Raw genomic sequence first — 62103 nt, forward strand, 5'->3', positions numbered from 1 at the left:
GCAGTTAGTGCACTTGCCTCTAGTAAGAGGCAAGACCTTAATATTCAAGAACAATTCAAATGAACGAGTAAAGTTTTGTGCTTATCTTAATTTTTTAACACTAATTTTAGAAGGAAAATAATAATTATGTAATGCCACTTGCCTACATGTTTTGTGCACCATAATAATTTTATAACTCTTATGTGCTCTTTTAAAGAGGTAGGCAATGATGTTTTTTTTATACCTATATCATAGGAGATAGGTATAAGGTAGGCTGCAGTGGCATGAAATTACGAGTTACGAGCACCTTGCAGTCTTCAAAATGTTAAGATCCCGAGATTTCCAAGGGGTGCAAAATATGCACCACCTTGCACTAATTAATAGGCAGATAGCGGACCTATGTAATTTGGTTACATCCAATGGCGTCGCCAGCTTCTGACTGATGCAATGCAATGGAGCAATATTATGGAGGATAAAAGCAATGATGTTTTAGTATATTTATAGGGATAAAAAATATGAACGCCTGGTACGGTCGAGAGCATGAACCGTTACACTTTGGGAGTCTTTGCCTCGATGACGATTGTATCTAATAAGAACGGTTCTGAGTTCTGACATCGATATCAATGTATGAAACTTTACTACATTCTATCTCTAGTGGGGTGCTGTGCAACTGAACCCAACTCGGTGACGTTGCATCATGTCAAACCCCGCCTCCAGATCTCGATTCACGACTGACATAACCCCACCGAACGACGCGATGCGACGTAGGGTAGGGTAGGCCGCCTTCTGACTATGCATCAATTTCTTAGATAGTACTTTAGCAATGACATAAAGAATGAAATGAAAAAATCAATGAAAAAATAGTATAATAAAATTAGCATTATTAGCTTGAATTAAAACATTTCTAAGTATGCAGTAAAACACTACGATAAGGTCCAGCCGTCTGCATTCTACAGGTAGGTACTTAATAATTAACTATAAAAGGGGTAAAGGGTATAAAAAACACACAAACTGCCTTATAAATTATTATTTTTCATTTTTATAATATCCTACATTAAGTACAATTAAGTATAATTTTAAATTAATTAGATATAACAATTATTTAGTTATTTATTATGAATTTAAATATAAAAATGTTATACATAAATATTATTGTGCTTAAAAATTACTGAATGAAATGCACTAATGGACAGTTTCGGCGAATACACCGAACTCAAAGTGGGCCTACTGCAATCTTTGGGAGCAGGTTGTTTTGCATTAATCAGATTAAAAAAAAACGGAGAATTTGTTTTGAATTTAGAACACAAGCTTTTTTAATTAGACGAAATTTATAATTCGAAGGTTCTAGAGACCGACGTGTTAGGTTATTTTAAAATCAGTCCCGCTACCACCTTAAAATTGGTATGTAACTTGTAACCCATTACCCATACAACATACTGCACTCTCTGATATCAATAGGCCCCAGATCTTATGATATGTGTTATAATAATATTATAAAATATATTTTTACTATATTTATGTATCAAGTATAGCCTGTATAATCTATCATAAGGCAAGATGGCCACATTCGTTATGGCTAACATAGTATGTTTTTGGTACATGTGTTATATATTCTACTTAATTATTAAGTACATGTTATATTCTATGTGTATACCGAATTGACATGGCGTCGGCCAATACCTCGATAATAATATTCAACAATTTTACTCTTCCACAATAAATAGATATTAACATGTAGATTTACAAATATCAACAAAATAAATTAGATACGAATAACAGCATATTATAGAAATTAAAATTAAAACTTAATCACTATTATCTGTTGACTATTTCTATTTAACTCAAAATTATATTACTACACTGGCATCCTTTTAATATAAAACAATAATTATTATTATTGTGTGATGTTGGATAATTTTAGTCCAAAAATAATTTTAAGTTGTGGGTATAAACAAAAATATATTTGAAAAGTACTTGTAAATCACTTCTAGATGAAAGAGTAAATTTAAGAAAAGGTCATACTCATAAAACCCATTGTTATGTCATTGGGGTAATATCTACGTACCTATAGAGCAGTCAGCAGACATTACGTACAGCAGGCGTAGCATGGTCACCATAGAAACGGTTCCTTTCTACGGAAGAATAGACAAAGTGGCAGTTAGACTTCTTTCCCATGTCTACTGTCGTTATGCTAGCCCTGCTGTTCGTGATTCACTTTTCTTTCTTACTTGTAATATAAAAGAGAGAGAGATAATATTATTATGTTTTGACACTTGGACCATTTAGCCCGACCGCACATTGTCCGAAATTTCTGATCAGAAACAGTTGAACATCCGCACTGTCTCTTACATTTTGTACTGAGCCGAGCACGGAGCCGAGTGACCTCGAACTCGCCGGAAGGATATTTCGGATAGTGTGCGGCGAAATTCAACTGTTTCTGATCAGAATTCGGACAATGTGCGGCCGGGCTTTTAAGCTACTAAGATAAACGTAACAGAATAAATAGCCTTAGTATTTTCACATAGCTCAGTGTACCGGCAACATTAAATCTACGAACAAAATGTTTATTTTTTCTTAATTAAAAGGATTTTTCTAATAGCCTATACGAAAATATTTCACCTACACCTTTCCTATGCCGATTCCTTGCACGAGGACGGCCGGCGGAGGTCAAAATTAACATTTAAATTACATGGACTAGTATTTCAATAATTATTCTACCTAGTAAGTACCCTATACCGCTTTGGAGAAATAGAAAAAGGGTCTCATCGCTTACATTTATCTAGATAGTACGAGACATGATCTTCCCTTATGCTAAACCAAGTCCACAATAAGGACACATTGAGCAATATGGACATGATAAAGACCTAAAAAGCTAGATTTACTTAGCACAATACATATTACATACACTAGTATACCTTTTACGTTTTACCGTCTCGACACGGTTTTACAATTTGTAGATTTTAGATTTTACTTTGAACTCTACATTTTCGAATACTAAAAGTAGTTACTTAGTATCTTTATGAACCACCATCAGTTCTTGGGCACTGATATTATTTATCGAATACTAGCTGTCCCGGTGAACTTCGTGTCACTTTAAAACCTTCCCTGGACTTCTACGAATATTTTAAGACTAAAATCAGCCCAATCCGTCCAGCCGTTTTCGAGTTTTAGCGCGACTAACACATTTCAAAATCCATTTTTATATATATATAGATAATAATAATTATTACGAATTGATTACTTTATTTCAATAAACATCCCATTTCAATAACGTTTTATTCTTTCAGCTGATAGATGTCTCAATTAGTAAATAAGTACAGATACAAGAACTTTTAGTGTGAATCGGAACGCAATGTAAAAATGGGTCAACTATTTAAAATTCGAACGTGCATGATAAAAGGCGTCGTTAAAAACCTCTTTTATCATTTCTTTCAAACAAACAACTGTAAGTAATGTACCGTTTGACCTAATATTTTTGAATAGAAGAAATATTCCTTTATTTTCGTAATATTCACAAGGTTAAGAATAGATAATATATTTACGCGTAGATGACTACTTAAGCTTAAATTACAAAATGCCCATTTTGACCATCACATTGCAAAGTGTCCCTAAAGTCCAGTGATCCTTTAGTGTCATCTATTTCGATATCCATTTTTACCGACCACTACGACCTCCTTAAGACTCAAATGTCATATCGTAAACCTAGGTAAAATCCTAAGGAAAAGGACTTCACCGCAATCAATAGCTGAAAAGAGACACTCTAATTTAAGGATGATTAGTGAAAACGGACATTATACAAAAATCATAAGGAAGGTAATATAACTTATAGGGTAATCATTTAAGTCACTCGATAGTTAGTGGTACGTGATTATCAGATACAATTTAAGTAATAATTTAAACGTGGAGGTACATATTATGCAATTAAATTATTATTTATAGAAAATATAAATTAGCAAGGTTGCATTACATGCATTCCAAGCACGGAATTTTTTAAGACATTAAAATGAAAATATATTAAGTACAAAATTAAGTACGCACGAGAAAAATATTTAAAGGAAGTTGAGATGGAAGTTAATCTTTAAAAATATGATTGGAGACCTAAAGTTTATACCAACGTAACTACTCGTAAAATTAAAAAATCGAGCAGTCCTAAGATGACGAATGTAAGCGTTCGTTTAAAAACATTTGTCATGGATGAGTTTAAACATTTGAAATGAGAAGGAAGATAGCAAACAGCGGGAATACGCCTCTTACAATTTATTGTCATAGAACAGCTGTTTGGACAAATTATACCTAACACCATTGCCGTACCATTTCAAGAGTCTGCAGATGACATCAGTGAGAAGGTTCGGTACCTTCTTAAAATATTATTTTGTTGCCGATTCTGATCGGTTTTGGTATAGAAGAGATGGCACGGCAACGCCTAACACTAAAACAATTTACAAAAGATCTATCATGATTAAATCTTAAAGAAAATGTTTAAAAATTAGGCAAGAATAATATTGCTATAAATAATACTAATACAATTGGTAATATATTATTTTGAAGGTCGCGAGCGTGCGAAATCTCGCCGACACATATTTGATGAAACTATTGTTACGTACGTCTTAGGAACATGTTACCAACGGCAAACGTCTAGTAGTACTCAACCTGTATCCTTTGATATTTACTTCAGTGACCCATGAAACCTTTACCAATGTACATTTTCACCGTATCCTACGTTTTAAGTGAATTCCACTCGAAGGTCTTTGGTTTCGCTGTGCATCGAGGAATTTTAACCTATTTCTCATCTAATTGACTTACATACCTTGTCATGTACACTTACATCTACTGTAAAAGCTTTTAGCTTTGGTCATTCGCTTTCGGTAGACATAAAAACGTGATGTATATCTTAAAACTATATATGCTGTGTAATTCAAATCAACAATATGCCGCGTCGGGCATGCACGAAATGTCTCGACCTTTGCATGGCGGGCATGCTCTACCGCATGCGAGGTTCCTATTGCATGCGCGCCTCCTGGAGTTGCGGGGGGTAGGGGAGGGGAGGGAGCAGGGGGCCCTGCACTCCTCCTCCTGGCAGCGCGTAGTATGGCGACATGTAACCGGTGCTGCTAGCTGCGGCGGCCGCTGCTGAAACGAAGAAAATCGGTTTGAGCACACCTCGAACAATGGAAGATAATATGGAAATTCCCAGTAATGAATTTCATCGGCAACTAAATCGCTGCACCGGATATGTAGTCTGACCCTTGTCCCTTTAAATTATGCTTCAATACAATATAGCATTAGTTTGTGACGTCACATTCATGTTCGGTATAGTTTGGTTTCTTCTTCAAACCTCGATATCGAATTGCGGAACTTTTGACCGCTACACCATTCAAAGCTTCAAGAAGAGTGCGTCATCGTTACCGCCTTTGTGTTCATGTATGGTATTTTATTTAACCAGCCCTTCATCTGTCAGTTTAGTAAGTAATTTTTCAATAAATTTTAAAAGTAAGTATGAAACTAAGTATGAAACAAACCTGCAGCTGTGGCGTACGGGTCGAAGCCTGCCGCTGCGTACTGCTGCTGGTACGCCGCTGCGCCCTGCGCGGCCGCCTGGTACTCGTACAGGTGGTTAGCAGCCGCCACCGCCGCAGCGTGCTGGAGCTGCGGCAGCTGCACCAGACCACCTCCACCCACCCCCGAGCCCACACCGCCGACCGTGCTCATGTAACTCGGCGCGCCGTACACGTACCCCGGGGAGAGTCTGCAAGAGGCAGGCACGCATATAAATGGCGATAGAGGAGCCAAATATTCTGGCTTATCGCGGTAAATTTTATGCCAGCGTAGCTAGAGGATAGGTTATTTTGCTGAGCTACACTGGAAGCTAAAATTGAACGCGACAAGACCATGCCCGTAGATGATATGTCGCAGCGCGAGATATCATCTATGAACACTTCAAAACTAATCACACTGTACCTAGCCCCATATGCAGCCTTGATGGGCACGAGCATTTTGTTATGTTAGTAGACATAGAAACTGTTACAATATGCGTAACGTAAGCCGCCGTGCGTCACTTGCTAAATATCAAAAAGTCCGCTCAAATCTGAGACCGCTGCGACGAAAATAGCCCCGTGTCGTGGATGTTTTACTTATCCGCGCATCGCCCCGCTCCCCGCGATCCGCGCCCCGCGCCCGCCCCACACGCGCGGACATCAGGATTTAGATTGTCAGACTTTGATACACGATACTCGGTTAAACGGTGCGAACATAATTGGAGCCAAAAAAATTGCGATACGATTCAGGAACACGAGAAAATGAGGGGCAGCGAAAAATGTCGATTCATTCTTTTCTGCGGTGTCGACGGGCGGTCAAGTGCTCGAGAGCACTTCGGGAGTGCAGCATCAGCGTTCACAAAGGGTGCTCCGGGCCCGAGCTACTCGACGACATTTACCGAGCTTTTGTCTCCGTCGGACGCTAAGCCGCCGGCGGCGACGGATTGACGCGCGATTGACATCTATGTACCCTACTGTAGTCTGTAGGTCGGCGAGACGGGAGCCAGGCGCATGCGTCCCCGCGCCGCCCTAGTCCCGCCCGCCGCACCGCCCACCTGTGGTGCGCTAGACAAACGTACCTACCAAACCGCTAGCTAGGTTAAATTAAGTAAAAAGGACTCACGAACAGAGGCTAAAAGGTTAAAATACAAAAACACGCGTAAGAGCAATAAAACTGGCGACACGACACACAAGCTTTAACATCTACAAAAGGTACAAAAACCAGACACTAAACTCTTCATATCGTGACTAAATTGTTAGGAACCGTCTAGTTTTAGTTGATATCAAATTACTTACATGCACCTATACTTTTATTTTGATTAGACGTAGTGGTCAGTCCACTTTAGTTTCGTCGAAGCGAGGACATCAATAATATAATTGAAAGCGAAGGGTGATCGATTAATACGCGAACCTTTTCATTTGATTGTTTTCTATAGGTAATCTATAAGCTAAGCTCGTAACTAGGGTGGCGCGTCTACACATTAGCTACTCTCTGTTTCAAGTACGACACGGCGGCGATATGCATCAAGTATGCATCCTAAAATCGGGCTACTAGGCGTAACGGAACATCCCTTCATCGTCGTACTCGATATTTAGCTTCTTTTTAATTTTGAAAAGACAAAGCGGCGGTAATTAAGTAAATTATAATGTGACTAGTTGGTACAAAGATTCCGTTTTTTTTCCACGAAAGCCTGATAACTATTTGAGGATTCCTCAAATAATAATTTAGATTCGTGTAACAATCAGGTGAGCGCGCCGCTGTGCGAGGGAAATTCTGTTACTGCAGGTACTTAGTAAGTGTATTAAACGAAATCCACCACCAACAAAAATCAATTAAAATCAACAAAATTGTACACGAACACGGCATAAAACAAAATAAATATATTAAATAAAACATTGAGTGTCGAGAACGATGCGAACTGTGAGGTGGGCGGCGCCCGCGAGCCCGGCCGCCGGCGCCGCCCATGCAACGGTATAGCTTCAAAAAGTAAACATTTAAAAACCCAATTGACTAATTCACACCCAAAACGAAAAATCCACTCTCACGCTCACTCTTGCCATAGATACCTATGTGTAACATTCGTTTATATAGCCTAGGTGTCCGCCGGCCGCCGCGCCGCCAGCCGCCGCGCCTCTCGCCTTATCTACCGAGACAAAAGTCAGTCAACCATCTGGACCTCCCCCGCTCGCCGACGCCCGCCCGGTGCGTCATCGTCTCGCACCTAGCCTGTCCCTACTGTCTTCGACGTCAGATCTCTGATTTTTGTCTCGTGAGATGTGATCGCGGCACCGTGTGCTGGCAAATCGAGGTGGAACCATTTAACATAGATGCGAAATAGATGCAGAGGCGGTGACAACGACGGCACTCACCCGTACGGCGACTGCAGCATGGTGGGGTAGCCGGCCCGGACGCCGGCGACGGTGGCCGCGGTCAGCCCGAACCCTGCAACAACAAAAATACATTTCGTTTCAGCTCGAAAGGAAAAGAGAATCTGTCAACGTCGGTCTATTTTTACGAGCACTCGACGGAAGCGTCTAGGATGATAGAGGTTGGAATAATTCCAAACGACACGGGACTCAAGTTAGCGCGAGCGTTAGACGTCGATTTCTTTTTATTGCATTGTTAAGCGCGAGGCGGAGTCTATTTCGGTCCGGCCGGGCTTCGCTCCCGGCCTCGTGACAAGTAGACAATACTCCGGGTGTATCATGGAGCTTGGCAGCCGAGCGGACCATGTCTCGGCATTGGCAACTTTCTGTGTTATTGTTTCGTAATCATTTATTATAATCATTTGCCCTACGATACACTCAGCTCGTTGTAGAACCGAGCAAAAGTCTTCAAGTTCTGATAGCTATACATTTATTTTTCTCCGTACTGATTAATAATTCGAGTCGCGTTTTACGATCGCTTTGCCAGGTGACATTTCTGTCACTACTATACTGATGAGTAGCGACAGAAATGTTACCTCAGCAATTAATGATCTGACTCTACATTTTCCGCATGATCACATTGGACCAACAACAGAACTTAAGCCAACATTTCGAAATGGAAAACTGTCTATTCACCACTAATGACAGGTCTGTGGTCTAAAACCTTAGTAAAAACTGTACATTTCGCTCAACCAATAGATTAAGTTTAAACCCTCCTTGTAGAATAGGAAACTACGTCCAAGGGAAATGCTGGTGACTTAATTTTGTAATGGTAAACTGTTTCCTTAATTCCCAGCTAATAACAGAACTGTCAACTTAGCAAATAAGTGTTGACTCTACAATATTTAAACAGTTGACCTTCCGCCTACATTTGGCAGTGGAAAACTATGCATGTGTAATAGAACTCTTTTCTCAGAAAACGATGGTATGGTGGTGACTTTTCGTTGAATTTATCCCTAAATTGACCAACAGAGTTCACGCCTAGATTTTCACAATGGGAAGTCCATGATTCATATTTAATGACAAGATTTTAGTAGCAGTGATCTCAGGGTGACTCTTTTTAAAAAAGTTTAGCTTCATATAAATGACAAATTTTACACAATATTATGTATCGAACAGGACTATCTTTTCGGCAAATGCTGGTGTGTGGATGACTCCACAGTCTACATGGATTACAATCCAAAACTGACCAACAGAGCTATCGTCTACAGGTCACAATGGGATGAACATAATTCACAACATTCAGCTAATAATAGAACTGTGGTAACAAACCTTAGTAAATGCAGTTTTTTTTATGAAATAAGGGGGCAAACGAGCAAACGGGTCACCTGATGGAAAGCAACTTCCGTCGCCCATGGACACTCGCATCATCAAAAGAGCTGCAGGTCCGTTGCCGGCCTTTTAAGAGGGAATAGTACCCTATTACCATACGGAAGGGTAGGGACGGGAATAGGGGAGGGTAGGGAAGGGAATAGGGGAGGGTAGGGAAGGGAAAAGGGTAGGGGATTGGGCATCCGGTAAACTCACTCACTCGGCAAAACACAGCGCAAGCGGTTTTCTGTGAGCCCGTGGTATTTCTCCGGTCGAGCCGGCCCATTCGTGCCGAAGCATGGCTCTCCCACGTCAGCACTTATCACAAGTTAAACTTTTGGTTTCAAATATACGCCCTTTCCATTGCACTATAGGAAAACTATGTGCTCTAATAGTAAGTCACAATAGATCCTCATGGGTCGCAGTGACGTCAGGGCTACAGTGACCTGCCTTCTTTAAAAAAAAAAAAAAATGTGCTCTAATGCTGATGAATGGAGATAGAGTCACCAGCATTTGTCGAGGACATAGTTATTTTTTAAATTTTGTCACATCCCCAAGATGAGCTTACACATGTCACAATGGGAAACTGTGTCCATAATTCACAGGTAATGACAGGACTGTGACCTCGACTGGTGGTGAAATGGCGGCGGAAGTCCGGCACCGGCGTCACGATCCGGTGAACCCGCTAATGTGACCTTAGCGAACTTCATAGCCATAGGTTTTGGTACATCTCTCTATACTTTATGGTCTAGCGGTGAAATCAGTGAAAAATATTTGCATATTAGGTGCTTATAATATTGCTCATTACACGCTCATTATAATACGCACCTAAGTCCTAATAAAAATATTCTGCGTTTTTCGCAAAATTTTAATAGACTAGATGTCCCGCGCGGCTTCGCCCGCGTAAATTAGGAATTTCACAGAAACCGTACATTTTCGAATAAAAATAGCTATAAATACTCCTTTCACGTGCTCTACTCTACATAAGTGCCAAATATTGCTCCAGTAGTTCGTGAGATAAACCCTTTCTAATATTTTCCCCGTTTTTACCACATTTTCCTGAGTTTCTTCGGTCGTATTAGTCTTAGCGTGATAATATAATATAATATAGCCTATAGCCTTACTCGATAAATGAGGTATCTAACACTGAAATAAGTTTTTAAATCGGACCTGTAGTTCCTGAGATTAGCGCATTCAAGCAAACATACTCTTCAGGTTTATAATATTAAGTATAGATTTTTTAAATTATCGCTTGACAAACTCGAGCCTCGATCTAAAAGACTATGAAAAGGCTCACAATCATGGGACGATGCATGATATAATATTATGGTAGTGATGATGATGAATGTAATTTGCATAGTAGCATATGCTTTCCGTTCTTAAAACAACGCCGAAACTCCCAAACTTGTATCTATAAAGAATCAGGAGTTCTCTCAGCACCTTCCGAACCACGGTATACCAGGCATACCTCGGTGCAAAATCTTACTTGTTTGTAGCATATGCTTAGAATACTTCTCACGAAACCGAAATCACCACATGTTTCCCTATAAATTTTGAGGAGTTCCCTCGATTACTTATGGATCCTTCATCAGATCACCACTTTTGTGAATATAATACCAAATTGGGATGATACCCTACATAATAATAATAATAATAAATATTCTTTATACATACATACCAAAAGAAAAAATTTGAAAATCGGTTAACAAGCGGCGGAGTAATCGTTGAACATAAGAAAACGAGCATAACACCTCCCCCATTTTGAAAGTCGGTTAAAATTGTAGCCGATGTGTTATTCTGATGTATAAGCTATATTATTGTAAAATTTCATTAAAATCCGTTCAGTAGTTTTTGCGTGAAAGAGTAACAAACATCCATACATCCACACATCCATATATCTATACATCCATACATCCATACATCTAAACAAACTTTCGCCTTTATAATATTAGTAGGAAGAAGGATAGTATTATAATAAGAGTAATAGTAAAGAGTATGAGTATACGAAACGTAGTATATTAAGCTAGTTGCCAGTACATATTAGAATATATAGCGCGGTAGCACTAAAGACTCATCAGTCATCTACCAATATATTAATTTAATTGTCAAAAAATACGCTAATGAACAAAGTTAAAGCAAAAAATATAACAAGTAATAATAAACAAACAATAATTAATAATAATTAACCCAAAGACTTTGAAAACAATCAGTAATTTAAAACTTTGTAAAATTTGTAGAGCATCGATAAAATTTTAATTTATTTTAGACATTTGTAAGTAACTTGAAACTTTGTATTTGATTGTACTAAAAGTACTTTGTTGAATCAATTAATTAATTGTACCAAAGAATACACTTTGTGTTTGTTCCATTTTTAAAAATCAAAGAGTTCGGATCGCATGTTCGAATGATCGATTTACGTTTGACGGCCGAGGTCGCACTGTCCTATGCCTTATCTGATTTTTCTACCAATTGCTATGCCCTTTTACTGTGTGACCTAGTTCATCATCGATTACCTTTTTTTTTAAACTACATTGTTTAAAATTGAAATACGTGGACACGGACATTGCAATGCAGAGGACGCATTACAATGTCTGCATGCTTGAAACGTTCTAAAATTTATTGGAATATAAGTTTAATACTTATTGATACTTAACCTAAAATGAAACTTTTTACAAAATCCTAAAAATTAAAAATGTTTAAGTATTTAATAAAGTTTTTTTTAATTAATGGAGAGTATTTATTTAAGTAAGTGATAGAAAGTTTGTAGGAGGGAAAAACTAAAATACATTAAATAATAAAAAAACATTATTTACGAAATGTTCTCTTTTAAAAAGCTTTAAATTGAGGGCATAAGAATTTAGTCTTTGTATAATTACTAGGTTAATGAAATTATTAGTCACGCTGAAAGCTGAGCTACATAAAGTAAATAAAGCTTTGTTTTGAATGGTCTTAGTTGGTTTCAGGAGGGAACAGGTCGATGCACTGCAAAGCCGGGCTTATGCGCTTGTGAGGATTCTATTCCACGGAAATACAGTTTTAAACTCTTCTTACCTATAAGCCGCGTCTCCTACTCGATAAGTGTTGTCTATGGATTTCGGTCAATAGAGACAGGAAGCGGGGGTTAAAAGTGGAAGTTCTAAACACAAATAGTGTGGATAGTTTGGTACTTGCAATTTGCATTCGGCTGTTTTTTTTTTTGTTTAAACCAAAAATAACCCCTGCTCTAATGCTTCAGTGAATTTTGAAAATCTGAATTACTTGCTATTCATAGTTGAGTTATTATCGACTAATGACCAGCTATAAAATTATGGCAACTAGTAAATCATGTAGCTAATGCACATAAATTTTCACTCTATGTACCATTTGTATTTTACACACATACTTACTACATTTCTTGAAACATTTAGCATCCAATAGATTAGGGTAAAAGTTAAATCCATAATAATATGGGGAGTAACCACAGGCATTGTTTTAAAAAATATGCTACGTTCTTTAGTTGTAATACAAGTTATACCGGTTATTGTTGAATGTTGAACTTTTTGGAAAATTTCTAAATCAGCGCTACGCCCATAGTTGTCTCGATGACTGTAAGTGAAGAGGAACTTTACAACTGCCTTACTATAATAAGTCTTTCGTCGTCTTAATGTTGTTCAACACAAGCTCCACAGCTCCACACAATGTTTACCGATATTTACAAATCGGACGTACTATGTTCCGAGATATTTTCATTTAGTTATTGTAAATCTAAATCCGTAATCCTTTACGTATCTCGTTAAACGCCGTTTACGATTCCAAACAGACGGAGTCGGCAGTAAAACCGTGGAAAATTCATTAGTGTATGAAACAAGCTTTGTTCATACAATGTAGCATCAATATGTCGTGCCCGCCCAAGAATAGACGCCCTAGTTATTGTCTAAACCAGAATTTGGCCGAAATTAGGGCTGACCGCTGACCATTCGGAAAACTAGAAGGTTTCTGGGATGAAAAAGTAATTTGTAATCGATTACGGTTAGGTTGCTAATATTTAAGTTTAAACATATTATGCGGTAAAAGTAGTGCTGGCACGCCTCGACATAGTGAAGATGTTTTTCGGGTTATGAACTAGAATTTGGATGGTCTTAAATATAAGGGTTGTCACGTTTGTATACCGAATATTTGGGTCACTTTTTTAACATTGCAAGCTGCAGCAAAGTTTTGAAAATAAAATAATGTTCTAAGCGCATAACTAATCAGTATTATTTTAAATTTATATAATTTAATATTTAAATTAGATAAAGCGATACCTACTCGAGAAAAATATCTCCTTCCGTTTGATCTAGCCGCCGTCACATTAATTCGGCGAAATTAATGGCTACTCTTTCCTTCCCAGTGACTTTATTTTTAGGTCACGTTAGTCAGTCCAAGTCATCGACTTACAACTCGTTTGGCTTTATAAACTAACTCAAAAAAATACTATAAACTTTTAAAGGAAAATATTATGTAATAAAAACAACATTCGTTTTAAAACGCGAATTAAGTACAAGTTGCGTGTAATATTATGTTTAAAATAAGTAAATAAAATACAATAAGTAATTATTCAACACTATAATCCTTGACAATAATGGCGAATTCTTAATCCCTCGTCCACTGATATAGAAATATGTATGTAAAAACAAACAAATTTTAGTACAAAATTATATTTTGTAATATATTTTCTTTTAAAATTATTATGATAAAGCTCATCATTATGTTGCACCTATCAAAACTGTTTTAAAGTACAATCTATCGAGTGACAACCCTGACCCCTACGTGCTACGAGTAGTTTTTCAAGAGGTCTCCACTCGGCCACCTAATACCTGCCTATAGACAAGTACTACTGAAATCCTTATAAAGTACACAGCGGGGAAAACCTAGTAGCTATATTATGAACAAAGCATCACAAAATGCCATTCATGTTACAATTGAGATGCATTTAAAATTTTCTGCTTGTCAATCGTGGCGGATGAGAAGGGAAATACCTACACGTTATTGTACAAATTGCGAGATTCAGATTTAAATTATTGGGTGAACATTTTATTAATGACTGTTTAGCAATTGGGCGATTCCGCTAGAGACGACCCTTGACACGAATTTTTAAATTACAGCATTTGTTACATTTTTTTATTGAATTATATATATATATATATATATATATATATATATATATATATATATATATATATATATATATATATATATATATATATATATAAAAGAACTTTTATCAGTAAAAATTTAAATTTGAATGATTTATAACATTCTGAAGTGATATCATCTAATGGCGCGAGAAAAACTGCTTATGCCACACATGATTATTTTTTACTACAAATCACTAGCTCGAAGTTGAATTTCACTACATAATATTGACTGTATAACATAAGTTTATATATCTGAGCAAAAAAAATCAACAATTTTGAATTAGTTTTCATACATTGCTAAACAAAAGTTGCAATTGTTGCACCCGCGATAAAAAAAGTACAAAAGTTTAGTTTTCTCGCTAAAATAAATTGTTAATAATTTGAAACTTTGTAAAAGTAAGAAGAATTGAGAGGGAAATAGGAATTAATCATTGGAATAAACTATTTTATGGTTTTTAATGAAAAAACAGTACCTTAAAAGTGGTTGCACCCGCGATCGAAGCAGTATAATTGCAAAAGCAACAATTTATTTTTTGACTATTATAGTAATTTTCGTCATATTTAATATTATTAAGGTAAACAATAACGTTAAATTATATTTGTTATCAATACTTTTCATGTAATTACAAGATTTATAAAAAATTCAATAGAGTCACATCGTGTTTTATATTTTTAGATATATTTCATATATTACATAACAGATGATTCAAATGATGATTAATCTTGTTTTATTTTTAAACATTTTAGAAGACATGCTACAAATGACATAAAAAATCATATAATTTAATATTTTTCTTTGAAAAAAATATTTTTACTTATCATTTTTCCATATTCTTTTAAATTATAGATATTAATTTTGAATTTAATGTTTGCTGTAGTTCGGTTTTATAGCAATACATCGAAAAACGTTTGCCTAATTTACATTATTAAATTGTTTTAGTGATTTAGACGATTTATTTTCTCAGATCGATAAATGACTGATAATTAAAAAATAACAAAATTTTAAGTAGTATTATTACAACTTACTAATAATATTATGTATTGCATATCAAAAATGTAGAAATTAGTCGCAGACTTGTGAGTAAATTCAATTTCTTTAGACTTGTTGCACCCGCGATATTCTGATGTTGCACCCGCGATCGTGGAAATTGTTAATGATTCCTAGTACTAATAAATTAAATTAATTGTATCTAGTTAAATCATTTCTTTGTCTTATACACTTTTGAAATATGGGTTAATAAATTACTAAAAGTTTCACAATTAACAGTATTCTCAAATGAACTCGTCCGAGTTGTTAATGGAGGGCCGATTTGGTTGCACCCGCGATAGTACTTCAAACATATTTTGTGGCTTTTCTTAGATTTAATTATAGTTTTCATTTACAAATCATGATTTAACTAGTTAAAATGTATCCCTTCAGAAGATAATTTATTAATAAATATGTTTTATTTTGTCAGTAGAACGCTTTAAGTGCGTCAAAATGTTGCACCCGCGATAATGGAATCGCCCAATTGTTAAACTACCGGTAGAGTCAACTTTATCTTACCTCTGGGGCTAGAAAATTATTATAGTTATATAGAAGACAAAATTATTATTAAATTTTACAGAATCAAGACAATTGAAATCCCTGCACGAGAGCGGAAATATTTTAAGAGCCCACGCTACTCGGAGCTCGGCTAGTCTGGATCTTTATATTCTATCAGAATATTAGCTCTCAAATTCTTGACTATCTGATACGTTAAACTCCAATCTAAATACCAAAGTTGCGACATGTACAAAAGAAGACGGGGAAACATGCATTGGCGCGTTGCCAGCCGCGTTGTCGCGTCGCTCCCAAAACGCGTATATTTAGACAAAATAAGAGACGAAGACAAAACCGTTTAAAAATAACCGGGCGGGACAGCTGTTGCGCATAAATACGAACCGACTTAAAAACTTGATGAAGAATTGATTAGATATTTTAATTAGCGCGAAGATAAAGATAAAACATTAGAGAGAAAAGAAATTAACAGGTCTGAAATTTTAAATTTAGAATTTATGGAGTACTATTCGAAATTGGAATATTCCTAAAATTAATGATAACTTACAAAATAATGTTTGTAAGTTTAAGAAAATTAAAAATGTAAAGGCAAAAGAAAGAGCAGAGAGAACAAGTTAAGACAAAAAGCTTTTTTCAATTTAGCCGAAATCTACGGAAAATTCGTTCAATGAAATTATTTGCCAGACTCAGTGCAAACAACAACAGGATGGTGAATCATGATGATGACACTTCAGACCCTCGCAGAGACTAATATTAGTATCGCCTTACACGTGCGTATTCGTGTCTGGTTCATGATTAAAGGGAAGTAATAACTTAATTACTGGACAATGAAGATTGAAAAGAATGCTTATGACTTTAGCCGCCATCGCTGAAAAAAAACTCTATTTTTAAAATCAAAATAAGCTCAAGTCAAGGCGGAAGCTGTATGCGTAATGCGGAATGCTTAATGTCTGATAAAATAAGTACATATTAGCTTTGCATTGTTATATTTTCTTACTCTTAAAATATATTACTGAATACAGAGGTCAATGAAAACTGGTAATTAGTATTAATTATACATTTAATTTGCACATGCTTGTTAATTATGTAAAAATAATTGTCTATGGACTATGGTACAACCTTAAAATATGCAAAAATCAGCTCTATCTCGATTAAAATAAGAAACAAATTCCACTAACATTTCATAGAGGTAACTGTCCTAATAAACTTTGCGACGAAAAAAATGTTTTCAACATGAAGTGTCCAGCCTCGGAGTTTTTGAACGCGTTCCAAGTATATTTGTGCTTCCTTAGTGGTGTGGAATCTGTCTGCCGACGACAGATGTCGCCAAACGAAGATTAAGAACCTATGGTACGTCAATTGCTTAGTTCTAATTACGAGTTGAGACGATGATATTTCCGGGCGATTCGAAATACGAATGTCACGACTACTAGCATCTCATGTGTGAAAGGCAATATATTTAACGAGTACCTATTAGTTATTACCCATGTAGACACTTACTGCCCTGATAATAAACTAAGATTAAGACAGAATTCACTAGGTACTCCATGTTGCTGTCATTGCCATAAGCCATTAGCTTTTCCAATGTAAATATATGACGAACTACGAAGGAAGCAATATGGAATAGCGGTCCTGTATATTTTTTTATTTATAAAGTTAACGCTGATAGATGCATCATAAAAACTACAGTGTAATGTCATTGTATCAGCCTGCAGCTATAGTTATGCTCTACCTATGACAAGTCATCCCTGAATATAAGGACTCTACCTGTCTCGAAGACCAATTCTTAAAATAACTGAATAGCAGTTGTCTTACTCAATATTAAATCGCGTTCTAAATATAAAACTTATTTCCTTAGAGCATAAACCAATGTCATACAAGTGTCGATGGATCATATTTATGAGATTATATTTGTAGAGATTCACAAACACCCTGCGGCAGGGTAATAGCAGCTTTTGAACAGCTTCCCCACTTACAGCTTCAATTTGCTTGTAATGTATGGCTTGAATGACGCCAATGGCGGAAATCCATTTTGGCAAACAACTACCTGTACTAAAATGATATATGTATAAATATGTGTTATGCGGTATGCCTTAACTATAATTTTGATAAATCTTACCGAGTAGAATAAAAAGTAAATAAAACATTTTCATGATTTATGCTTTGCAACTATTCACAACGTGTGAAGAATACGCGCCAAAAAAAGATAATTAAAATTCGAATTTAGAAGGGTTCCGGGCGCGAAGGGGAAGTACTATTGTTAGACCATAGACAAGTCCCCGCCATGAAACCCGAGAGACGTCCGCGAAGCCCCGCAAGAGGATTAATGTACTAATTACAATTAAAATTCTACGAAGGCCATGTTAGCTTAATTGGGGATTAGCCCAAGACTTAGATTTGACTTTATTGCCAGAAAATAGAAATACTTATATAAAAAAATCATTATGTAACATAAGCACATAAATACACACATACTTCCGGAAACCACAAGTCACAATCCTCTTGAAGTTGTAGGGTAAATACTAAATAGTAAATACCTGTTCATTTTTTACAAAGGGACTCATTTAATTCAACAAAACCACAAACAATAATGATTTTAAAGTAAACAACTATGTATATAAAAATATATAATTAAGTCTTTAATTTAGTGTTATATATCTACTTTTGTAACTACACCCGATTTATTACCAAGTGGGCAGTTAACTTTATTGAGATTTAAGTTACTTATAAAAACAATGTAGACCATTTTATTTACAGCGCTTACTTCCGTGTTTGTAATTCACCAGATTGTCTATGGAATTATTCAATCTGCGACAACGTGGCATTAGAGGTAATGCGACCATAATTGCAAGTTTCCGCCACAAACAGATGTATTGTCTGATATAGTTATACAATAGTATGATCGCACTAATATAAAATAGGTCTATGGATGGATGGAGGCACAAAATTAGTTTACCAAACCAAGCGTTCAGATTTTTATCTGTCATAGGAAGTTGTTAAAACTACGGAAACTTTACCTAAGTTTCCGTAGTTTAATGATTTAAAAATTTAAAGGTAGGTACTCCCAAATTAATAATGCGCAAGGAAATCTTCGTTAATTGTCGTAATCACGAAAACAGCCGAATCTATGAAACGAAAGAGCCCCAAACAATGCACTTGCATAATAGCCGGTGGAAGCCATCGCGACGTTACTTCGACGTTACCATGAAGTAACGTCAGGCGCCTCTACGTCGTTGTTTTTCAGTTAAGTTTTAAGATGATACACCAGGGGCTAGAGAAATGAAAAAAAGTACGTGTAATATTTATAGCTGTCTCCCTTACCTCAAGACAATACCGTAGAACGCGATAGAGACAACTGCAGAAAATCAACTGATTCCTTCTCCAAAACCTAACCGATTTAAGTACTTTTTTCATTAAAGATTAAAGGAAGGCTTGAGCTATGTTCCTGTTTTTTTTTTTTTTGTATAATCTAGCCAAATCTGTTTTCTGGATGTTTGAACACAGCGGAAAATCTGGCCATTTTTTTGGGTTTTTGAACGTTCATATCTTATTTAATAATTAAATTATATAAAAAAAAAAAAACAAAAACATAGGGACATTAGTAGTATTAGTGGCCGTAGATATTCAGGAAAAAAATATAACTCTACTAGCATTATCCAGGGAGGAAACAGGGGACAACGTTTGTATCAAAAAAAGGGCGGTGTGGACTCCTCTTAAACAGCGCTTGCAGCGGCCAGCGACGTCTTCCGACGCTCGGGAAATACGACCGTTGCCGAAAAATTACGAAAATTTCTATGCGCATTATCATTTTGGGAGCACTGGATGGAATTTTATGTACAGAATCGAAGGATGGGACTTTGTTATTTAAATATTAAGTACTTAGTTTCTTTCTTTCTTTCTTTCTTTCTTTCTTTCTTTCTTTCTTTCTTTCTTAATAGAAAATGGAGGGAGAGTAAAAATGCACATCAAGCTAACGCACGAATAAAAGTAGAGAGAGAACACAAAACTTCATAAGTATTTATGTATATTGGTTTTACTTTACATAGTAACACGGTGAACTACAAATTGTTCTGCCATTATATTATCAAGAAAATATTATGGTCATTTTTCATTTCAGGCTATACGACAGTTCTATACAGTTCTATTTTCGTGACGCGTGATCACGTGGTCACCGGTATGGCTTCGCTTCATATAATTTAACGATATCGATCACCATTCACCGATGCCACGACCGATTTCCTGATAAATATGCCATTAAACCTCATACAAGTTACACGCAAAGTATAAATATGTCAACAACTTTAAAGAAATTAAAAGTTTAGATAAGCAAATGAAACAGTAAAAAAAATTAACTTAGTTTATAGACTTACATAGTTGTCACTTTCAATTATCACTAGCTGTTTGACCGAGCTTTGCTCGGTATCCGATGAAAATGACATTTCCTAGAAATGATTCCTAGCTAGATCTATTTATCGCCCCCGAAACCCCCTATATACTAAATTTCATGAAAATCGTTGGAGCCGATTCCGAGATTCCAATTATATATATATAAACAAGAATTACTCGTTTAAAGATATAAGATTTTGTTTTGACAGCAGCTACCCAAAATATATTTTATAAAAATACAATACAAACTTTTTAAAAATCTATTTTTTTCAATTCAACTATTTCTCACAACTTTTTTAACGCTTTACCATAATCCTTTGAATTTGGACAGCTGTGGGGCCGAATTTTATGCGACACTAATTCCTTGCTCCCAAACTCATGCAGCTGTATATCGATCGTACTCATCACTGCAACGCCTAAATCCAGAAAGCCGAAAAATAATTCACAGTTATTCTACCTTGGAGACATTGAATTTGAACCTTATGGCATTGTTGTAGGGTTGTATTAGAGACAAAAAAAGTATTAGGGGAGCCGCTCCATACATAAGTAATGCAACGCCGCACGCGATACAAACCCATACAAACTCATACAACACAACCCTTCGCGGCGAACTCTTCATTAATCAATCATGACTTGCATGCTTTTCGGTCAATTGTCTTACGTTTCCCGTTTCGGAAAAATTGCAAGAACTGTGCCGGTCAAAATGCACGTGGGGTTTTGGTCAAGTTTTATGTCACGACTAACGACAAATTGCTTGCTTTAAAGTATATACCTGGGTAGGATGTTGTATACGCTCATTGATTACAGTAGGCTTTGCTCAGAATTCGAAATAAAAATTAAAAGTGAAAGCTACTACTACATACAAAATTTCTTGATCTTGAACTTGCGGCCATTGCCATAAATACAAGATTGTCTCGTTCCAGAAATAAGTAGTGCCACTGCAATACACTGACACTAGTACTATAATAATGGTACGCGACACGCGTATTGTCCTTACGACGTTTAGATCAACAGGCAAACCAAAACAAAAGAAACATATTTCATTCCTAATGATAGAAGATTGTATGGGAAGCTGAAGTGTATTTTAATGGGCGTACTTTAATTTCCAGTCATTAAATTGACGGTGTCAAGTGGTAAAATATTCAGCCAAATGTCTATTTCTTTAATGCGGCCGTCAATTACTTTGGGAGGTGTAAATCGATTAGTGGAGCTCATTTCACTGAATAATTCAGTGTCCCGCTTGTTTGTACAAGTGGTGGACTGGGACTATTACGTGGAGATAGCGACCAGTTGCAAAGTATGACTATATGCGTTAAAACAAATAAAATATATTGAAAAACCTCCGCACTGTTGGAAGTTGGTTAAAAAATTGATAAATGCACTCAGAGAAGCTTATTTATGATTTATGTAGTAGTGTTCTTTAAAAAAATGTCTCTCAGCACTGCCGTAAAAGCGAACTTTTGATTTTAAAATCAACCGATAGTTTGTTATGACAGTCAGTACTCAGAATGAAATAACATAGAGCTACCAAGTATTCGATCGATCAAATCGACTCCATTATGCTATTACATACGTGTATGTGAGCAATTTAGCAAATATAAATTATATCAGTAACGATAAATGAGAAAAATTACAACCTTTTTCTAATAATAATTATTAGGAATTCAGACTTACGAATGATGCAATTAAGTACTTATAAATTGCCTGCCATAAAAATGTGTTAATAACTTTACTTACACTGAGTTACACCTAAATCCTAATATTATTTGGACATTGTCAACTACGACAAAATCGACCGAAATGTAACATTTTTAACTTATAACCATGTTTTATCCAATAAATAATTTTATTTCATATTATATTAAGAGCTTTTTACTTTAAGTTACATATGCCACGCCATGAAATAGCCGGCCGTCCACTAAAACCTTAACAATGTTTTCATAATCGATGTACCGTCCTACATACAACTAGGCTGAATTACGTAAAAACGTACATGCGTATTGTATGCACATAACAATGTATATTTAAAGTTGTATTGTTTTTCAAAACACCTGAATAATCTGTCGACGTTGGAGTAGATTGACAATAAGTTTAGCGTTTAAAACCAGACTATTTTGAAGTATACTTTAGTTGTATAATCCATTTTGATTAATTTTGAATGAAATGTAAAAAAAGCTCAGTTAAATTCTAGCTAAGTATACATAATACTTATTATATAGTATCAACTACACAAGAATATTATATATAAAGACTTTTAATGCGTTAAAAATCAAAATTAAGTATTTAAAAGCGGAGTATAAAATTTCATTCATTTTTATTTTTATTTGGTTCTACACTGCAGCAATGCTGAAGTTTGGTATGTAATAAATAAATGGTATGTACTTATTTAAATTTTTTATTTCGCCACGTAAGTCCCTCCGCCGAATAACGAATTTTCCGCCCAAATCACGGGAAACAACACTTTATATTTATCGCATTAAAACAAGCAAACTATTAACGTAATGCGCTAATCAATGTATAAACACATCGTTCCCTTGAAACTAATATAGATTAACAGTTATTTATTTTGGCAGGCAGATGCGCGCGCGCCGTAGACAAGCTCTATCATCAGAAGTGGGATATGAGAGAAAAATCGATATTCCTTTAATAAAACTGTATGAAGCCCTCTCGATTCGATTCTCAGGATTTGAAGCACAAGAATTGAGCCTTCAATATAATCATAAATCAATCGGTTTCAGTTTTGAAGGCTTTGGATTCAGAAGAACTAAGCAAGAAATTGATAGAGTTCTTCGTCTTAACTGTAGTTTAGCAACAGGAGGGCTAACGACGATGGCTTATCACGTTTTCAATTGGTTTCACTACCCCTGTCTCAACAGAGACACATTAATTCAAATTACCTGAACCTAAAAACCAACAATGAATCGCGGATGCCAAAATATGAGACCCTAACGGTCAGACAGATGCAGAAAACCGGATTTAACGGACATAAGCCCTAAGTGGACCTTCAACGGATATCTTAAACCCTAAGCACATCTTTTGTGTTCACCTAGGTCGCGTATATGAAAAAGGCTGAGAGATTCAGTTTTTAAAATTGGATCTGTCATCCAGTTTTTTACAGATGGCCGTTACCGGCCAGTATTAAATTTACATTTCACATAATTGAAAACCATACCAGATTATGAATAAGTTACAGCATAAAATAATGTTAATGAGAAATATGTAATGCTCTTTATTTTGTGGAGCTAAAAATTTTAACACGATTATCTAAACAACAAAAAAGAAGTATCTAAGCTACGTAATAAAATTAAAAAAAGTCCGAAGACTCTACTGTAGAGTCTGTATATGATAAAGAAATGTATCTTTGGGTAATGGGTAGGGTATTGTTAAAGATCACAACGTAAACAGATAGACACTGGATTGATATGATTTGGTACATATTTACAGGAAGTCTATCTTTTACATAACGCTTTGAATGTTTTGAAGTGTTTTAGTGGTGGCGATGATTTTTCGTACACACACAAAAGTTCGCAAATAGTTCTTACTAAGTACAAAAAGTACATTTAGTAAAATACTTTTCTAATGCCCTAAAGATGGAACGAGGAGGTGTGAGATGAACAGAAAAACGAGAGTGCTCAGGGGGTCAAAATTTGTTACTGCATCTCAGAACATTATCGAGTTTGGACTAAGATCTACACTTACATAAAAATTCTTTTGAAACGATATTTACACGAACGTAATCAAAGCAAACATAAAATTGAACAAAACGTTATAGAGAACATTTAGAGCAGTACACTCCGCCACATAAACAGGTTGATATCGAACCGTGCAATACTAAACCGTCGGCACGGTCGGTGTCGTTAATATTTAACGGAGTGGCTACACTATAGTTGGGCGAGGGGGGTAGCGCGTGTGGGTCACCGGGTGTACCGGCATATGGCGGGGCCGGTACGCCACGGCCAGGTGGCCGTCATGCGCGCCCGCACCCATTGTGCTGTATGCTCTGCCCCTCATATTATGTTCGCGCGGTGACTACGATGTGGGGTTTTCTAGGATTTCTACAAACGTGGATATTTGTGAGTCGAATACAGAATATGGATAGAACTATGTTGATGTTGTGAAGGAAAACATCGTGAGGAAACCCGCACATTGTTGGTCTCAGACTTATAAATTATGATGACCTGCTCATTTCTCTGGACTAGGCCGAATGTTGCGTGAATGCGGTATGTGCTTGGGCAACCATAATATGGACCTTAAAAATCTTGTCCCAGGCACTACAGTATTTGAAGAGTGATTACTTCGTTCTGAAACTACTGTATAAATCATCCACCATGGACGGCCAAATTTTTTTTTACGTTGATGTTGCAGTTGGTTGCATCGTCTTATGGAGTTAGGGGGTGATGTATCTATATATTAATACGTGAGCCGAAAACTTTGTATCCCTTTTGACGAAAAATGGGGAAACGTAGGTGAATGAAATTTTGCACAGTTATAGTTTATATGGTGAAGGAGTGCATCGAGCTAATATTATTTTGAAATTATGCTTTTATCACACCTTTTTTTAACAAATAAAACATTACACACACTACAGCACACAAACTAGTAAAAATGACAGATTTTTGAGTGACAAGCCTATACATACGAATTATACTCTTTTATTTATGGTTGAAGTCTGTTGACAACAAGGTGACAAATTGAAAATGGAATAAAGTTTTTTTATTGAATCTTAGATACTATTAGACAATGCTTACACAGCCAGTCTGAGATCAGCTGAGTCCCAGAGACAAGAGTTGAAAAAAATATGATAAAGTCAATATTTTTTTACAAAATATAGGTAGTAGTCCTAATGTCGTTAAAACTAAGGTCGATTTTCGACCATTGGGCGATCTCTAGTAATGTAAAACAGCATGTATGTAATGTATTAGGTTGGGTAATTTCTTATTTAATTATATTTTAAGTAGATAAAAGTGAATTCATACAAAGTATAGTTAGCACATGCGTCACCAGAAACAACCTTTTCCAGGAGTATATAGCTTTTTCGTATTATCAAGAACAGTTCCAAAAGGATATTATCTAACTTAAATAAAATGTCTATAAGCCAGGTAAGGATTTCCAATAAAATTAACTGGCCCGCAATATAGAGAAAATTACAAGAAAATTAACAAATTTTCCTTACTTACAACGAGGAAAAATGCTTTTGCACATGTTAATATTGGGCAAGAAGAAAGGTTTTTAAATATAAATAAAAATGTGTCCTAAACACTGTCTCCGTATGGTCACTAATCACAACAATACGACATCCGCAAATCGTAGCTTAAACATCGAGTTCACACATACAGCCCGTTGTTAAGTTACCTTTAAATTTCCATGAAAGCGATCCTTATGTGGTTGGCATAAGAATCTGTTGAAGGCAAAATAATTTCTTAATACTGTACTGTACAAGCAGGAATCAGCTGGTTTGTTACCTTTACAGTTAGACAGCTGATCCTTTGTGAATCTTTGGGTACTTCCAAGGTTCAGCTGCCAAACGGTTTTTTGTTACCAAGTTTCATTCAGAAAGCAGGTAGAGTTTTTAAGGTGTTGAATGAATCAATCCGGAAATCAAATTTTTACAACAGAAATGCGATTCTAAAATTAAAATACTTAATTTAAAATATTTTATGGGCGTTTTATTTTGTAGTCCCAGTATAGTTTGACATTTTGGAAGCCTCTACACTAGAGGCATATTAGTTTCAGAACTACTATGTTCCATATTTTATTCTTATCTGTTCATATATAGATCCTTCATAATTATAACTATGTATTTGAAACAAAAGCTACTGTATGAAATATAACATTATTTTCTCATGGCAATTTCACATAGCTCTTCCGACAATCACTTTATTTATATAATGTTTAATACAAAATTATGCAAACATCACATTAATTTTATATGAATTCTTACATTATTCATTATAATGTAATACTCATAACCTCTACGCATTTTGAGGTTTTGTTATGGCCTAAAATATGTGCCAGTAGTAATAATCTAAAACTTATTGTATCCTCTACTTAAACTATCATTAGGGAACTCTAATATGGAGTTATGGAAAAAGTTTTGAAGATGGATAGATGTTTGTTAGACCAATTGTTAGATCGACTATCCCAAGTCCATCACAAATATTCAAAGAATACAAACTTAAATTTTCGCGTTCATAACTTACATGACTACGATGTACAGTCAACAACAATTTCTTTTTTAATTGTTTTTTGAAAATCAAAAACCCCTGAAATTTTTCACATGCCAACTCGTTTTTTTTTTTTTTTTAATATTTTACAGCAAAATCCAAATCATGATGACGAGAACGATACAATTTTAATGAATAGTTGTATGGAAGGTTAGTTCACAATAGTACACGGATGTTGCATGTCATTTACTAAAGGTTACACCATTTATTTCAATCTGTAGTAAACTGTTTGAAGCGATCACTACATTTATGAACATTGAACACGTAGCTTAGGTATCATAATATTACGATTTACGTCGTATACATTTTTATTAAGTTTCTGAATCGTAAACTAACGTCGTGTAATTTTGCATGCTGAGTTGAGTTTATCAACATAATATTATGCCTACTCTTTTATTCGCTACGAAAATAAGTCAGACATGGCATTAATTTTAGCAGGTACCTAATGGAAGCATAATAATTACCATAATATACAACGTGGCAAAATGTCCATATTAATATACCATTATTTTGTGACCCTTTTTACGTCATAAACTGTACTGTATGAAATCCAACAGTTGGTTCGTAAATCGCCTCAACACTATGCGGTAATATGCCGTTCAGAAATATTTTACCTTTCAGATTCCATGATGATCCTTTATGTCCTTCAAATAGAGATCATTTTAGAAGGGTAATGCCATGTGGTCTAGGGTTGCGTGCTCCTCCAATCAATTAGAACCTCCCGGGCTCCCGCTTCCGGTTCCGAGTGTTTACGGACTTCCGGTACAGTTCCGACACGTCATCAGTACGGTTGGCAGCATTGTTTAAACAATAAAATATTTAACGCGCGCGTGCCGCAGTGTGTGTACAGTCACCTACCAAAATTCCGTGCGTCCAAATATTTTGTGCATTCGAAACCCTACGAAAATGTCTTTTTGTTTTTTAGTTTATTTCTTGATCATAGTCACGTTTTTCTTTAAATATTAAAATTGTTGTATATTTAGATCTACAATCTACACGTGTTCATAATTAATACTTTACAATTCACGTTTTTATACTTAATGATTATTTTTATTTGTATTATGAGCTGTGTGTATTGTGTATAATCACAAATCTTATATAAAATATTTATACCACTTTCATCATTACTTGCAAGTTGCAGTAATAATAAAAGTTGGCTTTGTGAAAGTGTTGGAAACTACGTACTGTATGTATTTTGGTAAAAGAGAAAAAAATCGTAAAACCTACAGAAATCAATTACAGTATGTCATCGACAATTTTAATTATAAGTATATTCATTCAATTTTAAACAAGTTCCTACTTAAGATAAAATAATAGTACTTATTGAATTACTTAAATAGTTACATAATATCAGCTACCTATTATCTCTATAATATTATCTTATCACTTTCGCAGTATCTCTACTGAATTACTTTAAATATTATTATTTATTATCAAATGCGATAAATCATAATGAAAATTAAAAAATATGTGTTTTTTTCTGGACTATTATACATACATACATATTGTACATACATAATATTATGATACGTGCATTTATCAATTGTCATTTATTTATTTCATTACTATCTGTTCTGGCAAACGTTGTTTTGCCATATCTTCTATAATATAAAAATGAGTCGCTGAATGTGTTGCTAAGCGCAAAACTTGAGAACGGTTGGACCGATTTCGCTAATTGTTTTTTTTAAATATTCCTTGAAGTATGAGGATGGCTTTTACGGAGAGAAAAATTCTAAAAAAAAATCCTGAAAAAGTCTAAAAACAACACTTTCCTATTATATACTCCCATACAAAAGTTAAAGAATCGACTGTTAGGCGATACGAAGTTCGCCGGGTCAGCTAGTAAAGTATATTTTCGTCCATATTATTTAAGTGAAGTGACTAAATAAGTATGTCATCATGTCTATCGCTATCCCGTCGCACAAACAATGGTCGCTGTCAGTCTCGAGTTGTTATAATTTACTATTATTTATTCAACAAATGTACTTATCAATATAAAAAGTAGATGTTGTCCGATTCTCAACCCTAGCCGATATGCTCGCTAAGATTCACGAAAATCGGTCGAGCCGTTTCAGAGGAGTTCAATTACGCAAACGGCACACCGTGACACGAGAATTTTATATTATATTAGATATCTAAAGTTTGCAATTCTGACATTTATTGTCTTAAACCTGTAACCGAGTTGTGTAAACAAAAAATATGCGAGAAAACAAACAGTTTTGTTGGTCGTTCTGTGTCAGCCACAAGCCACAATGCGTCGCGTCGTGGCCGTTTTCATTAGAGCCACAACACGAATTTCGCGTTGTGGCTGTTTTACTATGAACACAACGCGATGTGAGCTATTTTTTCGCTCAATGAGCGATTTCGATCTTTGAGCGTAACATATACCTATATTATTGTACACAATATGTAATATAAAATAATCATAATAATATCTTATTAAAATTAAAAGATAGTTGCGATTTTTTGGCCGACTGTACATTGCTGCTTTTATAAATTGTAGAATTTCTAAGAAGAACAAAACTCGTATAAACTAAGCTACGACAAGAGTAAAAATACAATTTTTAACAAAACTAGGCCAAAACGCGTCCGTACTCCGTAGCCTGGACTGATGCCAAATTGGCGTTAATATCCGAGGAAGTCTTCACAGCATCTGATTGTCTTCTAGTGGGTTATCAACGAGCGCTGATACTTGCCAAGAGATCTCTGATCCATAGATCTATAGATCTATGCTGAGTATGCTCAAGTGGTCAGACCAGACACACGCTAATAAAATATGTTCTGTAATTTTCGATTCTAAGTTCTAACATAACTACTATTACTAAATAGGGTGAACATGACTAGTGATTGGACAGTACTAGTCATTGGACAGAGCACAAAAGGGTTGCACCAGAGGCTTGGTTAATGTTATGGTTATAGTTAAGGCTAAATTTAGCTTTAAATTTAACTTTAACCTTAACTTTGACCGGAGAAATTGACAGATGTCTGTTGCGTTTATTTTTTTATTCAAGCTACAGGTAACGGGATTGAGAGTATAAAAAATTTCATTATCCGTAAAAATCGATAGGAAAAATATTTCTTATATCACACAGTAAATTTTCACTAAAAAATGTCGATTTAAGTAGTTATGAGCGGTTATGGTTAAAGTTAAATATGGCGTCCTTAACCAGAGATTTGACGTTTCGCACTGTAGTTATAGTTAAAGTTACAGTTATAGTTAAAGTTAGTTGGTGCAACCCACCCTTAGTATAATATAATATTTATTAAGGTTGCTTTAAAAACTACCTTTTTTTCTTTAAAATCAGGCGTTCTATTACTTTAATAACAGGCAGTTTTAAAGGAATGTTAATAAATTTTGAGTTTGCTAATAAATTGTGCTTTGTCCAATGACTGGTTATGTCCAATCACTAGTCATTTACCCTACATAGATACTACGTAAACAAAACTATAGTTAGTATGAAAGTTGTAGTATTGGAGTTAGGTGAGGTAAGCAGTTAGCTAAACGAAATGCTCAATTTTTTACCATCTAAAAACCCAATCGTTTTAACTACAAACAAGCTCGATCTACGGTAGAATTTGGAAATTATGGAAAACGTAGTTTATCGCTTCTCTATTCATTATTGGTAAAATTTAAATTTGAAAATAAGTAGAATATACTATGATTCGTTAGGAAATAAAAACAAAATGGTGGCAAAACTACAGAACTTGGACTGCGTCACGCGCCATCCCACACTAAATAATAAATTCGTGAATGATGACTGATATTGGTCGTAAAGGCCGCATTTAAACAGAAACAAGCAAATTCTGACGAATTAATGAATTTATTTCGTTATATTGAACTGAATTTTAAAATGATACCGTTTAAAATCAGGCTTGAGAAATTCTACGAGAATTTAAAGTGGGAGAGCCATGCTTCGGCACGAATGGGCCGGCTCGACCGGATAAATACCACGTTCTCACAGAAAACCGGCGTGAAAACGGTGTTTCGCCGAGTGAGTGAGTTTACCGGAGGCCCAATCCCCTAACCCCTACTCTATTCCCTTCCCTGCCATTCCCTATTCCCTTCCCTACCCTCCCCTATTACCCTATTCCCTCTTAAAAGGCCGGCAACGCACTTGTAGCTCTACTGATGCTGCGAGTGTCCATGGGCGACGGAAGTTGCTTTCCATCAGGTGACCCGTTTGCTCGCTTGCCCCCTTATTTCATTAAAAAAATAAAAATAAAAAAATAACATCAACGGAAGACTCAAACTTTGAATACGTTTTTGTTATGCGGGCGCCAGACATGTGATCAAATACGCAAATTCGCCAAGTGTGGCACTGACATTTGCCTATTTGTGCAAAGTTTTTTGCTGGCATTTTCCTATTTGTGCAAAGTTTGCTCAAACTTTGAAGCCCATGTCTGGGGCCGGCTTAAGACCTTAGTTTTTAGGGTTCCGTAGTCAACAAGGAACCCTTATAGTTATAGTCCGTCTGTCTGTCTGTCCGCGGTTTTTCTCAGAGACTATAGGACCTACAAAGCTGTTATTTGGCACGAATGCACATATATTAATGATGCCGACAAAATGGTACATAAAATATTAAAAAAATATTTTTTTAATGGTAACTTCCCTACACATGAAGCGGGGATGAATTTTTTTTCGCGTCCACTCCATCGTCTGGGGTGTCTTTGGATAGGTTTTTTTTTAATTTCCGTTAAGGTATAGGTTTTTTTTTTAATTTCCGATTTATAGATCCGTTTGTGAAATATTCAGTTTTAAAGTGGAAAAATCGTTAGAGTCCAGTGTCCCCCCCCACTTCTACCAGCTAAAAAAATTTCACGGGAGTAGGAAATATGCTGAATTTAAAAGAAAACTATCACGGCTAAGAAGACTTCATAAGTTATTGAGCAATTGAGCAAAAAAAATATGTCCGGCGAAGTATAAAGGAACTTTTCGTTCAAATTCCTTAGAAAGTAACTGAGATGATGTTGTTAGTAGTGTAAAACACGTTATAAATGTACATTCATTGACCATACAAACATTTTAAAAAACTAGCGGGACTACGGAACCCTATATGGCGTGTGGCCCGACACGCACTTTTTTTTTACTGATCTTATTCTTAATAGAGTTAATTTGGTACCAGAGAAGGAATTGGTAAAAATGTATGATGTAAAGTTTAGTTTTAACATCTATCTATTATTATCTAAAAAGGGAAGTAATTAAGTAGTTTTTGTGTAGAATGCAGCCAGTAGTCTTAACTTGCTAAGTTATTGTATAGATACATTGTGTCTAAAACGAGCGAAATTTAACGTGAATTACAATTCTAATGACTAGTTTGAAAAACAAAAAGACTTATAACAATAGACTAAACCTTGACAAAATATTTGACCAAATACACGGTAGAGCTTCGTTTTAGTTCTCATGTTAGACTTGTAATATCACTATTTCGAAGTTTGTTTTGTTTATTGTATTGTGTTTTAATGCTCTAAGTATTATGTTAACTTTGTAACACCTCGTCTGTACTTTGTTAAGAATAGCGAAATAACTTTAAAAATACGTGTGACACTCGGGGACTGCCGCGGTAAAGCTATTGCATTAGCTTTGTCCACACTGTGCCTTTTTCTGTTCGTCAAGGGCATGCGTTATAGCGAGTCAACAGCGAACGTGAGGCATGCCCGCGACGCATGTCTTCTGACCGTATCCAAAACTTCAAAAATGACAATTTTGGCGTTGCGTTCCTTGACGTATTCAATTAATGAATGCGCCAATATGAAAGTTGATGACGGAAGATGAAAGTGTACAGTGTGGACATAGCTATTGCATTATTTTCAACGCAAAATTATAATTCGCATACGTCTAGTCGCACGCACACACACACCATGCCGATAGACGCACGGCAACGCCGAGTCCGCGCTCAAGCCCGCGATAAAAGCTATACAATAGCTAATAGCCTAAAAAACTGTTTATAATAAAATTAGGTAAGCATACAGAGGGGGTAAAATGGTCGCTTTGAAGAATCATGATATGAATTATAATATGATTCATTTTTCTAAAATCGCAAAATGCAACTATGATTTGACATTTGTCAGTTTGACAGTTTTGACAATTCATTTGCTGAATTGATTGAGAGGAATTGCTAAATGTGACCATTTTAGCCCCGCAGTACTATCTGACCCGCGCGGTTTTGTCTGCGTGATCGTCATCCCCCCCTTTTCACCCCCTATTCCGCATTAAATGTTTTTCCTGTTAAATCACTATTTGTTGCAGAAAATCGCAACAAAATCCTTGTTTAGTTTCAAAAATAATCATACATAGATAAAATAAGAAACTTAATTTTTAATGTAACACTAATAGTTATAGTAGCTTTAATACTAATATTACACTTTTAGTATAAAAAAAAAGAAAAAAAAATTGATGCGAGCGATCGCGCCGTGACCCCCACAGAGTCAATTTTGTCACACGCAAAGCATTTTTTATCGGTTGACGACTCGACGCGGTAGAAAAATATCTTCTCATATTATGTAGGACAGACAAAAACAGCTGAGGCAGCTGAGTCGATTAAAACTTTACTTATATCCAAACTTTATAAGACTATGGAGAAAGATCATGAAATCTCCCATCGCCCCTATATATGCTATAAATTATAATATTACGAGTATTCTACGCTATAAAGACAAAATAAAGTAGGATAAAAATCCGATGACATCTACTTTTGTTCACGGTGAACGTTAAAAACTAGCTATCTAAACATTTACCGCACTGAATATGGATAGATCACAGACTATTATGGACATTAGGAATAGACATGAATTTTGAACTTATCCTTGCCAAACCTATTACTTATAGACTTTCTTATACTTTTAGTGGGCTGTATCAGATTTTAACGTAAGCCTTACAACAAAACGTAGAGCAAAATAGCGCGCGGTTCTACCAGCGTAAAAATTGTATCACGCGTAAACTGTAAAAGTATTCTGCGTCTTGCCCCGTGGTCTACTCTATAGTCTATACATTGTACCTTGTACTTATAGTCAGGGTTCCCTAGAAAGATTTTTTTTTATTACTATCAAGCTTTTTTTTTGAGTATCTTCTTTTGGTAAGACGAACAACATTGTTATCTGCGAAAAATCTTGAAAGTGGTAGCTAACAGGAATAGAAAGGATTTCATACTTTGACTTGATGGTCCTAAAATATGGATTGTTCTATTTGTAGTCAACCAAGTTTTGTTAATTACAGAACCCCAAAACGGAACCCTAATCAGCGGACTTTTTGTATATTGGTAGGTTAATAGTTATATAATTTAAGAGTAACATTGTCCTACAAATAGAACAATCCATATTTTAGAATCATCAAACACCTAAAACGTAGAGAACGAAAGTGGTAGCTAACTGAGACCTTTCTATCTCAGTTAGCTACCACTTTCGAGATTTTTCGCAAATAAAAATGTTGTTCGTCTCAAAATGAAGCTACTCACAAAAAATTCGCTTGGTAGTTATTAAAAAAAATCTAGGGCTCCCGGACTATATTTTTTCTCCATATAGGTAACTACAAGTTTTTACATCTTTTTTTATATAATATTATACTAGTCTTTTGATCTACAAGGTATTGTAGAATATCAAAACATACCTGGCGCTAAGTTCCCTCTGGGCTTGGCTCCCAATATCGCGAGGTTGACGTTGGCTTTCCGTCCGTCTATGATGGGGTTGGGGTCCTTGCATGCTCGCTCCGCCGCCGCCCGGTCTCCCATTATCACCTGCAAGAGTACATCATCGTTATCAATACAGGAATTTATAAAGAGACGTCGGTTGTGTCTTTGGTTTCTACTAGGAGCTTTTGGTAGAGAGTGGTTTGCGCATATTTGCGGCATCTATTTGGTATCACCTGGAGGCTGGAAGAGTACCATCGTTGTCGACACAGGAATTTATAAGTTTGGGACGTCAGTTGTTTCTTTGATTTATTTCATGCCTTTGCTAAATATCTATGGTAGACGTAAGCGCCGCGCCCTCATGCGCCCTGGTGCGCCGTGGAAAGGCAAGAGGGTCGATCCTCTATTTCATCATTACCCGAAACCACAAATATTATAAAATGAAATTATTATATGAATTACAAAGCTTATTTATGTTACATCTTTTTGTAATAGCTAGGTAAAGTAGGGCGCCGTGATAAAATATTGAACTAGTAACTGCGCCGCAGGCTGAAAAAGATTGGGAACCTCTGATATACTTAGTCTATTCTCAACAAAGAATAATTTCGTAGGCTACCCAAGTTTTTATGCCCTTACCTGAACAAAAAATAAGGTTTATAAAAGAATACGAGCAATTTAATAATATTAAAATAAACTTAACATAAAAAGGCAAATTTGAAATTGACGAGTTCTTGTCCTTTTTTTCTACATCATGAATTTATTCATGCTTCATGGTAAATGCATTGTAAGCAAATCATCCTGTATTAATTAAGTTGTAGATTTTGTTACTGTTGTATAGTGTGGACGAGTGATTAAGTTTCTATCAGTTTTAAATACAACAACTGAACCTACTCTTCCATGGCTGGCAGTGGCTAGGATAATTGACATAATATTATTTTTTTGTAGCTATTGCCACAATTGACCTTATCGATCTCTTACTCTTTAGGTGTATTATACCGTACATAAAATCATCAATATGCTAAGTACTCACATACGGTTTTGCTCGATAGTTTTACTCCAAATCGAGCAATAACCACCGTGTGGACCGCAAAACTGTCAGCTCGAAGGCTCGCTTCGGGCCGGCTCGATGGAATTAAATATGTATGTCAAATATGTCATTTCCTTCGATTCGGAGTAAAACTATCGAGCAAAACCGTATGTGAGTACTTAGCAATATTACGTTAGCCGGCTACCGGAGCCACATTTCTTGGCGAGCCTATGCCCAAGGTATAGATTGAATTTGGGTACAGATTGCTCGGATTGCTTTCGCTGCTGTTGTTTTAAAAGTATATTATCGTAGCACAGTAATCGAACACAAACCTTACTATACAGAGTTCTGCATTAAATCGATTTTATACAAAAGCAGTGACGCTGTCACCGAATTAACAATTGTAATGCATACCCCGGGTCGCCACCTACCAGCCAAACCTGACCCCGCAAATGTCCAATAAAACAAACACTTCCATGTGAATACGCGGAGGCGCAGGGTTCAAGCTAGCTGGGCGGAATACGAACAAAATGATGACCTTGATACGGAAGGCGCAGTAAAAAACACATTTGTTTATGGAAAATTCTGTCATTGAAAATCAGGGGGACTCGAAAAAACCTGCGGCGGGGCATTTGTAGGCAGTAAAATGGATATTTGTGTGATTTCGTTACCATTTTACAATCTTACTAACCTAACTTGCGATACTTTTTAAGTCCAAGTAAAATGATCTACTTTTTGCTATAGGATCATAATATGATTCTCCAAAGCGACCATCTTAGCCCCGCTGCTATCTTGGTAGCACATTATTTTTTTAACCGAGACCTTCACAGATTAAACAATTTGCCATCTCATGCACAAATATAAATTTAATTCTTTTTTATACGAAAAGCGTTTATCAAGCGTTATAATGAGCATTAGGCACGCCGATAACGGTTATCGAAAGCTAGATTACTATTGGTTTACAAACACACCTACCTTAAGAATTGGAAATTTTCGCGAAATAAAAGTTATTGAGTTTATTATATACTTAATCCAGACTTAATGCTATGTGAAGTATTCCCTGGAATAAATAGTCGAAGACTACACTTTGTGTTGTATTCTCTAATCTCTTAACGACGATTAAATGTACAATATATCAAAGGAATTGATTCATATTATGCAAATGGCGGACCAAATTTTTTAAAAGTAGGAATATGTTAAGTTAATTCGTAATTACTTGACACTGACTACCAAATAACGTAAATACGTTGCCTAATCGATATCTGTAATAGTTCGTAATATAATTTATTGCTAGTATACTAGACTGAGTATTTCTTACTAGAAATTCATAAACCATCAAAAATTAACTATGCAATCGTCAAGAGCAATACAAAAACCAATTGCTCGTTTATTTCACCGCGTTAACTGATAACAGATAAGTTAACTACAGTTAGTTAGAACCAGTTAAACTTAAACCTACTTTTGGTTTCCTGTGATAAAGTGAAAGTGCTTTTAGTGCTTTACCGACATATATCTAAGTAATAGAAATGACATGAGCTATCTTCTGACGTTAACTGTATTGAGTAGAATTTAATTTACATACCGCCGTACTCAGAGACATTTAATTATGATTAACTTTCAATTTAATGAAGAGTTTGACAGATAATGTATAGGGCTTATGTCAAAATTTTGAATTAATTACAATTAAGTAATTAATATTCCACTCTGAGTGCGGCAGATAGTAATGTTATGTCAGCAAAGTAAACAGAATTAAAAGAATACAGATAATATTATACCTACGAGTACTTATATAAAAGTTTATTATTTTGAATATCATGATTTATGAAACAATAATTACTACGGAATTTAAAACCTTTTAATGTTGTATCTAAAAAATAAATTCCCCCATTTTTTGTAAGTCGCTTAAAGTTAAGTCGCAAAAAAACTAGTGTTGCATAAACTCTTTCTTCAATATTTCTTGTATAGTATTTCTTTTCTCTGGACACTGGGCCTTAAAATATAATAACCTATTAATAATACTATACCGTATACAGAATGAGATAAACTTCTGATATATGGATGCAACGAGATACGAGCTACGCCGTAGCCGCGTAGGCGGGTCCCGGCCAGAGACGCCCAACAGTTTCATCTCAATGCCCGCCCGCCTTTACTAAATACCTATCTCAACATTTATCTTGTTTTGGTACTGACCCGGCTAACTTTGTTTTGCTAATATACGTTGCCCATACAATAGACTATACTATAACATTAGACTATACAATAACATTATAAATGCGAAATTAGTGTGTCTATCTATCTGTTACCTCTTCACGTCCAAACCGCTGAACCGATTTTGCTGGTATGGACTATGGAGTCCCGGGAAAGGACAGGTCCTTTAGGATACTTTTTGTCCCGGAAAAATGTACGGTACCCGGCTCCCGCGCGATAAACGAATCGAACAAATTTTGGCGCAACGGAGTTACGAGCATCACCTAGTACTATTTTAAAAGATCCTATCGAATAATTCTAGTTTTAAAGATCTAAGAATAATCTTGTATCTTTAAACGAGAAATTCTTATATATATGTATAATGTACATATACAATGTGTCCCGACACCGGTGTCCGATCCTTTAATGTCGTGATCTATGGCATATTTTATCGACAAATTGGCCCTCATTTTTTTTCTCTCTCTAATTGAAAAATGGCAGCCATTTTAGTTTTTATCGGGCTTTCACACTAATCTGACCAGAACTGCTCTTGTAAATATCCTATAAAGATAAAAAAGGTCTCATTTGATAGCTAAATTTGTGGACTACGCTTACACAGGCCATATGTTATAAATTTCGTGGAATTAAACATAGAAAAACCCAAGTTTAAGAAAAAAAAATGTGTATTTATTATTAATGGCTTTTTGTAAAAAATCTAGCACATTAAACTGGTTCTTTTTTATTTTTAAAAGATAGAGAAAGTTTTCATCTTCTAAAATTCTTTTACTTCAATGTTTTATGTCAGATAGTTTAGAAGTTATAACGATTTTCTTATGATGAGGTGGTCAGATTAGTATGAAGCCAGAGAAAATTTTTTTTTTCAAAAGTTGGAGAAAAAAATAATTTGAAAGCCAATTTGTCACTAATATAAGCCATACATCATGAGTTCAAATTTTTTTTTCTCATACTTTTGAAAATATTTTTTTTCTCTGGCTTCATACTAATCTGACCACCTCATCGTAAGAAAATCGTTATAACTTCTAAACTATCTGACTTAGAGCATTAAAGTAAAAGAATTTTAGAAGATGAAAACTTCCTCTATTTAAAATAAAAAATAACCAGTTTAATCTGCTAGATTTTACCACAAAATGCCATTAATAAAAAATACACATATTTTTTTTCTTAACCATGGGTTTTTCTATGTTTAATTCCACGAAATTTATAACATATTGCCTATGTAAGCGTAGTCCACAAATTCAGCTATCAAATGAGACCTTTTTTATCTTCATAGGATATTTACATGTGAAGTACTGGTCAGATTAGTGTGAAAGCCCGAGAAAAATTAAAATGGCTGCCATTTTACAACCGTGAGAGAGAGAAAAAATTTTAGAGCCAATTTGTCGATAAAATATGCCATAGATCATAACATTAAAGGATTGGACACCGGTGTCGGGACACATTGTATATAATTGGCATATCGGAATCGGCTCCAACGATTTTCATGAAATTTAGTATATAATGGGTTTCGGGGGCGATAAATCGATCTAGCTAGTAATCATTTTTGGAAAATGTCATTTTATTCGTGTTTTATCGAATACCGAGCAAATCTAGTTATAAATATACAACTTACTGGTTTAGAATATTTATATAATTAAGTTGTTACCACATTTGCGTAGAATCCAGATATTATCTCATGTAAACTAGACGTGACAAGTACTATCGATAATATTCCATTTTAAGATCGGTCAAGTAACTGAGATTCACTCTTTTTTATATTTTTTATAATAAAATGAAAACGACCGCGCTAGTGCTGAGGGCTTCACTATCAGATGACATGTTTTGTTCCCGATACCTACTTCAGCACGTAGACGTTCCCTGACTACACGTTTAAAGCATTTTAAACCCTATCACCAGGACTTTTAAGTGTACTAACGTTAATAGACACTAATGAAAATAATTTGAAGATTATTAAAGGTTTAGATAATTAATTTTAAGTTGTTAAACTTATGCAGGTGTTGGCTACCATTTGGTTTGTACTTTTTAATGGAGATTAGGGAATGATTATTCGAATATTTTCGAATACTTATTTAAAAAAAATCTAATATATTCGAATAATAACATTCCCTAATGGAGATTTACGCTGGTGTTTAAAATTTTAATATCCCTAATAGTAAGAGCATTTGGAAGACAAACAATGTGATAATGATATGAATTAATTTAATACATACAAAGGATTGAAGACATAAATTATTTGATATTAGATTTTTCATTTAAAGTTTAAACTTAACATAACTAAACTTTAAGTTAATAAAATGTACTTTTCAGTTAGTCAATCTGCAATACCATCATTACTAAATAGTTACGTAATATTTACTAATTTAAAAAAGTTAAATATTAGGTAATATCTGGTAAATTATAATACCCTTAAACCCAATTTGATTACTGTGGCTTCCTATCGGATAACTGTCACGCCAATAGCTGATTAAATATTATTATTTTGATAAAAAATAAAACATAAGTAATATTATTATTACTTTTTTCGTGTTGTTTTATATATTGTTATATATACAGATTTTTTCTTTATTATGTTCTCAATTTTTTGTTTTTATTTCATACAATCGCAATTTTTTGTTTTTATTTCTTTAATGTGTTTTAGTCATTAAGGCTCAAAGGTTGGGTTGCACCAGAGGCGTGGTTAAAGTTAAAGATATGGTTATAGTTAAGGCTAAATTTACCTTTAGCTTTAACCATAACTTTGACCGGAGAAATTGATAGATGACAGCTGATCCAACAAGGTTATAAATGAACGTGGGCGGGGGCGCTGCTGGTAAAGGAGAACTGTCAAAAATGGCGTTTTTGTATGATGACAGCGTTAGTTCCTTTTTTCGCCACGTGCATTTAAAACCTTGTCGAGCTCTATAATGGTTATGGTTAAATATGGCGTCTTGGTGGCGTCAATTTTTAACTTTAACCAAAGATTTGTCATTTTGCATTGTAGTTAAAGTTATAATTAAAGTTAGTTGGTGGAACCCAACCTTAATGTGTTTATTTTCGTCATTTTATTCATTATAATTATTTTCATATTACTATATTGTTTGTATCTTTTTGTAATCATTATAAACATTTTTATTTGTTTCACTAAATGGTATTGTTATTACATCATTTGATACACACAAAAGTGTGTTACATTTTTTAGTTTCAAAATTTGATAAAATGAAGTATCGACTGTAATGATATATTACTACTGGGCACTTTATTAACTACTTATTATAATATAATAATAATGAATATTATATTGTCATTGGATTGCTCATTTTTAAAAAAGGTGAAAATAGTTTACCATCCCTGCTTCTTACGATTTTTTATGAAGCTTGCCATAATATTTATTTTTTTAATTTTTTATTTATTATCATAAGAAACACATAATTTTCTATAACTACTCTCCATATACTATAAAGGCATGTTTACAATTTTCGTCCGCAAAGTAAACAAGCCAGAATAAAATCCATCAAGCAATTTAAAAAATGTTTTAGAATTTAGATTACTTATTGAGAGTTGAGACAAACGCTATCTTCTTTATCAGCTATCGTTAGTTAAGGTTGCCGATTTAATTCCGAGCCTTTAAAGGAGTCTTAACAATGCCTAAAGCGCAAGTCTGGAAATTGTACAATCACTTGGAGTGACACAGACGCGGTGCAATTATTGCAGGCTCGGATGTAGTCGAGGGTGCAAGGGCCCCGCCAGGGCCACGCGCGGGCCCTCCCTTAGGGCCCACCCCAGCCGAATTGGAAATGGGGTTGTGATTCATTTCCCACGAACTCGCCCTTCATACGCTTCTATTATATTAAATGTTCGGCTCCGAAATTATGCTCGCACTATTTCCTTATCGATCCGAGCTCGGCGTGCCCGAGTCCTACGAATTCTATTTTAGCCCGGTGGCCGGTGCAATCTGCTACCATAAACTGCGAAACGTTCGCTACTGAATATAATTTACGTGTAAAAGTTAAAACTGCGTGGAAGCGGCTCCCGCGCGCCACCAGCGAGGTATCGCCACTCGGCAGGTACGCGATAAGGTGATACGTTTCAGGCCAACGCGACAACGGCGCGCGAGCATGTTTACGTGTCACTTAAAATTCAGTTTTCAGTCGCCACTCGCCACCTTCGACTGAACATTCCAGCGCACGAATGAAACTTACGAATCCGTATCCTCTGCTTTTACTCGTCTGTCTGTCCGTGATGACGACCGCCTCCTCGATGTCGCCGTACACCGCGAAGTGTTCCCGCAGGCTCTTGTCTGTCGTGTGGTAGGGGAGGCCGCCGACGAATAGCTTCGTCCACGTCGTGTCCTTCTGCCCGGGGAGGGCGCCCAGGGTGAGCAGCCCCTCGGACTCGGCCGGCAGAGCGCCCGCCATCAACATTCCTTGCACCGCCTCCGTCGCGCCGGCCACCGTTTCACAGGAAGAAAACACTGTCACCCGCTTCGGCGGATGTTCGCGAGTTAATATGCGTGCGTGCGTGCGTCGCGGGCGAGTGTGGAGCGCGGACTGACGTCGCGTCGCACGTGGCGCTTCAGTACTAATTTTAACCCCCCGCCCCTGGCCCCCGGCCCGCGCCCCGCGGCCAGATGCGTCCGCCACATGCGGTGCCCTACTGCCTGCCACCCTCCCATCATGATACGCCTCGTTATCACACTCCTTTCAACCTTAAATTTCTCCTGAATAAAACTTCTTTCAAATTTACACGACATACAAAATGGCCAAACGAGCACTGAAGTGCAAATAAAATTTTCAGTAGGTAAGATAATTTTCCTGTAGCAAAGAACGTCTTCTAGACTAGACAGTTTTCTTTGTTTTTCGTTTGTCTTAGAATTATTATTATCGTGCGAAAGAAAAATGTTATGGACCCCTGCTTCAGGATTTGCAGGCCATTCATATCTTACAGAAAGAAATATTCAATTCATTCACAAAAATATTATTGAATGAACGTCTTAGTTTTTGACCTTATTGTCATTGTTTACAGGATTATTAAGATTCGAATCAATATTTGGTGTGTAAAGTAAACATCCGTATTAAAACTGGAATGTTCTTATCTGGGATAGCTGTGGACTGTGGTAAAAAATTACATCTTGATAAAAGTTCTATCCCTTCGCCTTCGTACTTAGTTCAGTGATATCAGACGAAGTAGGTCTCGAGTAGTGTGTGGTCTTGGAAATGTCAGCGTTATCATTATAAACCACTGAGGTAATAAGTACTTAGTACGTGTTATAAACATTGTACCATCGAGGAAGTTGATTCCTATGCAATTGACAGACCAACGTTGTTTGGTGTTTAGGAATATGTCAATTCAGTGTTAATTGTGATCTGTCAGCTGGGTTTGACGTAACGCAACCAAACTACTTAGGTCCCCAATTTGCATAGGAATCAACTTCTCTGATGGTACATTGAGAGAATTATAGGTGTGGGACATTGTGTCCGTTGTAGCCATCTCTCTGGCTCTGTGGGTGAGCGCGTTGGTAGCTCAAGCTGGGGGTCACGGGTTCGAATCCCACCGACGGAACAAAAAGTTTCAAAGTTCTTGGGTCATGGATGTGTATTAAATATGTGTATCATATAATAAAAATCTTAAATACTTATATGTATAGTATAAAGGTATTAAATATATTTCCGTTGTCTGGTACATGTAACACAAGTCCAATCAGGTACTTACCACGGGCCCAGACTGATGTGGTGTAAAGCGTCCATAGATTACATACATAATAAAATTATTATTATCATTATCTATTTGTATCGGATAACTCGACGCCTAGGCCCGTCATTGCCTCATTTTCCTTGGAGATCGGATGCTAAAATGTTTCTTGATGGACGTATTTTTTTCGGTTAGTTCTTTTTAATTAGGTAAGATAATATAATATATTAACTTTTAACTATCCATAAACCTCTTAAAGGCGTTGCTATTTCTACTAGATGTCTTCAACATGTCCTGTACTTTTTTTGGCACTACCAGGACCCTGGGCGCCGAAAAAATTTCGGCCAAGGCGCTGGTAGTGCTAAAACCGGCACTGATCAAGTTCAACCAACATCACAACAATGACTTCACATAACCCAACCAAACTGACGTGGGAGAGCCATGCTTCGGCACGAATGGGCTCACAGAAAACCGGCGTGAAACTGCGCTTGCTTTACCCTCCCCTATTACCCTATTCCCTTTTAAAAGGCCGGCAACGCACCTGCAGCTCTTCTGATGCTGCAAGTGTCCATGGGCGACGGAAGTTGCTTTCCATCAGGTGACCAGTTTGCTGGTTTGCCCCCTTATTTCATTTAAAAAAAACCGGCCAAGTGCGAGTTGGACTCGCCCATGAAGGGTTCCGCAGCAGCAATAATGTTTATTTCTATGAAATTAAAAGGTTTTTGATTAATTTTTATATTTCAGTTGATTTAATGAAAGTTTCATTAAGGTTTACCATTTATGACGTATAAAAAAAACTACTCGCTAGATCTCGTTCAAACCAATTTTCGTTGCTAGTTTTTATAGTAAAGTACATCATATATTTTTTTTAGAATTATCATGAACTACTTTAGAAGTTAGAGGGGGGGACACACATTTTTCCACTTTGGAAGAGTATCTCTCGCAAACTATTTAGGTTAAAAAAAATGATATTAGAAACCTCAATATGATTTTTAAATACCTATTCATAGATACCCCACACGTATAGGTTAGATGAAAAAAAAATTTTTTTTGTTTCAGTTGTACCTATGGGGACCCCTAAAATTTTTAATATTTTTTCCATTTTTATACCAAAATCCTAATGCGGTTCACAGATTACATCTACTTGCCAAGTTTCAATAGTATAGCTCTTATAGTTTCGGAGAAAAGTGGCTGTGACATACGGACGGGCAGACAGACAGACAGACAGACATGACGAATCTATAAGGGTTCCGTTTTTTGCCATTTGGCTACGGAACCCTAAAAATTACGTTGGCCCGCTACCTGCCTCAATTTCCCTGACACATGCGGTCTATTAAATTAAACAGCACTGAATAACTTCTAGTAACAATAAGTAAACATCTAGTAATAACAGTGGTTTAAACTCCGTTCAAGCTAACCCCACGTAACTAGTGTCGGGTTACACAGGAAGGCGTGTGGGTCGAGGCACCATTGTACTTCCGTCACTTCCTCAGTTCACACTTTTCCTTTTTTACCGTCCTTCAACACTTATTGAATTGTTTAAAAAAAATTAAAGGAAAGCGAACCGTAATTTTTATTGTCATACTTTATTATGTCCAAAGAACGTAGCATAAATAATTCTTAACAAAAAAAAATCGGCCAAGTGCGAGTTGGACTCGCGCACGAAGGGTTTCGTACCACAATAGAGCAAAAATAGGCTGAAAATTGTGTTTTTTTTATATGGGAATTGGGAGCCCATTATTTCATTTCTTTAAATTTTATTACAAATTATTAACGTACAAATAAAACTGAGTATTTAGTGAATATTTCAAGTGCCTATGTATTGCCGTATTGATATCGAGCAAAAAATAGCAAAAAAATCATGTTTGTTGTATGGGAGCCCCCCTTAAATATTTAATTTATTTTGTTTTTAGTATTTGTTGATATAGCTGCAACAGATATACTTACACAATCTGTGAAAATTTCAGAAGTCTAGCTATAGCGGTTCTTGAGTTGAGTTGCCTGGAGACACACAGACAGACGGCTGATGGACAGACATCGAAGTCTTAGTACGGAACCCTAAAAACGACTTTAAATAGTGTTTCCTTATCAAAGAAGGAATCATCAAAATCGGTTCACAATAATAATTAACGACAAAGTTAGACGGGAGCAAAGTTGAATTGAGAACTCATCTACTTTTTAAAGTCGATTTAAAAGTACTAAATGACGATTGACGCCCAAATTCATTTATCGTACGGGAACCGCATATTTTTCTGCAACAAAAACTATATCCTATGTCATGGGCGTACCCAGGGGGGGGGGCACGGGGGGCAGCTGGAAGATAAAATAAACGTCAATTTTCCTACCAAGTGGGAATTAAAAAGTAAAAACGTGTTACCTACTCTGCGCAAAATAAAGTGTTGGAAACAAAGTATATTAACTATATTTTCAGTCAGACTAATAAAATTAAATTTTCATGATTTTTTGTTTCAATATACCAGACCGACCACCCCCCTAGCTGAAATCCTAGGTACGCCCATGTCCATACGATACGAGGTACAAGTTACAACACATTATAATATGTATATTGTATAATTTAAATTTTAAACCCGTTTAGCCGTGAGGAATGAGGATATCCTTTGCTTGTGAGTTAACGTAAAGTTTCTGAAATGGAAATCTGGATATTCCATGTCCTATGCCAGGTTTCTAGCCGCAGCTGTGAATAGATAAGTTTCCTGTTCACAACCCGAAAGCGAGCACTTTGGACTAATATTTGTAGTCCCTGGTAGTGCCAAGGACGTTTTAGGGTTCCGTAGTCAACAAGAAACCGTTATGGTTTCAGTCTGTCCGTCCGTCTGTCTGTCTGTCCGTCTGTCTGTCCGCGGTTTTCCTCAGAGACTATAGGACATACAAAGCTGTAATTCGGCATGAATGCACATAATTATTGGTTCCAACAAAATGGTATTACACAATGTGTAACAAAAATAAGTGATAATACTTTAGGGTGTGTACGTGTTCCTTGTAGAGAGTTCACTGTGAAAGTAGCAGCTCAGAAAGACGAATTTTTGTTTTCACTTTTGTATGGGCAAGGGCCCGAGCGTCACGAGTTTCCATACAAAAGTGAAAAAAAATTTGGTCTTTCAGCGCTGCTACTTTCACCATGAACTCTCTACAAGGAACACGTACACACCCTAAAGTATTATCACTTGTTTTTGTTACACCCTATATATAATATAAAATCTTTAAAAAAAATTATGGGACCTCCTCTACACATCAGCGGGGTTGATTTTTTTTGCGCCCACCCCACCGTCAACCGTGTGGGCTGTCGTTGGATAGGTTTTTTTTAATATTACGAGTATTCATGATCATTTTCCGATTTAATTATTTTGTGAAATATGAAGTTTTAAAGTGGAATAAATCGTTAGAGTTCAGTGGCCCCCCTTCTACCAGCTAAACGGTTGCTTCTAGAAATGTGTAAAAAATCCCGAGAGTAGGAAATATTATGCTGAATTAAAAAGGAAAACTATTTACTACTTCATAAGTTATTAAGTAATAATTGATCAACTTAAAAAGAATATTCGGCGAAGTTTAAAGGAACTTTTCGTTCAAATTAATTTGAACCTAACTGAGATTAGTGTAAGCCGTAAGGCATCCATTACACGGTAAGTTTTGCTGTCAGTTTTACCACAATCATGGGGTAACTGATGGATAACCTACCGTGTAACTTGTAAGAGCGTGACCACAGCGTGACAGACGTTTGCTTGAAGTTGATTGACGAAAATCTAGATATTATCTTGATTTTTGCTTCATGAAACCTTCGCGACTCACGAGTTTTGAGTGAGTGTTGTTACATCTGACAAAATAGGAAAAAAATTAGAAACGTATACCTTTGAAAATTTTGGCTTTGACTGACATAAAACTGAAGAGAATTGAGTGACCGTCTAATACCATTCGTCAGTCCATCAGTCACCATCAGTCAAACATAATTCATGATTGACGGAATTGACTGTCGCTTGCATGAGCGTGTAATGGATGCCTAAAAACACGATATAAATGTCCTGTCATTGACCTATCAAAAATTAGCAGTACCACGGAACCAGACGGAACCCTATATTGCGGGTGGCCCGACACGCACTTGGCCGGTTTTCATTTAAACGTCCTTGTAAATGTTTCAGGTCGACAACGCACCTGCAGCTCTTCAGATGTAGCGAGTGTCCATAGGCGACGGTAGCTGTTGCTTAAAGGAGTGAGCACACTGAGACGGGCCGTGCCGGGGCTCAGCGTGCCGGGGCTCAGCGTGCCGGGGCTCATCGCAAAAATATGCCTCCATACAATTTGTATGGATGCGGACGCGCGTATCGCACACTGTGTCGGGGCAAATCAAAAAAAATGTACGGGGCTCAAATTGTATGGAGGCGGATTTTTGCGATGAGCCCCAGCACGCTGAGCCCCGGCACGGCCCGTCTCAGTGTGCTCACTCCTTAATCCATCAGGTGACCCGATTTTATAAAAAAAAGTTAACACTAAACATTATTTTCTGCTTTCAGGGCAATTACTTTGCTATATAAAAGTGTGATCCACTTAACATCTGTGAATTAATAGACTTTTATTTCAGTTTATTATTCTAATCTTCGAAAAGTTTTAGGGCTGCTATGTGAGAAAAATATTTAAGTTCCTTTGTAAATAAATTTGCAATTACTAAATGTTGCGTGAAGCTTCGTTTGCGCTATTCGTTCCGATCGTTTTTCTAAAGAAACTATCCTTTATCCTTTGACGGGATTCAAGGAACCGAATTTTTTTGAAAGTTCGGCGGTTTAAGGCGAGGATAAACCCCAATTTGTTATTCCGTGACTCCCGCTTTACCTAGTTCCAATATAATAACAAAAATGTAAAAATATGAGATATAAAGCACAATATGTAAAATACCTTAAACCACAAACATTTTAATAAAACGTAATACTTTGGCTGTAATTAATTTACAAACTCACCTCCGACAAAAAAATATTTCATCGAAATATAAGTATTAACTAGGACAATTATACATTTTATCTGGATAAATTGTTAGTAAATCTATATTAAAATCTTCTGAACGGAACAGTTTTGTTTCTTAATATTTATTTCCAAAGATATTTAATAAAAACATGAAAAAAAGAGAAGATCTGCCCCTAGTAACTACAGTTTTATGCTAAGCTAAAATGAATCTTATTGCGATGCGTATACGCTTGGTCTTTGGTTGTGTGCAAGGTTATCGTTTTGGATTGACGATGACTGATGGATGAGGAAACATGCAGATACACTTTTGCGTTTACAATAAGTAATGAGATGCATCATGCATAGTATGAATGTTTCATGTAGCTCTACATTTTAACTGTAGAGATTTTAAGTGACGGTCAATTCAGACTGCAACGCGACGAGGCGAGGCGAGGCGCGGCATTAATATATATGGATTTGAGAGATTCGCAAGACGTCTCACGCAATTGAAATCTGTCAAATCCATACAAATTTATGCCGCACCGCTCCTCGCCTCGCCTCGTCGCGTTGCGGTCTGAATCAACCCTAAGAGTCAACTCTATTATTTCTGGTCACGCAGACTGCTCAAAAACATCAAGCCTCTATTTTTTATTTGTCTAGTTTGTGTACTTAACAAAGTGATTTAAATATTTTATAGGGTATATTGTATGTGTTTTACAGAGTTCATTAGAACACTTTTTTTGTGACATGTATGGGCGCCCCAGCGTCGTGAATTTGCCAGAAACACTGAAATTTTGCCTATACAAAAGTTAAAAAGAAATTACTCTTTCATCGCTGATACCTTCAGGACGAACACTGCATAAGGAACACAATGTGTTCCTTCATACACTGTACACACGCCAAAGTATTATCACTTAGTTTTGACACACCCTGTATAATATTATGTAGTAACTGGTAGGTATGCAGTTTAAATCTACGGATACAAACCATTACCCTTCCTTTTGGTTTGACATGCGCAGAACTAGTAAAGTTAAAAGCACCACGATTATATGAGACACTAGCTGTTGCCCGCGACTTCGTCCGCGTGGACTTCAGCGCGATGTCAACAAAATTGGTGTCAAAAGCTTTTATTAAAAAAACCCTGGTACCCCTTAAATCAAAACAGCTGTGCAGTGTGCACATAATATTTCATTTTTTTAAATTAAACTTTATATATTATTAATTATGCCAAATTTTAAAGCTTATTTAGGCCCCCAATTACACAACTTTACCCACATACTATTTATCATTGATAGGTTTAAGGTTACGTCACTGTATATAATATTATAAAGTACTAACTTATTAAATAACGTAAAAAAGAAATAACAATCGAAAAAAATCGTAACTTAAATCTATGATGATACCACCTCTTATAGAAAGATGTTGGGCAAGCGTTAGCGCGATGTAAGAGACACACGGCGCCATCTAGTATGAATTTTTGGAACTAACTTAATTTGAACAAATTTTCGTATTTTCACCCCCTTTCAACCCTTTTTCCAGTAAAAAAGTAGCCTATGTCCTTTCTCAGGCTTTAGACTATCTGTATACAAAATTTCATTACAATCGGTTCGGTAGTTTTGGCGTGAAAGCGAGACAGACAGAGATACTTTCGCATTTATAATATTAGTATAGATTTCAGCTAGTATTGCTACCCAAAAAATGAAGTAGGTAGCATTTACTGTGTTAGGTATAAGTAATTAAGGTATAAATATCTCTGTATTAGATCTCTGTATTAGAAACACATACATACCCTATAATAATCTCTACCTAAAAAGAAACTTTAATTTTTAGCCAGAGTTTTTATACCAATATGTGGATGTGCCATAGTCCGGGACAGGAAATAGTGTGTCAAAACCTCAGTCAAAACACACCAGTCACAAAGATCACAACCCTACACATACACAATTTTGGCTGCGATTCAAACACCATTTAAATTATATTTTAAGAGGTTTTCTCTAACCTAATTATGTGCTAATTTATTAACACTGTTTCTAAAATGCAGAATATCTTTTCATTATTGCCAATGATTATTAAGATGCCAAATAAAATTCAAGGAAAAGACTAGGCAAATGGCATCTCTATAGTTAATGGAATCAGGCGTTACTTTGCGGAAATCCATAGTTTAAATTTAGTTTGTTATTATTTTTAGCAATATTCCGCGAAAACAACTTCCACCTTTAAGTAAATGAGTGAGTGTACGCATAGGCATGCGTACAGCACCTCCCTCCTCCCACACTGCCTATGCGTACACTCGCATGCAAGAACTTGCAAACACCACCACCACACAAGCAATAATGTTGGCAAATCCGTGCAAGGCCCTTCACCACCATGCAGGTTGAAAATCTCGACGCGCGTTTCGCCCCAACACCGGAGCATCCTCAGGATGTGGACTCTACGAACAACGTCCGTTAAGCAACTTAACGGACGTTGTTCGTAGAGTCCACAGGTGCTGTTTGCAAGTTCTTGCATGCGAGTGTACGCATAGGCAGTGTGGGAGGAGGGAGGTGCTGTACGCATGCCTATGCGTACACTCACTCATTTACTTAAAGGTGGAAGTTGTTTTCGCGGAATATTGCTAAAAATAATAACAAACTAAATTTAAGGCATCTCTATACTCACTCTAGCTCGCGTGAACCGCCGCGCCGTAGACTATTATTCGTTCAGAATTTACTTACAAATCCTATGACTGGTTGTCGGCTTGAACTGTGAAAGTGAACCTGACTTTAGAGCAGTGTTCCGCAAAGGGTGTGCCGCGACACACTGGTGTACCGTGGTCAGTTATAGTTGGTGTAGCCTAGTTTATGAGAACCCACAAAGGAAACATCTCAGCGACTAAGGAATGGGAACTCAGAGCCCTGCACACACTGATTAATTTGAGGTGTATCTCCAAAATGGAAAACTGCTTTAGAGGTCCACTGCAGAGGGCTAGAGGTCCACCTAGAGTTCAGAGCCATCAGAGTGCCTTAGATGTGCTCGAAAAGCTGTTAGCCAGGTGTGACCTTACCTTAGGTATCACATTTCTTGAAAATATAATTTTGTAGGTTTACCATATCGACCCCCGAAGACGCAGCCGTTCAAGGCAACGTAGGGTCAACCATGACGACCGAAACGTTCCGCCATAGCCTAGGAGCTCAGGGCATCGGTGTGGAGACGCCGATGTCCATTGCACAGAGCCCCCGAGCGGGTCCCGATGCGCTATGTGTTCCAGTGCATCGCGACGTAAACGCAGAGGAATGACCTAGACAAGCCCTAGTAGGGTCTCTGTTCGGCCTGGGGGGCAACTAAACGCCCCCACACAGACGTGTCTGCCAACGACCAGGCAGACGCCCGCTGATAGAACTGGCCCCACATTTCCCGTGGATCTGTCAATAGCGGCGCAGAAAGGAACACGGTCGGGTTTTAGTGGGTCACTTACCATCCGTCGGTCGCAGCGAGTCCCACATACCCCGGTTGTCCTACCCAGCACTGCCGGGGATGCATAATGGCATTTTCCGACCAAAAAAAAAAGGTTTACCATATCGAGACTGCATCGAAACCATACCTAATCTTGTTAAATGTTGAATTAAAACACAGTATTCAGTTCTATTATGATTATATACCTCTGAGTTCAGGGTTGCCAGACGTCCCGATTTTGGCGGGACGTCCCGATTTTTCATCAACATTAAATGTCCCGCGCAGGACAAGCTCAGTCCCGCTTTTCGGGGAAAGCCCGAACGTACGTGCAGCGTGCTGAGAAAGAAAGGTGCGTAATGAAGATAACAGTGTGGGATGTAGAGGGGTGGATTTTCTTTGGCTACTTTAGCTATCTGTTGTCACGTAAATGTTATTTTAACTTGTCTCAAAAATAATCTGGCAACGCTGTCTGAGTTTGACATCCCAATTTTTTAACATTTCCTCATAATGGTAGCAGAGCTTCGCTTTCAAAGTAATTCACATTAGTCTCGTACCGGTACGGTAGAGATTGGGTCGATAGTTTTTTCTGTCGCCATCTGCTGCGAGGGGCAGCTGTGTGCGCACGCGCAGCCAACACAATGGACCGGAGCGATGAACCCGCGACCCCCACCCCGTATTGTTCACAGCTGATCCATTCTAAATAGATCACCGAGCTGATTTTTTTGGGTGTTTTATTGAAATCTTTGTGCAGTTTTTGATATCTGAATAGAGAAACATTTCAACCTTATTGCTGAGATGTAAGATCGAAAACGGTGAAAAGAAGTTATGAGTTGTGACAGTACTTCGCAATCGTTGTGCTTGATGTCAACGGTTTGTTTATTGTACCTGGCTAGTCAGTGTTCCGGCTGCTGCTTGCTGATTTTTTTTATTATTTCTTTACAGACTATGCTCTGTAAAGTTAGTGCTCTGTAAAGGAAAATAATTAATTGAGTGCTGTGTTTGCATTGAGTAGCTCCAAAACTTTAAATTTTTAATAGGCTACTGGCTAGCCTTTACTTTTGTTGGGACAAAAGTCAAAATATTACAGTTCGAGGTCTTCCACCCAAAATGGACAATTTTTTTTTTAATCTACTTTTTATGGGGGTTTATGGACCATTATTGTAACCATGGAATGCGGACCAACAAAACATCAGGAAAGTTAATCAAGATGTTAAATATTAAAGGTACTAGCTGTTGCCCGCGACTTCGTCCGCGTGGACTTCAGTTTATAGCGCGCGATGTCAACAAAATTGGTGTCAAAAGCTTTTATAAAAAAACCCTGGTACCCCTTAAATCAATACAGCTGTGCAGTGTGCACACAATAAGTATTTCATTTTTTTATATTAAACTTTATATTTTATGCCAAATTTTAAAGCTTATTTAGCCCTCCAATTACACAACTTTACCCATAAACTATTTATCATTGATAGATTTAAGGTTACGTCACTGCACAGATAAAGTACTGAGTTATTTAATACCGTAGAATAGATATAACAATCGAAAAAAATCGAAACTTAAAAATGTAAGATGATACCACGTCTTATAGAAAGACTTTTGAGCAAGCGTCAGCGCGATGTAGAAGACGCACGGCGACATCTATTATGAATTGTTGGAACTAACTTAATTTGAACAAATTTACGCATTTTCACCCCCTTACAACCCTTTTTTCCAGTAAAAAAGTAGCCTATGTCCTTTCTCAGGCTTTAGACTATCTGTATACAAAATTTCATTACAATCGGTTCGGAAGTTTTGGCGTTTGGCGTGAAAGCGAGACAGACAGACAAACAGACAGACAGAGATACTTTTAGCGTTTGGCGTGAAAGCGAGACTGACAGACAGACAGACAGACAGAGATACTTTCGCATTTATAATATTAGTATAGATTATGTGCACACTGCATAGCTGTTTTTGGGTATTTTGATTAATTAAGGGCCGCGCTACACCGGAAGCACTTACCAGGGTTTTAAAAAGTTTTTAAATTTGACACAAATTTTGTTGACACCGCGCGCTATAAACTAAAGTCCACGCAGACGATGTCGCGGGCAACAGCTAGTTATGAATAAAAACAATATTATATAGTAAAGTAGGTATGATTAGTTCTGTTACAATAATAAAGTAAAAATTAAAACGCCATCTGTTTTCATATATTAGAATTAAAATGTTGATTGCATTGATATATTTTCTGGATGGAATATAGGCCAACACGGTACACTCGAACTCCTTTATTTTAGAGCGCCTTCTGTTGTCAACTTGTCACATATATTAGAAATGCAGTAGGAGTTCTATAAGATAAGATAGATTGATTATTATTATACCAAGTGATTATATTATTAAACATAATATTCTAACGTATTAAAAACTATAAACAAAACATACTAATTAATAAGTATGATTAGTTCTATGTTACAATAAAGTAAAAAATAAAACGCCATCTGTTGAATCGTATTAGAACTAAAATGTTCATTGCATCGATATATTTCTGGATTTTTTATAATATTATACATAAATTAATACATTTAAAATTTTTGAAATATTACACATCCAAGACCCAGGAACATTGAAAACTTTTTGTTCCGCCTGCGGGACTCGAACCCAGGACCCCCGGGATGAGCGCTGCCCACGCGCAATGCGAATTAATTTTCATCGATATTTTCATGGAAATAAGATATTTTACCACATCAAAATGTAGCATATGTCCTTTCTCAGACTCTAGAATAACTGTGTACAAAATTTCATTGCAATCGGTTCAGTAGTTTTGGCGTGAAAGCGAGACAGACAGACAGACAGAGATACTTTCGCATTTATAATATTAGTATGGATTAGCCATTAGGTAGGCACTTATGGACTAGGAGCCCACTGCTGGCTACGACGACGACGGCGCAGACGTAGCATTGGGATTTGGGATCTTATCTTATTAATCATAGGATTCAGAGTCACAGTATAAAGTTTTTATAATTGTGTAAAGTTAGCCAGTGTTTTTCGCAATTGACTAAAGTCTTAACTTCTAAAGTATCTCAACCAACAGCCTCAAAACGCTTAAAAAAGTTTTTTACAACACATGTAGCGCCCTCTCTGCTTAAAGTATGGAAGCTAATGTTATCTGAGCTGCGCTGAATAAACTGTGATGTCAGCTGCTCTTCTGGTAAGTATTCATAAACAAAAGTAGATGGCGCTGCATGCGCCTACAGTCTACACTCTACACAAACATATTATCCACTATCCAGTCTGGATAACCCACTTGGATTATCCAAACTGGATAAGTTTGTAAAGTTACGAAAGCTGAAAGTTTGCCTATTTATGAGTCCACTACTCCAATGGCGGACATTTTTGACAGTTGCTTCCCACTGCCTGACACCCTTAAACTTCCATAAAGAGATATACCTACGTATAAACGGTTATGGTTAAATATATTTAATTTTAACCAAAGATTTGACATTTTGCACTATAGTAAATTTATAGTTAAAGTTATAGTTAAAGTTAGTTGGTGCAACCCAACCTTAAAATATTAAACTTTCTAATTACTTTAAGAAAGTTTAAGGCAAGGAACGTTGGGTAAAGCCTTTCTTTGTGGCTCCTAATCTAAATTGGCTCTTATTTTAGCCTGGTTTCCTGTGACGCGGTGGTGAGTTGGTGACCTACCATGATAGTATTTGCCACCAGTGCCGCAACCATGACGTCATACTATGCTGCAGCCTGCAGTGGGATGACGCCGCGCTCAAAACGTACAGTTAATGCCCGGTTCCAATATACACAAAACGAATCGTTTTGCTTACGGATGGTAGATTCGAGGACGAGCCGTAACCCGAAAGTGTTTCTATAAAAAACGTTTCGTAAGCAAAGTTACCGTATGCTTGGTACCTGCGGATGGTAGGCGGTAGGGAGGGCTTTTATAACGGACCGTTAGGTTATTGTATGGGCATGGAAGCATGTGGCGTTTCTATAAATTATTTTGTTACGTCCAAGTTTACTAGACGTTAGTTGTTTACATACCGCGCGAAATCAGGCGGTTGAACGTTGTTGTGTTCTTTAATATTGTGAGAAATACTCATTATGTCTCATTCAGACAGTGATCAGACTGATCTTAGTGATCTAGAAATTTTATCAGACTGGAATGGATCTGATTCCGACGAAAATAGTGGTAACAATCATAGGATCATTCAGATTTTTAGCTTAGATTTCGACTGGATAAACCGTGCGTTGAAAGCTTACTTGCTGAAAATATAATATACCCTTACTTAAAAGTGAAGGGAACCTGCAGGTATGTATGTAGTGACTGTTTTAATTAGAATGATCAAAATTATTTTACTTTTGGTGCCTGGAAAGGAACCTACTTACGATGCACAGTGTGATAAAAACCTCAATTTTGTTCCACCTTGTTTTTCTTTCAAAATATTATAGTTGATAGCTAAATAAACATTAGAGTAAAACTCCGAGATCGATATTCTTTGTAATTTTTTTTTAAAGAGAGTCAAAGTTGGCCTTTATCCACCCGGATAAAGGCCACATTTTGCAAAAAAATTTAATTTACAAAAAACTAATCAAGTAACATTATTTTTGTTTATACCAATTGAATAAACACTTAATACTATACTTTTTTCCAAATTTGGTTAACCTACTGTGATCAAGTAGGGATATGTTAATTTATTTATTAATTTTAGATTTCATTATTTTAAGCATTTTAAATTTTAATTTTAAATATTATTTTAAATGTCAAATCAATGATCACAGTATGTATTTTGCGTTTTGTTCTCTTCGGCAATAATTGGTAAAACTTACCAAGTTTTACCAATTATTGCCGAACTACATTTTCTACTAAAATGTTTTTTTCTTCATCGTAACAAACCAAATTAAATAAAACGCAGATTATTTAAGGATTATTAAAGTGATCAAGCCGTTAATAAACATTGGTTACCATAAATTTGAAATGAGTAGGTTTTTAATATCAAAACGAAGTATTACCGTCGGGAGGGCTTCGGTTAGCGCGTTACTAACGACTGTTCGTAGCAGGTAGAAGCTAAAATAACTTTGTGAAACGCCTTTAACGGTTCGTTACCCGTAAGTGTAAAACGTTTGGTAGCTGATGTACAGTGACGATTCGTTAGATATAGGAACCGGGCATTAGTCACTAGCATGTCACTGAATTGATGTAATTATGAATCATTCGGCTCTGCTCATTATCTATTGACCTAGAGCAAGGCTGGCCAATCCCAGGCCCGCGGGCCACGTAGTGGCCCGCCAAGGCATTTGAATTTGCCCGCCAGCACTTTGGTCAGTCGGCCAGCTAACCGGCGCGCGATGGAACTGCTTCCACTTAATAGGTCGGTTCAAACGAAAATAGTTATTCCCGCCCGAGTCACAGAATATTATTATTTTAATAGTACTTCGTACCCGAGTGCAACCGATCCGCGTCGTTTGGATATTGTCGATTCTTCGCCGGCCGCACCCCGCACGCATATGGGTCCCATATGTGTGCGGGGTGCGAATGAGATGGCGCGGGGCGGGCCGGAACAATAGCAGAATAGAAGCAGACGGTTAGTTTAACGAACGTGCTTTGAATCATTACAGTACTAATTAATTTGGTGACAATTTGTTTTGAAAATTTGAAAGAATACTATCAAAACTTTGCAACTTTTCTGCAGGTAAGTGATTGTAAATGCTGTGATTTTGGTTTAGATACCTACCAATCTAAAGTTTTTGTACCTACCAGCTTTTGGTTTGTTGTGTGTTAAAAATGTAGGATTTTTACTACGAATCTTAAGTAGGTAGGTAGTCAAGTTTTATTGATATTTTCTTGCGGCGCCTGTCCAAATGGAATCATTTTATTTGACTTACTTACCTTCGTTTCATTAAAAAATCGTTAGTTTGTAGTTTAAAAGTAAATTTTATTGTTTTAGTATGGCTCTCAGCAAACCTAGCACGAGTTCATCAAGATTAAAGGATAACTCTCGGACGTTTCACGAAGAATGTGAAACAAAATATTTTTTCACCGAAAGCAAAGCCCGCAAACCTGTGTGTCTCATTTGCTCGGCAACAGTAGCTGTTGCAAAAAAATATAATTTAGAGCTGCATTTCAAGCAAAACCATACGAAATTCGACAAAGAGTATCCAGTGGGGTCAGCTTTAAGGACAGATTTTATAAAGAAAAAGAAGAAAGAACTATTTTCACAGCAAAATATTTTTGTAAAACGACACGAAGAACTCGAAGCCATGGTCAAAACGTCGTATGAAATTTCTTTACTCTTGGCTAAAAAGAAAAAGCCGTTTTCTGATGGGGAAATTATCAAAGAGAGTTTATCAATTTTTGCGCAGAACTGCAATGATCAAAAGGTTAAAGTCATGGCAGAAAATATTTCACTGTCGCGCAACACAGTAATGAGGCGAGTAGAAGAGATGTCAACAGACATTAACAGTCAAATTACAGAGATAGTAACCAAATGTAGATATTTTTCACTTGCATTGGACGAAACCTGCGATTCAACTGGTATGGCGCAGTTAGCTGTTTTTGTACGCTGTATTGATGACAATTTCAATATATTTCAAGATATATTGGACCTCTGTCAGCTTGAAAATACGACCACAGGAAATGATATATTCTTGAAACTAAAAGATTGCGTTGAGGGTAAGAGCCAAAACTGGGATAAATGCAATTCAGTTTGCACTGATGGAGCACCTGCGATGATGGGGAAAACCAATGGCGCTGTAGCTTTGCTGCAAAATCACATTGGTCGACAATTGTTTTCTTATCATTGTATTATCCATCAAGAAGCATTGTGCGCTAAAGACATGGCGTTCAAGTATGTGATTGACCTAGTAGTACGCTGCATTAATTTTATACGTGCCAGAGCACTTAACCGCCGACAATTCAGAACGTTGTTTGAAGAAGAAGTAAAAGAACACGGCGAATTACATCTTTATTGCGCTGTTCGCTGGTTATCAAAAGGCGAAATGTTGAAACATTTTTATGATTTGAGGGAACATGTTCTGGAATTTCTGGGAGAAAAACAAGCGTTGCCAGCAGAGAGAGCTCTGCTTGAAAACTCAGAATGGCTCTGCGATCTTGCATTTTTAGTTGACATATTCAAGTACCTGAATGTCCTGAACCTTAAATTGCAAGGAAAAGATTGTTCCCTTCCAACAATGTTCAACTTGATCAATGGTTTCAAAGGGAAGCTGGACTTGTTTGCAGCAAACTTGGAGAGAAAAAAAATCGACCATTTTCCAACACTTACAAGTGAAGGATTAAAGATCACTGCCCTTGACATCCCAAAGTACCTATCAAAAATAAAGTGTTTAAAAGAGTCTTTTGAAAACAGATTCCAAGATTTTGAATTGGACAAAAGAAATATTCAGCTGTTTATAAATCCATTTACCATCAAGTCTACTGAACTGCTTGAATATCCAGCAAATATTCAGCTCGAAGTGACAGATCTTCAAAACCACACTGCCCTGAAACAATTTTTCTACGAAAATGTATCTTCAGAGCAGCTAACAGAAAGTTTTGCAAGTTTTTGGAAACGCGTTTCCAGTGAAAATTTTCCAACAATTCGCGACCTTGCTATGCAAATTTTAAGCAGGTTTGGTTCCACCTATGTGTGTGAAAAAACATTTTCAAATCTGTCGTATATTAAAAATAAATATCGCTCATCTCTCACTGCAAAACACATTTCGGATTTGATTGTACTATCAACATCAGACTTAAATCCAAATATCGATAAATTAATATCCCAAAAACCTCTTCACAGCTCACATTAAAAATATAAATAATGTTGTTATTATGTTGGTACTTAATCTAATTTACAAATAAAGTATTAAATTAAAGCTTATTTTGTCTCTTTTTATATAATTTATTTCTATACTATTATAATATTATGGTATTTGGCCCGGCGCTGCCACAGCCTATGAAAATTTGCCCACCTGGAAAATTTATTGGCCAGCCTTGACCTAGAGACCTTTCGAATACCACGCGATACTAGTTAGTAACAAAAAATTTACTTCATATTTTATCGTGTAACTGGCAGGAATCTATATTAATTATTATATAATTAATACGCGAGCGAAAAACTTTGGAACTCTTTTTACGAAAAATGCGGAAACGTAGGAGCATGAAATTTCACACAGTTGTAGTTTAAATATATCTATTACTTGGTGTACGAGACGACGAAAATATAGATTTTATAGTTTAGTTATATACAAGAACATTTATAGTTTAGTTTGTTCATAATAGTAATAAGTTTAAAATACTTTAATTTAATTCATAGTTATAGGTTTCATGTAAGAGTGAGACGGAAATAAATGATCTCGTATTGTGTCTCTTATTCCCAAAACCAAATAGTTTAATAGTCGTGTAATACTTACATTTAATAATTAATTTGTTTAATTTGTATTTTATCTCTAGTTCTGTTAAATTTAAATAGCTTTAATAGTAAAAATAGTATAATTATATCGTTCATTGTAAATTTCGTGTTAGAGTAGGATAGACATATACGAAGTAGCATGTAATAGATAGAGATAGATAGATTAGTTGCCTTTTTGTACCAAATTTTCATAGTTTTAATAGTTTATATTTGATTATTGTATAGAAACAGGTAAATAATATAGTTTAGAATTAGTAACATAGAATAAGTCTGTACGAAATAGTGTAAATATTTAGAAACAATAAAGAAAGTTTGGCGGGGGCGAGGTGATAACGGGACCGATAACGGGACCACAGGTCAGGCCCATTGTTTTAAACCTAGTATAAATAAAGGGCCGGGCCGGCCGCCAACCAGACCGCTCCGAGCCAGCCTACCTAGAAGAAACAGCAAGACAAGAAGAATTGGGGAAATATTGGGGAATTATTGGGTCATCGCTACATCGGAAATAGAAGAAAGGCTGGCCGGAAATCGCGTCTACCTCGACCCCCGCTAATAGTACAATAGTGACGAAGTGTTTTCTTTCGACCCCCCAGTACAGAAGCCGTTCTCGAGTAAATTCTCGCACGGCAACACTGTACACTTGGTGAAGGAGTGCATCGAGCTAATATTATTTTGAAATTATGCTTTTATCATACATTTTTTTAACAAATAAAACATTACTTACACACACTACAAGTTACAACACACACACTAGGAGATTTTTATTGACAAGCCTAAACACACGAATTGTACTCTTTTAATTATGGTTGAAATCTGTTGTCAAATTGAAAAAGATAATAGTTTTTTATTGAATCTTAGAGCGCTTACAGACGGACGGCACGTGTCGGCGGCACGCGTCTGCAGCAGTCGACGGCAGACGACGGCACGTGTCGGCGGCAGTCGGCGGCACGTGTCGGCGGCAGTCGACGGCATCCGTCGACAGTTTATCACGCTTGCAGTTGTGACGTACCGCGTAAAAGTAAGAGTCTACAGGTCAGTATCTTACGCAATAGACGTCTCGCATCAAACGGATATTTTTTTACAGTACGTCCACTGTATCGGCAGCGTACGGATTACCGACTAACCAGTATGTTTATCTTCAAATTACTCCAAACAAAGTTCCTAAGTCAAATTTCTGCTTTTGACTTTTCCATCCACACCATCCTTTTGAGTATTCATTTACTAGGCTAGTCTGGTAATTCATAATATTAAGTCCAAACCAAATTTCAGCGAAATCGGTTCAGCAGGTCGCGCGTGAAGAGGTAACAGACAGACAGATAGACAGAGACACTTTGGCATTTATAATAATATGTATTAGTCTGGATTTAATATCAAATTTAAGTATCCCAAACTACTTCGTTTTTACTATAATTGGGCCTTTACGCTTTTAGCGCTTTAAACTTGCAGAGTAGGTAATCTATAAAATGAAACTGTTGAAATCGAAAGCCGTTTTGTTTGTTTTTATCATTCGAAGTTTTGACAATCTTGAATCTGCATACTCAGAAATAATTTTAAATTTAAAATAATTACATAGGTATTATTGTATTATTTTCTAAAAATGTTGAAATCGCAGCAGGTAAAGTGAGGTAAGATTTTTTTTGCATTTTTTTGCGTTTTCAGCTTAACTTACGTTTAGTATTTTTTTATTTAAAAAATGTAGGAAAAATATTCCTGATGCAGTTAAATCTAACTCCGAGTTTTTAAAAACACTAATTGACGTTTATTGCTAAAATAAAATAAGCGACAAAATACCAATCGTGATGAAATATTTATTAAATTTTGGACTAATTGATCAATTAACATCTTAAAATGCTAACCAATTGGTAGTTTATTTATAGCTAATCGTCATAGAAATAATTTTCGTCAAATGCATTTTAGGGTTCCTCAATATCACTTCTCTCTAGTCTCCGTAGTTATCATAATATTATGTTTCTCTGACTTTCCTGTCAGTTGAATTCTCTTTTATCTTTTCTTTTGTTTAAACTATAAATGTGGAGAAGTACGGTACTTGAATTCATTACATGCCTATTGCTATAAAACGGTATATTTATCGAGTCTATTTTAAACTAAGATGAGAACACAAAATATTATGTAAAACGTCTTATTTATATCATAATATCAAGTATGAATACGATCACCTGGGGTCCTGATGGTGTTAAAAGGTAATTTCGAAGACGAGAATTTTTTGGAATAAACCAAGACGTTTAAACT

At 36.3% G+C, this 62103-nt stretch overlaps 1 protein-coding gene across 2 annotated transcripts; it reads right to left on the reverse strand.

The window, feature by feature from the left end:
• Window positions 1-4690: 4690 nt before the first annotated feature.
• On the reverse strand, window positions 4691-41954 carry LOC121730120 (RNA-binding protein 38-like). 2 transcript variants are annotated; one of them, XM_042118986.1, is made up of 5 exons: window positions 41590-41954; window positions 34161-34287; window positions 7884-7956; window positions 5499-5725; window positions 4691-5106 (listed from the first exon to the last, which is right to left on the reverse strand). In XM_042118986.1, the coding sequence occupies exons 1-5, from the start codon at window positions 41809-41811 to the stop codon at window positions 4979-4981; spliced, it is 777 nt and encodes a 258-aa protein (XP_041974920.1). In that variant the 5' UTR covers window positions 41812-41954; the 3' UTR covers window positions 4691-4978. The 2 variants fall into 2 exon arrangements, with proteins under 2 accessions (XP_041974920.1, XP_041974918.1); XM_042118984.1 differs by having other exon boundaries at window positions 4691-5109.
• Between the last annotated feature and the right edge of the window lie 20149 nt (window positions 41955-62103).

Source organism: Aricia agestis, chromosome 9, assembly GCF_905147365.1.
Source record: "Aricia agestis chromosome 9, ilAriAges1.1, whole genome shotgun sequence".
Classification (NCBI taxonomy): Eukaryota; Metazoa; Arthropoda; class Insecta; order Lepidoptera; family Lycaenidae; genus Aricia; species Aricia agestis.

Bases quoted from the DNA above. Each gene is read 5' to 3' on its own strand.
- LOC121730120 (XM_042118984.1), bottom strand. From the start codon at position 41,811: ATGTTGATGGCGGGCGCTCTGCCGGCCGAGTCCGAGGGGCTGCTCACC. The intron at 34,288-41,589 runs GTAAGTTTCATT...GTACTCTTGCAG, and splicing joins AAAGCAGAGGATACGGATTC to GTGATAATGGGAGACCGGGC. The intron at 5,726-7,883 runs GTGAGTGCCGTC...TGCCTCTTGCAG, and splicing joins ATGCTGCAGTCGCCGTACGG to ACTCTCCCCGGGGTACGTGT.